Raw genomic sequence first — 72,089 nt, 5'->3', positions numbered from 1 at the left:
AAGGTCAATAGAAAAAGCCCGAGGGTTGCCAGAGCAACCACAGCGGCACCTGCCGCGTCCGGCAGGGGACTGAGTTGGAGCAGATCAAGGCTAGCCATGGTCTCTCAGAGTTTTTTACCTGTATTCCATAGCTTCTGAATTTCTTCCGTGAAACGGAGGCCTCTCTTAGCGCCAGCGATGTTTTTGTCCCGGGTTTCTCGGCACCAAATGTCCCACGCGAGACTTTCCGCTGGCAAGAAGCACGCGAGACATAGAAATTCTTGCTATGAGTGATACTTTATTCCTATCTCATGGAGAAGCCCCGCGCGCCGGCCAGGCGCGCCTATTTAACCCTCGCGCACGCATCCACACCTGATTGGTTGCTTACTCATGATCTCATCAGGCACGCCCCGGAATGGGCAAAGACCTGGCAGGAAGGCACTCTTGCACATGCGCACAGTTAACTACCTGAAAGGGGGGGCCAGCTGGCGTGGCGGAGGTTGGAGCCATCTTGCAATGGCGGAGTCTATCCTGACCTACCACGTGGGGCGCAGTGGAAGACAGCGCCAACTAGTGGTGGCGAACGTATTGCGGCCCTCTACACAGAGCTTTGGACTCTGAAGTATAAAAGTAAAGAGTTAAAGTTTAAATAATGATAAGTTTACAATTATTATTATTATATTGGCCACAGGCCTGGGTATAGGGCAAGCCTGAAACTTTGGAGAACAGTTGTAATTCTTAGTTCTTGATGAGATGTAGTCATTCTTTGCATTTGATTTGGCAATGATTATAAATCTCTTTTTTCTACCCACTTTTGGATTATTAATAAAGGACTGGGGCAAGAGAAAGGCTACAGAACATGTGAAGACTAAATGAGAGAGCATGACGGAGTGAATGAGAGAGTAAATGACAGAGCTAATGTAAGAACAAATGTGAGAGCGAATGAGAGAGCATGACAAGAGCATGTGAAGAGTGAGTGGAGAGAGAATGTGAAGAGTGAATGAGGGAGCTAATGAGGGAGCGAGTCTGAGAACAAATGTGAGAGCCAGGGAGAGAGCATGAGGAGAGCATTTGAGAATGAGTGAGGAGAAAATGTGAGGTGTGTGTGAAGACTGTGTGTGTGCGTGACAGGAGAGTGTATGTGGTGTGTGTGAGATATGTGTGAGGTGTGTGTGAAGATTGTGTGTGTGCATGACAGGAGAGTGCATGTGGTGTGTTTGAGATATGTATGAGGTGTGTATGAAGATTGTGTGTGTGCATGACAGGAGAGTGCATGTGCTGTGTGTGAGATATGTATGAGGTGTGTATGAAGACTGTGTGTGTGCGTGACAGGAGAGTGCATGTGGTGTGTGTGAGATATGTACGAGGTGTGTATGAAGAGTGTGTGTGAGAATGAAAGGGTAATGAACAGACGTGTGCATGATTGTGGGAGTTTGAGAAAAGAAAACTGCAATAAAAAAAGCAGAGTGCACAAAAGAATGCAGCGTGTGTGCAGCCTCAAGCTGAGAGAGAGAGAGAGAGAGAGAGAGAGAGAGAGAGAGAGAATGACTTTAAGCCTTGAAGTTGCCTATCAGTTTGTACCCAAGGAGGAGTCTGTGGATATGTATTATGCGCCTTCCAGATAACCCTGCTTCCAGGTGAGAACTCTGATCCTGTGACATAGGCCAGGAAAGTCTGACAGAATGGCTGCTCCCCTGAGGGCAAAGGATAAAACTTTTAGGTCTATGACCTCCTAATTTATCTTTTCACCTGAAGACTTATTATTCAAATTTTCTTACTAGGATAAAACTATGATCCTGGTGAGCGTCTTGTCTCTTGGATGCTCAGTCAGTTCTTTGTTGTCACAGACTGTTTGAGCTTACTCCAGTCACTGGGACTTATTCACACCTTCAATTTTCCTGAACTTTTCAGATTTCTAACATTTGTGGTAAACTGAGTGACAAAAGCAATGAATGTTGAGCACTTCGCTGGGGTCCAGTGCATATGGAGCTACGGGTGTATGGATATGGTAAGTCCCTAGGAGTTACTCTAAGAAAGTAGGACTGTGCTCTTAGGACCCCTGCGTGACCTCACTTCACTTTGCCAGCTTTGTGGGCTTCTACACTGCTGCTCTGAGAAGAACTGAAAACTAAGGGAATAGATGTGTAGCCTCCCATTACCTTTGTCATTGTTAGGATATTAGTAGGATAGGTTTGATTGAAATATACTCTCAAAAATATTAACAAAACCATTGCCTCTTGTGTACCATCTGGATGAAGGGCCAAGTTCACAGACATTTCTTCACAAACTTCTGAAAGCCAGCAAATTGGAGCATGAAGAAAGCCAAGTCCAAGGCATTCAAAACCAGCATCCTCACCAATGCCCCCAGGAAAGGCTTTGGTTAAAGAAGGGAGGTACTGAGACAGTTGGCCCTCATACACTCAGAGAAGACTGTGCCAGGAGAATTGGGGAAGGATTGTGGGAGAGTAATTAGGTATCAGTAGTCAGTGAGCAGAACGTAAAGTGAAAAAGAAAAAATATATAAATAGAAATAAAACAAACTTCTTTAACAAAATGGGATACAATGTATTGCTGAACTAACTCTACTGTATTTACATTTGCACATGCTTTAACAGATAGAGAGACTAGATGTGATAAAGTAGGATGCCCTTGTCATTTACATATATTATGTATACAAGATAAATGAGGTGGAGAACATGCAGTTCAAAGATCCATTGTTCCCTCACATCTATGTGCCTCTGCTTCCCTTTATCAGGACTGTGGAGGCCTCTGCTCATCCAGGTCTCAGGGCTCAACCAAAATGCAGTCCCCTATGATCTCTGGCCAAGTGCTCTTGTGTTCACAACAGAACTCTGCCTCAGGCTGCAGAGGCACTGAAGGGCCAGCCTTCACCTTCAAGGTGCAACCACTCTTTCAGTCTTTCCAGGCTCTCTGTTACTCAACTCGAGGTTTCAACAGAGGCCTTTCATCTCAATAACAGAAGCTTACCTAACCCAAAAAAATGGGAAGCCATCCTACCCTCCTGATTGGCTGGTTACCTGAGACCAAACAACATAGCTCTCTTCTTTATGCCTGTTTTCCTGATTTGAAAGTATATAATGTGATCATCTGTGGTGTTGGTGGTAAGAATAAAATTCTTAACATGAATAATAGGACCATGCAGAGCATAGGCTTCACATTCTAGGTACAGAGTGAAGAGCTAGAGGGAATTACCAAAGAAAACAATAAGAATCCTAACAATTACAGAAATAATGAAATGAAAAAAAACAAAAACAAAAGCAAAAACAAAAATACCTTGTGGGTGCTGGTATTAAAGGCATGTATTAATTCTGACCAGCTTTGTAGGAATTTCCAATAAAAAAACAAACAAACAAACAAACAAACAGCCTTATTACACTTGCAGCAAGTGCAGGAGAGAAAGCTGGGAGACATCCTGTGCTGCTGCCCCCATGCTGTGATTCTGCAGCAACAACTTCCTTGGGAATAGGAACCTGTATGCAGTGGGATCCCTTGCTGGGCCTATCATCTCAAAAAGAGGGGCTTCCCTAATCCAAACCTTAAAATCCAGTTTACTTCAGGCCAGGAATGAAGTCAACCATCATTAGTGAAAGAGCAAGGGAAAAATTATACAGGAAAAAATATGTGCCTTAATCAGAAAAGATCCTCAACTTCTAAGGCCTCCACAATCTCCACCCCTCTCTTCTGAGCTTTGCATAGTGATGTATAACTCCAGATGGTAGGAAAAGGCAGAGTTCTTCCCAGAAAAGTCATACATGATTTTCACCCTGACATATGTGAGTTGAGGTGGCATCGTATCACAGAGTCAGCACACCCGGGATAAGGACACAGAAGCCACAGATGACAATGCCAAATGGACTCCCTCCTGAACTTATGGACCCATTAAAATTGAGGTTTAGCTTAACCTTAGGCCATTCCAGTCCCTGCCCATCCACCTGATTTTCATGTTTGCTCTGAGTAAAAGATCAGAGTGTAGCCCCAAATATCCTCATGATTGGACTTGGTAATTCAGGAAGAATGATATTGGAGAAGGGATGGCTATGTGGTTACAATGTGGTAACTAGTTTCTGACCAGGAACCTCGTCCTTAGCCAATGGGGAATTTAAGGCCGGGCCTCCTGCTTGTTCCAGTGCAGGCTAAGACTTGAGGGTCAGGCCAGCTCCTGAGCCCCACACAGGGCTGCCTGCATACTCTTGTGACTGCATTAGAGCCAATGCGCTCTCCACCCTATTCTCTTCTCTCCTTTTTGTCATAGCCATGGTCCCCAAGATCACTTGTCAAACACATTTATACATCTATCTCTATCTCAAAGTCAGGTTCCCAGAGAATCAATCCCCATAGCTGACCATAAATGAGGATTCACTGTGTGTGTGTGTGTATATATAGTATTTTAGAACACAGAATGGGGATTCTTGGTGAAAGCTTCATGGACATGTATTGCAGAACTAGAGTTTTAAAAAGGTTACTCATTGTCAGAGTCCGGATGTGCAGGGCCGGACGTGCCTGAGGGAGAGCCAGAGATAGGACTTGCCAAACCAGCTATTAGCCCCAAGGACATTGACCATCTATAACCACCCCCTCCCCTTCCTTCACCCCGCTGAGTGAGATGGGCCACCCTACCTGCCTGCCGAGCTGCTAGAGAGCAGGTACTCCTTGCTGATGTAATTTCGCCCCGAACGTAACTGTGCACCATTTGAATTGACCAATCATGTGTAACCGCGCGAATGCCCCTAACCTCCCCTATATAAACCCTCGAGTTTGGAGGCTCGGGGTCACCATGTGGTTGCTGGGAATTGAACTTGGGAGCAATGGAGGAGCAGCGCTCTTAACCACCAAGCCATCTCTCTAGCCTGATGAAAAAGATTTTAAATTTCATTCTTTTTGTGTTTGTTTGCAATCTTTCTTCTTGAGAACACTGTGATGGAATGTCCAAATGGTGATTAGTGGCGGTTGGTAGAAGGAGCCATATGTGTGATGCTGCCATATGTGTGAGGGGCTGGCAACAAGGTGCAGAGCCAAGACCATGGCCCAGTGCCCTGAGGCTAGCCTGCTGGATGTGGGCTCACAGGCCCATCAGAATGCCTTCAGGTGAGGACAGCAGGTGGTGGCTTGCGCCCTGCTGAGCCGGCCTAGGAGAGTGGCAACTACAATCCCCATGCCCAAGCCTCCAGCCTGGGGCACCTGGAAGATCCAGAGGCTTTGGCCGCGGTTAGGTCACGGTGGGCCTGGGGGCCTCAGAAGCAGCCCTGTGCCTCCGCAGAGCCCTGAGGGGGACTGAGGGGCCTGGGCGCAGCCGGGAGCTCGGCACCAGGCGCCTCCGCGGGTCGCACTTCCGCGTGTTGCCCGCACCACGGAGTGGGCACACGTGTCCTTCCCACCCCGCCATTCGACCGCGCCCGAGCGGGACCTCAGGGCACGCGGAGCTCCTGGTTGAGCGCGGGTCTTGAGGGGACAGGGCGCGTGCGTTACATTTGGCGCTGGCAGCAGCGCGTGTGCCTGGGTGAGTTTTCCTTCCGCAGGTGCCAGCAGCCGGGGAGCCGCCGCCCAAGCTGACTCCTCTCTCTCCCTCTCCAACCCCGGCAGGGCCCAGGGGTGATTCTGCCTGAATGATGTCCTCCTTCCTGGAGGCGAGCTCTTCGCAGGCGCCACGTCGCGAACAAAAAGAGAGAGAAAAAAAGAAAAGAAAAAGCAGAAGAAGAGACCAGGGAAGCGGGCCTTAGCGGCCTTGGGGTCACCTCGGCCACGGGAGGGTGCGCTATGACAGCGGCGGTGTTTCCAACGGAGACTGCAGCCTCTCAGTGTCCAGGAACGAAGCCCAGGCCAGGGGACCTCAAGGCGTGGAGCTCGCGCTGACCCTAGCCCGACCTCCGGTCTGGTCCCCAGGGACAGCAAGCAGCAAGCAGGGCGGGCTGCACCGCCAGAGCAACAGAATCAAGGTAGGTAGGAGACCCGCGTCTGTCCTTGGCTTATCTGGCCCCGCCCCCTCCCCTCCCCTCCCTCCCCTTCCCCCTGTCCTGGGAAAGCAGTGGCAGAAGGAGGCAGGGTAGGGGAAGGGAGGGTTCAGGGATGTATGGAGAGCTGAAGTAGGGATTGGAAAGCCCAAGGCATTGGGAAAGAATGGAGAGGTAATCTGGAGTGTGCTGTTAATGGACCAGGATCCTGGGAAAATGTTTTCTTAAAACCTCAGGCAATGAATGTATTATTTAATAGATTTCTTCTGATCTACTTTGAAATTGGTTGCCCCTTGCAAGAGATTGTATTTGGAGGATGTAAAATACCCTCCTTCAATTACTCGGAGAAAGGGAACATAAACAGAGATTTCCTCTTTTTTAGCCTCCAGAGCTCTGAGAGATTACAGTTCTGCATAATTTAATTCTTTCCTGCCTGCCATGAGCAGGCCTCCAGATCAGCAAGTTCCTTTGGAATGGTTTTGCTTGTTTTTGTTTATTTTCCATGGTGCTGATTAGAAAGCCATGAATTGTTTTGTGAATTTTAAATTTCAAGAGGTGACACCCAGAGTTTATGGTGGTTTACTTCACACATTGCAGTGTAGTTGCAGCATAAAAAAAATACTACTTGTGACAAGAAGTGGAAAAAGAAAGTTGATGTGCTAAGAAAAGAAGAGCCTTGAGCCAGATCAACCATTTGGCTTCCTCAAATATGGAGCAAGCATGGAATGTGGCTTTTTCAGAATCGAGGGGGTTTTTAGGATAGGGTAGTGAATGCTGTCTGGTGCTAACCCGTCCCTTTTGTGGCTGACAACCCTTAGGAGACAGGTCAGAATGTGCCAACAGCACAGAGTGGGCACTGGTGGTGTTTGAACTCAGAAGTGCTCAGGAACTGTGAAAGTTTCTCTGTTATCACCCTGGAGCCATCTAGTGAAATAGACCACTTTGATGCTGTGTAAGAGGCCCTTGTGAGGGCTGGAGAGATGGCTCAGTGGGTAAGAGCACCAAGTGTTCTTCCAGATGCCTGCTTGGTATTGCAGAAGCAATTCACTCATGACACTTTAAGAATAGAAGAGAGTTCAATGCAATTTTGATTACCAGATAAAACATAATAGCAGTCCTATTATAAAAGCTTAAAATTACTAATCTAATTTTAGGAATTCTTATAGAACCATCCTTAGGAATTAAGAAATCATCTATTTGTCTACAGATCATCACTCCAAGACAATATATCTTCGTTGCTCTGTGGTGATCTGCTCAAAAGAGTGGGGTAAAGAGCATGACAAATACAGAGGCAGATGCTTGCAGCCAACAATTCAGCTGAGATCAGGGTCCCCAATGGAGAAGTAAGAGAAAGAATTGAGGGAGCTGAAGGGCTTTACAGCCCCATAAGAACAACAATAAGAAACAACCAGAGCTCCCAGGGCTGAAATCACCATCCAAAGAGTACACATGGACAGACCCATGAGTACAACTGCATATGTAGAATAGGATGGCCTTCTTGGGTACAAATGGGAGGAGAAGCCCTTAGTCTTGTCAAGGCTTGATGGCCCAGCGTAGGGGAAAACAGAACAGGGAGGCAGGTAGGCCTGGGTGTTTGGGTGGGTGGTAAAACCCTAATAGTAGAAGGGGGAGGCATGTTATAAGGGGTTTTGTGGATGGGATACCAGGAAAAGGGATAACATTTGAAATGTAACAAAGCCCTCTCTGGGGTAGGGACAGCGGATAAGGTGCTCTGAGCCCCTACTTCCCTGCTGCCTCCCTTTGATCACGACTCTGGTGCCAGATGTCAGCCTGGGGCTCTCCATGGGCTGCTGCTGGCACTGGTCTTGGCGTTCAGGGCCAAGAGCATGATGAGCAAGGAGCACATGGTTTGTCCCGATTCAGAGCAGGGCTAGTGGCCACCAGAGAACACGCACAGCTTCCTGTACAATCATGAGGTCTTCCTGGGCAAGGAGGACTCCAAGACCTATGATAGCTATGTCTGGACGAGAGCAGGAGAGGCTGGGGAAAATTGTTGATCCAATTGACAGTGATGGAGGCGGCCTTGTTACTTCTGAAGACCTGAAAGTTTGGGTCAAACATGTACAGAAAAGATACATCTACCATAATGTGGCTAAACTCTGGAAGGATTATGACAGGGACATAAACGAAAAGATCTCCTGGTAAGAATACAAGCAGCCACCTATGGCTACTACCTCGGAAACCTTGCTGAATTCCAAGATAGCTCCGATCATCACAACTTTAAAAAGATGCCTCCAGGGGAATCACTATCCCTGAACTCAAGCAGTATTACAGAGCAATAGTGATAAAAACTGCATGGTATTGGTACAGAGACAGACAGATAGACCAATGGAATAGAATTGAAGACCCAGTAATGAACCCACACACCTATGGTCACTTGATTTTTGACAAAGGAGCCAAAACCATCCAATGGAAAAAAGATAGCATTTTCAGCAAATGGTGCTGGTTCAACTGGAGGTCAACATGTAGAAGAATGCAGATTGATCCATGCTTATCACCCTGTACAAAGCTTAAGTCCAAGTGGATCAAGGACCTCCACATCAAACCTGATACACTCAAACTAATAGAAGAAAAACTAGGGAAGCATCTGGAACACATGGGCACTGGAAAAAATTTCCTGAACAAAACACCAATGGCTTACGCTCTAAGATCAAGAATTGACAAATGGGATCCCATAAAACTGCAAAGCTTCTGTAAGGCAAAGGACACTGTGGTTAGGACAAAACGGCAACCAACAGATTGGGAAAAGATCTTTACCAATCCTACAACAGATAGAGGCCTTATATCCAAAATATACAAAGAACTCAAGAAGTTAGACCGCAGGGAGACAAATAACCCTATTAAAAATGGGGTTCAGAGCTAAACAAAGAATTCACAGCTGAGGAATGCCGAATGGCTGAGAAACACCTAAAGAAATGTTCAACATCTTTAGTCATAAGGGAAATGCAAATCAAAACAACCCTGAGATTTCACCTCACACCAGTGAGAATGGCTAAGATCAAAAACTCAGGTGACAGCAGATGCTGGTGAGGATGCAGAGAAAGAGGAACACTCCTCCATTGTTGGTGGGATTGCAGACTGGTACAACCATTCTGGAAATCAGTCTGGAGGTTCCTCAGAAAATTGGACATTGAACTGCCTGGGGATCCAGCTATACCTCTCTTGGGCATATACCCAAAAGATGCCCCAACATATAAAAAAGACACGTCCTCCACTATGTTCATCGCAGCCTTATTTATAATAGCCAGAAGCTGGAAAGAACCCAGATGTCCTTCAACAGAGGAATGGATACAGAAAATGTGGTACATCTATACAATGGAATATTACCCAGCTATCAAAAACAACGGCTTTATGAAATTCGTAGGCAAATGGTTGGAACTGGAAAATATCATCCTGAGTGAGCTAACCCTATCACAGAAAGACATACATGGTATGCACTCACTGATAAGTGGCTATTAGCCCAAATGCTTGAATTACCCTAGATGCCTAGAACAAATGAAACTCAAGACGGATGATCAAAATGTGAATGCTTCACTCCTTCTCTAAAAGGGGAACAAGAATACCCTTGGCAGGGAAGAGAGAGGCAAAGATTAAAACAGAGACTGAAGGAACTCCCACTCAGAGCCTGCCCCACATGTGGCCCATATATATACAGCCACCCAATTATACAAGATGGATGAAACAAAGAAGTGCGTACCGACAGGAGCCAGATGTAGATCGCTCCTGAGAGACACAGCCAGAATACAGCAAATACAGAGGCGAATGCCAGCAGCAAGCCACTGAACTGAGAATAGGACCCCCGTTGAAGGAATCAGAGAAAGAACTGGAAGAGCTTGAAGGGGCTCGAGACCCCATATGTACAACAATGCCAAGCAACCAGAGCTTCCAGGGACTAAGCCACTACCTAAAGACTATACATGGACTGACCCTGGACTCTGACCTCATAGGTAGGAATGAATATCCTAGTAAGAGCACCAGTGGAAGGGGAAGCCCTGGGTCCTGCTAAGACTGAACCCCCAGTGAACTAGACTGTTGGGGGGAGGGCGGCAATGGGGGGAGGGTTGGGAGGGGAACACCCATAAGGAAGGGGAGGAGGGAGGGGGATGTTTGCCCGGAAACCAAAGAATTATTATTAAGTATTGAATAAATTAAAAAAAACTGAAAACAACAAAAAAATGTAAGTTAAAATTATCCAATAAAAAGATTCAAAGCCAAAAAAAAAAAAAAAAAAAAAAAAAAGGTGCCTCCACGAGATGAAATGAGAGGAGGTTTAAGGCCTTGACGGTGACCTGACAGCTACTCAGGACTGGTTCATTGCTTTTCTATACTAAGAGGATTTAAAGCATATGAAGGAGATTGTAGTTCTGGAAACCCTGGAGGATATCGACAAGAACGGGGATGGTTTTGTGGACCAGGATGAGTACATTTTGGACATCTTTTTCCCATGAGGACAATTGCCCTATGACAGACTGGGTTTTGTCTGGGGAGCAGTTCAATGATTTCCTAGATCTGAACAAGGATGGGAAACTGGATTAGGATGAGATTCACCATTGGATCCTCCCTCAGGACTATGACCATGCACAGGCTGAGGCCTGGCATCTGGTATATGAGTCAGACAAAAACAAGGATGAGATGCTAACCAAGGAGGAGATTCTAGACAACTGGACCATGTTTATGGGAAGCCAAGCCACCAATTGTGCGGAAGATCTTACCAAAAATCATGATGAACTTTGAAAGACACTCATCCTCATGTGGCCAATGGTCACAGGCTTCCTGCGGATGTTCTAGGTTATTGCTATATTTGTAAAGTATATAGCAGTTGTGTCCCTAAACAATGAGAAACCTTTCTAAAGCTCAAAAAAAATCATATATTGCACCACAAACAATAATAGTTGGAGATTTAAACACCCCACTTTCATCAATGGACAGATCAAGGGAACAGAAATTAAACAGAGACATAGAAAGACTAACAGAAGTTATGAAACAAATGGATTTAACTTATATTTATAGAACATTCCATACTAAAACGAAAGGATATAGCTTCTTCTCAGCATCTCATGGAACCTATTCCAAAATTGACCATATAATCGGTCACAAAACAAGCCTCAACAGGTACAGGAAGATAGAAGTAATCCCATGCATCCTATCAAAAAACCACGGACTAAGGCTGCTGATCAATAACAACAAATAGGACAGAAAGCCCACATATACATGGAAGTTGAAGTCAATAACAACTTGTTCCTTGGAGACATAAGAAAGAAATTAAAGACTTCTTAGAACTTAATGAAAGTGAAGATACAACATACCCAAACTTATGGGACACAATAAAAGCAGTGCAAAGAGGAAAACTCACAGCTCTGAGTGCCTGCAAAAAGAAACAGGAGAGAGCATCTGTCATCAGCTTGATGGCACACCTAAAAGCACTAGAAAAAAAATTAAATAAACCCTAGAGGAGTAGAAGGCAGGAAATAATCAAACTCAGGGCTGAAATCAAACAAGAAGAAACAAAACTGAGTATCAAAAGTATCAGCAAACCCAGGAACTGGTTCTTTGAGAAAATCAACAAGATAAATAAACACTTAGCCTTACTAACCAGAGGTCACGGAGAGTGTATCCAAATTAATAAAATCAGAAATAAAAGGGAGACATACAACAAAATCTGAAGAAATTAAAAAGATCATCAGATCCTACTACAAAAACATATATTCAACAAAACTGGAAAATGTGAAGGAAATGGGCAATTTTCTATACAGATACTAGGTACCACACTTAAATCAGGAACAAATAAACCATCAAAACAACCCCATAACTCATAAAGACATAGAAACTGCTATTAAACATCTCCCATCCAAAAAGAGCCCAGGACCAGATGGATTTAGTGCAGAATTCTATCAGACCTTCATAGAAGACTTCATACCAATACTGCCCAAACTATTCCGCAAAATACAAACAGACAGAGCACTACCAAACTCCTTCTATGAAGCCACAATTACTCTTCTACCTAAACCACCCAAAGATACAACAAAGATAAAGAAAATCAGATCAGTTTGCTTTATGAATATTGATGCAAAAATGCTCAATAAAATTCTTGCAAACTGAATCCAAGAACACATCCAAATGAGCATCCATCATGATCAAGTAGGCCTCATGGCAAGGATGCAGGGATGGTTTAATATACAGAAATCCATCAACGAAATTCACCATATAAACAAACTCAAAGAAAAAAAAACACATGATCATTTCATTAGATGCTGAGAAATCATTTGACAAAATTCATTACCCTTTCATTAATAAAGTCCTGGAAAGATCAGGAATTCAAGGCCCATATCTAAATATAGGAAAATGAAAAATACATCAAACCAGTAGCTAACATCAAACTAAACTGAGAAAATTGAAGGAATCCCACTAAACCAGGGACTAGACACGGCTGACCACTCTTTCCCTACTTTTTCAATATGGTACTTAAAGTCCTAGCCATAGCAATCAAACAATGAAAGTAGGTCAAAGGGAAAAAATTAGAAGGGATGAAGTCAAAATACTAATATTTGAGGATGATATGATAGTCTACATAAGCAACACCAAAATTCCACCAGGGAACTACTTAATGTGATCAACAACTTCAGCAAACTGTCTGAGTATAAAATTAACTCAAACAATTCAGTAGTCTTCCTCTACACAAAGGGTAAACAGGCTGAGAAAGAAATTAGGGAAATGACAGCCTTCACAATAGTCCCAAATAATATAAAATAACTTGCTGTTACTTGAACCAAGCAAGTAAAAAATCTGTATGACAAGAACTTCAAGTCTCTGAAGAAGTTGAAGAAGATCTCAGAAGATGGAAAGATCTCCCATGCTCATAGATTGGCAGGATGAATATGGTAAAAAATGGCTATTTTGCCAAAAGCTATCTACAGAGTCAATGCCATCACCATCAATATTCCTACTCAATTCTTTCTAAAGGTAGAAAGTGCAATTTGCCATCACTTGGTATACCATAAAACCCAGGATAGCAAAAACTATACTCAACAATAAAAGAACTTCTGGGGGAATCACCATCTCTGACCTCAAGCAGTATTACAGAGCAATAGTTTGTATGGTATTGGCATACAGAGAGGCAGATCAGTGGAACATAATTGAAGACACAGAAAAGAACCCACACACCTATGGTCATTTGATCTTTGACAAAGGAGTTAAATCATCCAATGGAGGAAACATAGCATTTTTAACAAGTGGTGCTGGTTCAACTGGAGGTAAGCATGTAGAAGAATGTAAGTTGACCCATTCTTATTGCCCTGGACAAAGCTTAAGTCCAAGGGGATCAAGGGCCTCCACATCAAACCAGATACACTAAAATTAATCGAAAAAAAGTAGGGAAGAGTCCCGAAGACATAAGAACTAAGGAAAATTTCATGAACAAAATACCAATAGCTTATGCTTTAAGATCAAGAATCGACAAATGGGCCCTCATAAAACTGAAAAGCTTCTGTAAGGAAAAGGACAGTGTCATTAGGACAAAAAGGCAACCTACAGATTGTCAAAAAATCTTGACCAATCCTGCATCTGATAGAGGACTAATATCCAAAGTACACACAAAACACAAGAAGTTAGAGTACAGAGAACCAAACACCCCTGTTAATAAATGGGGTTCGGAGCTGAAGCAAACATTCTCAGCTGAGGAATATCGAACAGCTGAAAAGCACATAAAGAAATGCTCAACATCCTTAGTCATCTGGGAATTGCAAATCAAAACAACCCTAAGAATCCACCTCACACCAGTCAGGATGGCTAAGATCAAAAACTCAGGTGACAACAGATGCTGGCAAGGATGTGGAGAAAGAGGAACACTCCTCCATTGTTGCTGGGATTGCAAACTGGTACAAGCACTCTGGAAATCAGTCTGAACGTTCCTCAGAAAATTGGATATTCCACTACCTGAGCACACAGCTATACCTGTCCTGGGCATATACTCAATAGATGCTCCAACATACAACAACAAACATGCTGCACTAAGTTCATAGCAGCCTTATTCATAATAGCCAGAAGCTGGAATGAACCCAGATGCCCTTCAAAAGAGGAATGGATTTGAAAAATGTGGTACATCTACACAATGGAGTACCACTCAGCTATCAAAAACAATGACTACGTTCAATTCATAGGCAAATGGAAAGAACTAGAAAATATCATCCACAGTGAGGTAATCCAATCACAGAAAAACACACTTGGTATGCTCTTGGGAGCGATGGCCTTGAAGACCTCCATTATTGATGTTATTATTATGGTTAGCATTAAGTATGACTGGGTTCATGGAAAATCCCCAGCCAGCTGCAGAAGACTAATACAAATGTGGTGGTCAAGATGAATAATCATATGATAACGTGTGACGTTAAGATACCCCAATGTCATGACCTGTAACCTTTCTGAAAAACCAACATCCTGTTGACTAATAGATATGACAAACCTGTGACCTCTCTGACATCCTGTCAACATCAGCCGATTCCCTGACCACACGAATATTGTGTCCTTGGCATGCGTAAATGTTTCTTACTTCACCCCTCTCTCTCTTACCTTTTTATGGTACAAATTCAGCCTTGGGGAAAAATAAAATTGTCACCTTGATCAGACTCTTGTCTTGGCATCCTTCTTCGCGTCTCTTGTCCCTCATTCTCTTCCAGGTACTCAGCACCCCTCATTGACAATATGCACTCATTGATAAGTGGATATTGACCAAAACCTCAAATTACCCAAGATGCAATCTACAGATCTCAGGAAACTCAAGAAGAAGGATGACCAAAGTGCAGATGCTCCCACTCCTTCTTAAAATGGGGAAGGAAAATATCCATAGGAGGGGATATGGAGGCGAAATCTAAAGCAGAGACTGAAGGAACAGCCATTCAGAGTCTGCCCCACATGTGGCCCATATATATACAGCCACCAAAACGAGGTAAGATTGATGAAGCTAAAAAGTGCTTACTGAAAGGGACAGAATATGCATCTCCCCTGAGAGACACATCCAGGGCATGTCAAATAAAGAGGTCAGTGCTGGGAGTAAACTGCTGAACTGAGAATAGGATGCCCTTTATGGGAATTAGAAGAAGGATTCAAAGAGCTGAAGGGCTTGCAACCCCATAAGAACAGCAATGCCATCCAAATAAACCACTAGCAAAAGACTATATATGGACTGACCCAGGGGTCCAACTGCATATGTAGGAGAGAATATCCTTGTTGGGGCACCTGTGGAAGTGGAAGCCCTTGTTCTTAACAAGGTGGGACCCTCAGTGCAGGGGATTTTCCGGGAAGGGGTTTCTAAGTGGCATGGATTGGGGGAGCATACATATGGGAGAGGGCACGGGAGGGGGGCTTAAGGACCAAAAGCTGGGAAACGGAATAAGTTTTGAATAAAAAATATATATCTATTTAAAAAACTAAAATTTTAAAAAATGATAATAATACTAAGAAATAATCAAAAAAAGAAACTGTGAATAAGAAAGAAATTTTAGGATTTGGAAAAAGATGAATGCCAGGTATTTGAAAAACTGTATGATCATGGTAAACACTTTAATATACATGAGAAATTTTTTTACATGTTAATGAACTGCATCTTTTTGTTAAATAGTGAATGGAAATACAGTCCCTTCCTGGCTGTGAGGCTAGGTATCCAGATGTAGTGGAATTCATTATTTGTTGAGTCCTGAACCTTTGAGTCTGCTTCTAACTCAGCTTATGCCAAGGAAACTAGGCCAGGGTGATATCTAAGCCATTGACCAAACTATCTGGACTAACAATCACAGGTGAAATTCCACCTTGTAAATGGGAGGAAAGGAATAAAAGATACCTTTAAGGATTTAAAAAAGATGAAATGTACCCAAAAAACCCAATAAAAAAGTTTAAAATAAAAATAACTTAGGAAATACAAAATACTGGGGTGCCATTCCACAATCATGATGTGTTTCTTCTTTGATAGCTTACAGGTTAATTTACTTCTCTATAACTGTTTTCTTATTTCAAAGTAAGTAATGGCATCATCTGTGGAGTGATGGTGAGAACAAAAGCTTTGCCGAACTTGAATAATCGATCCCTCCCGAGCATGTGCTTAACATTCTAAGCACAGGGAAATTTCCTGACGGGATTAAAAAACAAAATCCAGGGTTGGAGAGATGTCTCAGTGTTTAAGAACCTTGACTACTCTTCCAGAGGTCCTGAGTTCAAATCCCAGCAACCACATAGTGGCTCACAACCATCTGTAATGGGATCTGATACCCTCTTCTGGTGTATCTGAAGAAAGCTACAGTGTACTCACATACATGAAATAAACAAATCTTTAAAAAAAAAATCTAAACATAAAACAGGAACAACAATGATGTAAAAACATTCTGCATGCTGGGTATGAAGGCATGTTGCAACTTTAATCAGCTTTGTAGGTATTTCTAATAAACACACAAAGAAACAAAAATCCTATCACAGTCCTAGCAGTTGCATCCAACAAAGAGAGAGCTGTGAGGTAGTGCGTGCTGCTTCTTTCCCCAGATACCCCTGGGCCTCAGGCCTGCACCCAGTGAGCTGGACCAAGAGCAGCCAGGTTGAAATTCCTGCTGCCATGGCAGGATTCTGCAGGAACATTTCCCTTTGACAACAAGGAACCTGTGTGGAGGAGACCTCTTGGTGAGTCCTCAAGGACTCTACATTTCCTATTCTACAGGGAGAAGCCCAGGCAGGTCTCTGAGCAAGGCCAGCCAGTTGTTTGGGGAAGTCTCTGGTCATGTGGCAGAGGGTGAGGAATGGCAGAAAGAAGGGCAGCTCCACTGAGAGCAAAGGATAACCCTTCTAGGCCTATGAACTCCTAATTAATTTATTTTTTCACCTGAGCCCTATTCACATTTTCTTACTATCATACAACTGTGATCTTGATGAGCAGCTGGGCTCTTGTTTTCTTAATCAGTTCTTTGTTGTCACAGACATTTTTAACTTACTCCAGCCCCTGAGACTTATTCATACCTTCTGTATGCAGTAGGACCCTTGGTGGGACTGTCATCTCAAAAATAGAAGGTTCCGTAATCCAAAAGATTGGACTCCAGTTTACCTCAGGCCAGGAAAGAAGTCAGCCACCATTAGTAAAAGAGCAAGGGAAAAATTACATAGGAAAAACAAGTGGCTTAACCAGAAGAAAAGATCCTCAACTTCTAAGGCCCGCACATCGGCACCCCTCTCTTCTGAGCTTTGTATAGTGATGTTGTATAACTGTAGATGGTAGTAAAAGGCAGAGTTCTTCCCAGAAAGGTCAGACATGATTTTCACTCTTACACCTCTGAGGTGGGGTGGCATTATAGCACACATTCATGTTGAATTATTATAACACCTATGATAAGAAGACAGAATCCATATATCACAATGCCAAATAGACTCCCTCCTGAACGTATGGACCCATTAAAATTGAGGTTCAACCTGAACTCAGGCCATTCCACTCCCTTCCCATCCTCCTGATTCTTATGTTTGCTACAAGTAAAAGATCATGGTGCAGCCCCCAATATTCTCATGCCTAGACTTGTCTATTCACGGAGAATGATATTGGAGAAGTGATGGCTATATAGTTACAATGTAGTAACACAAGTACCAGGTTGACATTTGCTCACTGATGTCCAATTTAATTGTCTTGTTATATTTGAGAAAGGGAGGATGTCCTACATAATATATAAAACGGACAGAAATTTATTATTTTATATATGCCCTGTAGTTGATCACTATGTTCCCAAGTAAAAGGAGTTTTTATTGCAAAAAAATAGGATTATAGACCATTGATTTTGTGAAATACATGGATATGTAAATGGAAACAATGTCGGCTTTCAAGGACTGCACAGTAAGCAAATATTTCCAGGTTTTATACACTCAGAGGTATAGAAGAAATATATTGGCCTCCAGAAAAAGGGAAAAGCTTAGGAATGGAAACGTATGTCACAATTGTCTCGAGTAGTTGATTTACTTTTCGGGAAAATGTCCCTCCTCTTTGGCCCCTAGAGATTTGGGTGCTAAGAAAAATCTGTTCTCCAATTCAGGGTTGCAAGCAACCCTCCCCAGCAAAAGCATTGTTGACTTCTAATGAAGCAGAGAGACATATGTAGCATTGAAATAGAGGTTGCCAAATGGTATTCCCAGTGACACATGAGAGACTGGAGGAAAGGGTCCCCACAGAAATTCATCAGTTTGGGGAGAGCTGGTTAGTAGGTAGACCATAGAACTTTCCAGTCACATCATCAGTAAGCCCCTCACTGGACAATCTATTGTATCTAAGAGATCCCTAGAATCTTCTGTGATGTCACCAGTGTCGTGGTGACACCAACTGCCTTTGGGATATTACTTCAGTTCCCTTTGGGTTCACAAGCAGGCATGTTTCGCCAGCTGCTCAGGCTATTTCGGAAGGAAAGTGTTGATCAAGGAGAGACCGCACCAGGTCAGAGAGAAGCTGACCCCCTCTCTAGTGAAACAGGAAGGAGGAAATCATTCTGGGGAAGGCTTGGTGAGTCGTGGGCAGAGTTGGGGAACATCCTCAAGGAGGTAGGTTTGAGATGTGCCTTCTAAGACTAGGCCTTACAAGCAGGAGCCTTGGGATTTTTTAAAGGCAAACCAAGAGTCAGGAGTTCCTGATCTTTAATTTGAGAGAAAGCCATAAAGTTGTAAGACTTCAGTGTCTTTTCTTGAAGCTTTTTAACTGTGAGTGTCAATGATTGGCAGGAGGAGGCACTGTGAGATTAACAATGTGACGATCCATGGTTGGGAGTTGAAGCACTTCATCCTCTAGGTTACTGTAGGTTACATAAGTCTCTGATGGCGAGAACAAGGAAGGATGCACCCCTAGTCATGAATTGAGTTCTCAGACACTTTGGGCTGGACCACACTTGGTTACAGCTTGATGGTGCTAAGCATTATGAAGTCATTATGAACTCCAGGATTATCTGCACCACATCTGATATGAGATAACGATCTCGCAGATGTTTATGTCTCAGTCACATTATAACTTTCAGTGCCGGGGGTTGTGTAATAGTGAGTGTGGCACGTGTATGGCATTAGAGGTTGGGAAGAGGGACATAGCTTAAGAATCAACCTTTAAGAAAGCTTTTCTGCTCTTTCAGGGATTCACCCAGTCTCTACCATTTCCCCTTCCTCAACCTCCTTTTCGGATTCAGAATGATCTATTCTGCCCATTGGTTCAAATATGCAAATTCACTTGGGTTTATCTGTCTACAGGTTTTGGTAGGAAGGCATCATCCCAAAATGTCATCAGTAACCAAGAGGAGTGTCTAAAAGAACTGGAGGAACTCAAATTTGAAATCCAGAGGTGTCAATTCGAGAGGGATGAACTTTATCAAATCCTGGATCTTTATATCTATGATGAGTGGGACCACAGGTAGTCATTATGCCCAGTAACCTGTTCACTGTCTTGTGCTCTCTCTCTACTACCTCAAGATTTACTCATAGCATGTGAGAGTTTCACTTCTCATCCTGGTTTTAAGGAGATTTGGCAGGCATTTGCTTGTGAGATAAGCTAGGTGCTGTGTGTTTAGGGTCAACCTCTTTTGTACTTGACCCTGAGCCTCTTGGATTAGCATTGGTTCTGTCAAGAGCTGGAAGGACCTGGTCACACTTGCTGCAACTGTGTGTGTGAATGAAATGCCTGCACGTCATCACTCTTTCCTCTGAATTTGTTCATTATACTCTGATTCTATGGCACCTCCATGCATGTAGTTGGCATTCTAAATGTGTTTGGATATGGGTTGCTATGTATGTATGTGGAAGTATATGTGGTGTTTACTCAGGATCAGGACGTCTGGGACCTTTGATGGGGTCTGAGGATTTGTTTGATCAACACTTTGCAGGTCATGGTAGTGATGAGTACGTGGAGGCCCACAGTGATCAACAGAGCACTTTGCTCCTTCTGTATACCTTGGTGGCACACAGGACTCTCCCGAGGGGAGGAGGTGCTATAAATCCTCTTCCCTGTCAAACATAGTTATGCCCTCTGGGAATTCATGTAACCATAGAAACCAAGGATTGAGTATACCTGCTTTCAAAACAAGAGAAATGTCATCACAGCTTTCTCTTGGGCCCAAAGCTGTGGCACAGACTGGAAGAATCTTCTTCCTTAACTAGTCAATTCCATCATGCTCACCTGGCCAGCTCTTGAAGGTCAGGTCCCTCCAACTGGTACCGTGACTCTGTTGTCCTGTGCCCAGGATAATAAACTTAACCAGTACAAATACTTTGAAGGAGCAAGTATGTGGTACATACTGAGTTTAAGTAATAGAGAGAACAGTCTGATTTTACCTAATTTGTTTCACCTGCTTTGATCTTTAGTTTTTTATTTTTTTAACTATCCAGGGATTGTTTATTGTGACCTAGAAATGGTCACTGTGGTCTTGACAGTTGTTATTCCCAAACAGGCAGCTCTCAGGCTCTGCCCCCTCCTATATAGTGAGTCTTTGCAGAACCATATCTCTCAGGATTCCAAGGAGTCCTTATTTCAAAACAAATGTTTGCTTATTTACATAGAAATATTTTCTGTGGATTGAGTCTCACTGTTGGGTTTTGGTCTGGTTTTTGACTTTGCCATTTTCTTCCCTTCCACCATTCCTTGAATTTGAAATTTTTTATTATATATTTTTATTTACATTTCACCTAATTCTGAAATCGTGAGTTCAAACCATTATTTGTTCCTTTGGCCATGACCTAACCCAGGCTGCATTTCGAATTGCCAGCCCTTCAATCTGAACATGAGATGAGAATGATGGCTATGCAAATGATGACCAACTCAATAAGTGATGTCATGGAGAGGTACAAGGAGCTCATACAAGTGAACAGTTCCTACCGGTGAGTCGCTGAGAGAGATGAGAACCGAGCACTAGGCAGGGAATGCTTCTGTCCTGTATGACTTTAACAAAAGTCAGGGTTCTGGTTCTGTAGTGTCTGACTCTTAACAAGAAGCCTGCCTCCTGGCAGGAGTCTTGGATTTGTAGCTCTTGGACTCAGTTGTCGTACATGTGAAGGGTGTAGAAGACCCTCCAATTGTTATTTTCCCCGTTAAAGATCCTCTAGATAGAAAAGGTTTGCACCATGATGGGAATATCAATCAATTCTGAATCTCTAGGACTCTGACAGGAGATTTAAAGATCTGTGATCCATGAGAAACACATGGAAAGATTGTACAGCTATTGGGTCGTCAACTACCCCTCAGAGGGGCTTTCCCCACAACGTGAAGATGGTTTCACCATACCATGGACATACGAGCTCCCTTGTGGACCATCGCTTCTTCCTTGATTTATATAAACCGTCTTAGTGTCAGGATTTTCAGAAGTACTTTGATTCATGTGGAATGTGGATTCTGGATTTGATCTCCTCTAATTGGTTCTAACTTGTATAGTGTGGCTCTATTCTGGGGACTTCTGGGGATGAGGGCCCTTGAAGGGATGATTGTACTTGCAGGAGTGACAGGCAAATAGAAGCTGCCTGGGATTTACCATTTTTTGTTTGTGGTTCAGCATCAGGCAATCCCAGCTCCAACGTGAACAAGCTCATTTGAAGAACAATATACAGATTTTGCTGAATGAGAAGAGAGAACTGCTGGTGGAGCAGACTGAACTGCCAGCATCCTCTGTGGAGACAAAGAGGTTCTGTGAAGAAGCCGGAATGAACATCTGTGACCCCAGAGCCAAGCAACAGCAGGTAGGGTTAGGGCTCAGGGTCAGGTTGTCCTCAGGTCTTACCATAACCATAGACAAACCAATGTAACTGTCTATTGACTGATCCATGTCCTGTCCTAGGTCTCATCCAAGTTTTCATTCATGTGATGGTTTACAAGGCTTTCTGTGGAGATAGCCCCTTTTCAAGAAACTGCATGTTTGGAAAGCAAATGCTCCTGCTCTTCGAGAATCTGCACTTCATTAAGGGAGATAAGTTGATCACACAGCACAGCACTACATGCCATTATGTATGTAGGGTGCTATGTGGGAGCCCCTCTTTAGACTAGAACAGGGCTTTGAGGGATGAAGCAAAAGCCCAGAGCCCATTTTCTTTACAGGGATCGTGTGAGACTCAGGAAGTAAGTAGTTTTCAAGGAGGAGAGCCTGGTGGAAATGCCAAAGAAATGGTTCTCATTGTCATTTGTGGTGGCTTTTGTTCTTCCTCCCCTCATGTCCCTGTATATGAAGATGGTGACTTCATGCTTCATAGATCTTGGGTAACTACAGAGCCTATGTATCAGCATGTCAGTCCTATCTTATTTGAGTGCTCCTGGAGAGTTCATAACTGGGCCTTACAACCTGAAGCTGGTTAGAAGAGCAAGGATGTGGAAAAGGTTTCTCAAAGGCTGACAGTTGGCATGAGAGACTTGAGACTTCAAGAACAAAGTTATCCGTATGTACCCCCAATTCTCACCAAGAAAGGTGCATTGCTGTGCTGACCTGCATCTTAGGGAGCATGCGGGGAGGCCAGTTCATGACATGCAGTTTTGTCCAGTCATTATCTAACTTAGTCCTTTAAGCCCAGGTCTCTCAGCAATCATGAAGCTTCCTGTTTTGTGCTGGCCAGCAGTCTTTGCATCATTCGTCCAGTTCCAAGTGGAGCCCCCTCTCTTATTTGTCTCAACACATTCTTAAACCATTCAGCTATTTTAAAAATAAGGATTAGATTTCTTCACTTTACCTGAACAGAGTTATCCCCCGGGGAAGATTCTGGATTGTCTTATTGGCTTCACCATGATATTGCATGGAATCCTAGAGTGCAACCCTCTGCTGACATTGCTTTGCTGACTGTATCATGGGCACTGCATTCTTTCAGGATAGATTCCCTCTCAATATTGTACACAGTGCTGCATTTCAGAAAATTCACTGTATGTTATTTATTTAGCCTTTTTCTGACTGACACTGAGGTTGTTTTAATATTACAGGAACTCTAATGTGATGAAATGTTCCTGGTAACTGACCGTGAGTTACTGTCTTCTCTGATGCTTCCAAAGTCTTCTATGAAGGAAACAGGGTAGTTTTAGTGAGGGGCCTATGATGAGTCAGCATAGAGCTCCATGGAGTCTTTTCCTAGAAATCTCTCTCTTGGGGATTTGATGTTGTGTTGTTTAGGCTATCTGTGCAGAACATGTAACTTACTTGTCAGACCAGCAAGTATCTGCATAGAAAGGTTTCCTGAAGTGGAAATGAGTACAGGCCAGGGCAGCACATCTTGCTTGAGTCTAAGAGACTTGTACACAGCATTGTTCCCACTAATTTCTCACTCAACAGGAAATGTGCTGCATAAGAGCAAAGTTTTCATTTGTGCATGGGAGTGTGTATCTGTGTGTCTGTGTTTATGTGTGTGTTTGTGTGTGTGTGTGTGTTGTGTGTGTGGGTATATGTGTGTGTGTGTGTGTGTGTGTGTTTGCAGTAGTGAACGTGTGTTTCCCTCTATTTCCAAGTTTCATGAGAAAAGTACTCTAAGCATACACTTTACATCCATGAAACATGAAATAGAGCTGCCCAGTCATTTGGCATCTCCATATAGCTCTGTACAGCAAAAGGACACTTAAGGTATTAATTTATTCTGTTTTCAAAAATTTCAGAACAGAATTATCTTGTGAAGTCTGGGGGAGGAGTGGAAATATGTTCAAGTGAGTCGTGTTTCACAGGGGTAACAAATGGTACAGGCCTAGAGCTTGCAGGTCCCTTTTTGTTATGGTGTAGAAGCAGGACAATAAAATCCTTTAGAAATGCAACCCCCAAATAGAGGACACAAAAACACGTGTAAAGTTAGATTTTCAAGTGATTAGGGGCAAAACTACTGATCTGCTTTGAAATCCTTTGGAGCACATCAAAGGAATGGAGTACAGGGAGGTAAGGGGGGGCTGCTTTAAAAAATGCGTTGATTTATGATCCTTCTCTCTTCTTTGTGAATTGTGAAAGCCCACTGGAAGGTTGTGTCACTCACTGTGTCTTCTCCAAGGTTGCTTTCCACATTGCCTGCTACCATTTCTTTTGAGCTACCTTGGCAACTACAGCTCCCGCTGGGAGTTTGGCTTGGATTTTATTCATTGAGAATTTGAGTTGCTTGGAATTGTATCGTCATCCAGAAAAAGTCCCATGGCTATGCTGTGGTGCAAGAACAGGGCAGTTTCAGGAACCCCTTTAGGTGCACAGATAATCCAAAGCGCTCCTCTATGTTATCTGTGTAGCATTCTGCAAGTGCTGTCAATCAACATCATTTTCTCTCAGTTAATTTCAGCCTCAATGGGTTAGGAGAAATGATGAGCTTCAAATGGGTCTGACAGTGTAAGAACAGGTAGCCCTATGAGAAGCCATGTTCAGAAAGTGGAACAGAAGTTTTAGTTAACCCAGTGATTCCACAACAAGGAGTAGGTATTGCCATTGCAACTAGGGAGCATCAATGTTGTAGTGGTCCCAGAGTAACCTTGAAGGAGAATCTATCCAGACGTCCATCAGCCAAGGAGTAAAAGTGTACCATACGATGGAGCCCTTCCATAGATTCTGATTCAGTGTGAGATAATCCATGCAAGCTTTTACTTACTTATTCAAATTATCTGTGGAGCAATCACATTACGGGGAGAAAATTTGTTGAATTGGATCCTGGTTATGGAGATTTCCTGTGATTCTAGCTTTGGGCATGAAGTCACTCAGGCTATGGTAAAGACAGCTCAGATTAGAAGAAGTTGCACACTTTGGGGAAAGTCTGAAAGAGTGAACAAGAACAAGAGTCTAGTCCACCACCAATATATGATCCTTTGCTGAGCAACAAGACAGCTCTACACAGCCTTTGGGACTTGCTAAGCCAGATTGTTAATGGGGAAAGAACCCTGAGTCTATGACGGTTTATGGGAGGACAGCACATCACTGACTGAGCTGTCTATAGGCTCTGGCCACTATGTACATATCCCACTCAACATTTGTTTTTATGCCTCCAGTGAATCCTGGGGAATCTTTACATTAAGCATTAATATTCAGGTAGGAACATAGGCTGGAAGAAGCCATTTGAATATCCTTCCCTATAAAAATACCCTTTTTGGGTGGATGACCACCCCACCTGGATTTCAGCCTCAGGCAGTTAAAGAGCTACTCAGAGTATTGTTCTGGTACAGTTCATGTGAACTTTGCCCATGAAACAATATATATGATCCTCTGGATTTCTTGCTATGTTCTACTCCTTTCTTCCTGTGATCTCTCCGGAAAGATCTGAGGACATTTTCTCTTCTGTCCTCTCACAAATTGCCTTACACTAGCATAGACTTACAGGGGTGCTGTTCTGTTTCTACATCACAATCACCTTTAATGTCCATGTGTACGCTGGGAAGATTTGCATGGAGCACATTCTCAGTGATTACAGGATCTGTGCAGTGAGCATGAATTTGAAGTGTGGTGGCTTCTCTGTGTATTTGCAGATACAGTGCTTACAAATGGAAACTAGACGGGTTCCTTCAGTGCTAACATAATCAGAAATTTCACCTCAATTCTGGGCATGTTCTCCAGAAGGAATCCACATGGTATTCTTGGTTGCTCATACCTCTCTTGAACTCAGATTCAGACATAGCTACAATGTTATTATTCCATGTCATATACCTGGACCAGTGAGAAAAAATGCTCACTTTTCTCTTAATCCCAGTACAGTGCATAGTCCACAGTTCAAACTCTAGCAGTTTGAAAGGTGAGATATAAATCCAAGCGCAGGTACTCTAGGACACTTGGGGATGCAGGGACTGACCTCAGCTGACAGGTCATGCTGGATTGTCCAACTGAATAGAGCTGATGTAAGGGGGAGAGCTGAATTGACAACCACTCACTAAACCTTTTTTCCCTTGCTCTGTTAGGTCTGAAATTCTCCAGCAGAAACTCGAACATGACACAGTCCAGGACAAGATCACCATTGGAGAGAAGAACTACAGGAGGAGAACTAAGTGTGCACAGCAAATACACCACTATTGTACCTCATCTGTAATGTCCATAGCAATTGTGGACTGCATTTTCCTCCTTTAGTTTGATTTCTTTGGATTGAATACACTGTATTTTCACCTCGCCTCTCTCCAGCAAGTGTACAGTTTTTGAGGGACTTAGAGAATTGCTGATGCACATCAATCAAGAGCTGCTGGTCATCCAGAAAGACTGTGCACGTGTAAATTTGTACTTGTCCTGATGGGTCATCCAGAAGAGTTTCATGGAGATCAGTTCACAATATTGGAAAGACTATGAAGCAAAGTCTTTAATATCATTTATACTCAGTATTGGTAGGCTTTTTCCTTAATACCCCCACTCCAACAAAACAGACCTACTTCCACTCCTCTTGAAAAGATTATTACCATCACTAACTGCTTGTCTACTATGTCTCCAAGGCAAGCCACAGGCTATAAGTCTATTCTGCAAAAGGAGCAGCAAAAAATGCTTAGTGCAATTCCTATATTTAAAGTTTGGTTAATTTTTAATTGTTTTGGTTATTTGGTTTTCCTTCTATTCATTTGAAGATTTGTTATTTATCTGTTGTTGTTTGTTCATTTGCTTTTCTATTTTGATAAGGATATAGACTGTACATATTGACTACCTGCATCTGGTTACTATCAAGTAAATTGGATGTATTCTGGTCAATAAAGGAGTAATCTCAAACTCTTCACTCTTAAGAACCTTCTTTATTGATCATTAGTGTCAACATCTGAAGTCCCACAGCTATCAGGGAGGGATCGATCTCTGCTTTCTCATGGGGACTGGGCATCAAATCACTTCCCAGTCAGACTGAGATTCACAGGCATTTATACAGTGACTGTGCACTGTGTTTCCAACTCTGAATTTCAACTTCATCATGCATACATTACCCACTGTGTATGCTTGCTGTCAAATATATAGTTACCTCTAAATTATACTCTGTCGATGAGAGTTTTGACCAAATTAATAGGATAAACATTAATTTTTCTGTAGTACCTCCCAGGACATATAAACATGGTATAAGGGAGTTTAAAGCCATCGGGAATCCTGCACCCAAATCCCAGGGCAGAAAATGCCAGACACCCAGGAATGCAGATAATCCTGAGACCACAGGAGAGAAAGCCACTTCTGACCAGCTCTGCCCACATCTCTGGCCCAATATTAATCTGCATGATGCCTCTGGAAAGAGGAATAGAGGAGCAGTCAGTGGCAGGAACCTGCTTGGTTCAGCCTGGGCCCAGAACCTACCTGGGCCATGAGCATATTTGAAGAAAACCAGAGGCATACAACTCTCTGTTTCCTGACTGTGGCTTTTTTTGATTCGAAGCTCAAAATACCATTTTGTTGTTGTTGATTTTTAGTTGGATATTTTTCATTTCGAATTCAAATGTTATTCCTTCCTTTTTTTCCAGAGATAAGTCTGAATACCATCGCCCTCCACCTCTGCTATAAAAGTATTCCCTTCACCAGCCATCCACTTTCCCAGCCTAGGCAGGACCAAGGGCTGCTCATTCCATTTGTGCCCAAGAAGACCATCCTCTGATACACATGCAGATGGGGCCATGGTACAGTCCCTGTATAGTGATTGGGTAGTGGTTTAGTCTCTGGGAACTCTGCTTGGCAGGCCTCGTTGTTCTTATGGGGTTGCAAGTCCCTTCAGCTCTTTCAATCTTTCTCTAATTCCTCCAACTGAGGTCCAGTTCTCAGTTCAATGGTTTGCTGCTAGCATTGGCCCCTGTATTGGACATGATCTGGCTGTGCATCTCAGGAGACATCTATATCCAGTTCCTATCAGCCTGCACTTCTTAGCTTCATCCACCTTATCTAGTTTGAAGGCTGTATATGTATAAGCCACATGTGGGGTAGACTCTGAATGGCCATTCCTTCAGGCTCTGTTCTAAACTTTGCATCCCTATCCCTTCAATTGGGATTCTCCTTCTCCTTTAAAGGAAGGAGTGAAGAATCAGCATTTTGGTCATCCTTCCTGAATTTCATTTGGTCTGTGAATCTTGGAGAATTTGAGCATTTGGGCTAATATCCACTTATCAATGAGTGCATACCATGTGTGTATTTCTTTCATTGGGTTAACTCACTCAGGATGATATGTTTTAGTTCGTTCTCTTTGACTATGAATTTCATGAAGTCATTGTTTTTGATATCTCTGTAGTACTCTATTGTGTAGATGTACCTCACTTTCTGTTTCCATTCCTCTGTTGAAGGGCATCTGGGATCTTTTCATTTTCTGACTATTATAAATAAGGCTGCTATGAACATGGTGGAGCATGTGCCCTGTTGTATGTTGGAGCATCTTTTGGGTATATGTGCAAGAGAGGTATAGCTGGGTCCTCAGCTAGTGCAATGTCTAATTTTCTGAGGAACCTCCAGACTGATATCCAGAATGGTTGTACCAGTCTGCAATCTCACCAACAATGGAGGAGTGTTCCTCTTTCTCACATCCGTGCAAGCATCTTCTATAGCCTCAGTGTTTGATCTTAGCCATTCAGAGTGGTGTGAGGTGGAATCTCAGGGTTGTTTTGATTTGCATTTCCCACATAACTAAAGATGTTGAACATTTCTTTTGGTGCTTCTCAGCCACTCCATATTCCTCAGCTATGAATTCTTTGTTTAGCTCTGAACTGCAATTTTTTTTTTTTGATTTTTTTTTTTTTTTTATTAACTTGAGTATTTCTTATATACATTTCGAGTGTTATTCCCTTTCCCGGTTTCCGGGCAAACATCCCCCTCCCCCCTCCCCTTCCTTATGGGTGTTCCCCTCCCAACCCTCCCCCCATTGCCGCCCTCCCCCCATAGACTAGTTCACTGTGGGTTCAGTCTTAGCAGGACCCAGGGCTTCCCCTTCCACTGGTGCTCTTACTAGGATATTCATTGCTACCTATGGGGTCAGAGTCCAGGGTCAGTCCATGTATAGTCTTTAGGTAGTGGCTTAGTCCCTGGAAGCTCTGGTTGCTTGGCATTGTTGTACTTTTGGGGTCTCGAGCCCCTTCAAGCTCTTCCTGAACTGCAATTTTTAATAGGGTTATTAGTCTCCCTGCAGTCCAACTTAATTAGTTCTTGTATATTTTGGATATTAGCCCTCTATCAGTTGTAGGATTAGTAAAGGTCTTTTCCCAATCTGTTGTTTGCTGTTTTGTCCTAACCACAGTGTCCTTTGTCTTACAGAAGCTTGTAGCTTTATGAGGTCCCATTTGTGTATTCTTGATCTTACAGCATAAGCCATTCGTGTTTTGTTCAGGAAACTTTTTCCAGTGTCCATGTGTTCAAGATTCTTCCCCGCTTTTGCTTCTATTAGTTTGAGTGATCTGGTTTGATGTAGAGGTCCTTGATCCACCTGGACTTAAGCTTTACACAGTGCAATAAGAAGGGGATGATTTGTACTACTCCATATGCTGACCTCCATTTGAACCAGCACCCTTTGCTAAAAATGCTATCCTTTTTCCACTGGACGCTTTTGTCTCCTTTGTCAAAAATCAAGGGACCATAGGTGTGCTGGTTCATTTCTGGGTCTGCAATTCTATTCCACTGGTCTATCTTCCTGTCTCTGTACCAATACCATACAGTTTTATCGCTAATGCTCTGTAAACTGCTTGAGTTCAGGGATGGTGATTCCCAGGGAAGTCCTTTTATTGTTTAGGATAGTTTTAGCTATCCTTCGTTACTTGTTATTCCAAATGAATTTGCAAATTGTTCTGTCTAACCCTATGAAGAATTGGAATCGAATTTTGATGGAGATTGCATTGCAACTGTAGGTCACTTTGGGAAAATGGCCATTTTTACTATCTTCATACTGCCAAGCCATGAACATGGGAGATCTCTCCATTTTCTGAGACATTCTTCAATTTCTTTCTTCATATCATGAAGTTCTTGTCACACAGATCTTTCACTTGTTTGCTAAAAGTCACACTGAGGTATTTTTATATGATTTGGGACTGTTATGAAAGGTGTCATTTCCCTAATTTCTTTCTCAGCTTGTTTATCTTTTGTGTAGAGGAAGGCTACTGATTTGTTTGAGTTAATTTTATACCCAGCCACTTTGCTGAAGTTGTTTATCAGGCTTAGGAGTTCTCTGTTGTAACTTTTGGGGTGTCCCATGTATACTACCCTATCCTCTGCAACAGTGATATTTTGACTTCTTCCTTTCCAATCTGAATCCTTTTGACCTCCCTTTGTTGTCTGAGTTCTGGCTAATGCTGGGGACAACACACAATGGAGACATCTCAGTAGCCCGCAGTAGGTTTTGTAAAAACTGGTTGTTTCCATTTCTCCAAACCTTAGCCCTGGACAACGGCTGTATAGATTCCATTTGTGTGTGACTGCCTATCAGTTGGCCTTGGTGTGCACAATTATTGTATTATATCTGACTTTTCTACTTCTTTCTCCTTCTGCTCTGGTGAATTCTGTGAAACTAGATGTTTCTTGATGTTATGATTCTTAGACAATTGGAAATTGATGCACAGGGGCACAGCACAGCACAGCACAGCCCTAGTGGCCCAGGTTGATACTGTGTATTCTCATCTTAGAAAAATGTAATAACTGCAGAATTGTAGTTCTAGATTAGGGTTTGACTTGCAAAGACAGCTTGAAGAAAATAAGAGAAAATGAATTAGAGCCAACATTGGGACCCTAAGAAACGAAAAAGTTATTGAAGTTAGGAAGTAAGTTTTACATAATATTATAGACTGGTTAAGGAAGTATAGAATATATAAAATAATATACTAGTAAACTAAGTCTAACTACTGGAACCCTTATGAGAGTCATTGTGTGCAAGGAACAGAACGCTAGTGGAATTAGTGTGCTAAGGGTTACCTTGATTCTTTCTGGCCACTGCCTGGCAGTTTTGCCTATGTCATTTATCATTAGAGCTTCACAGGAAAATGCAATTAGCTGATCTCTGAGCTTTGGACTCTGAAGTATAAAAGTAAAGAGTTAAAGTTTAAATAATGATAAGTTTACAATTATTATTATTATATTGGCCACAGGCCTGGGTATAGGGCAAGCCTGAAACTTTGGAGAACAGTTGTAATTCTTAGTTCTTGGTGTGATGTAGTCATTCTTTGCATTTGATTTGGCAATGATTATAAAATCTCTTTTTTCTACCCGCCTTTGGATTATTAATAAAGGACTGGGGCAAGACAAATGCTGTAGTTTTGTAGAACATGTGAAGAGTGAATGAGAGAGAGCATGAGGGAGTGAATGAGAGAGTAAATCACAGAGCAAATGTAAGAACAAATGTGAGAGCCAGGGAGAGAGCATGAGAGGAAAATGTGAAAATGAGTGAGGAGAGAATGTGAGGTGTGTATGAAGATTGTGTGTGTTCGTGACAGGAGAGTGCATGTGCTGTGTGTGAGATATGTATGAGGTGTGTATGAAGAGTATGTGTGCGTGACAGGAGAGTGCATGTGGTGTGTGTGAGATATGTGTGAGGTGTGTATGAAGAGTGTGTGTTAGAATGAAAGGGTAATGAACAGGTGTGTGAATGATTGTGGGAGTTTGAGAAAAGAAAACTGCAATAAAAAAGGCAGAGTGCACAAAAGAATGCAGAGGGTGTGCAGCCTCAAGCTGAGAGAGAGAGAGAGAGAGAGAGAGAGAGAGAGAGAGAGAGAGAGAGAGAGAGAATGAATAACTTTAAGCCTTGAAGTTGCCTGTCAGTTTGTACCCAAAGAGTCGTCTGTGGATATGTATTATGTGCCTTCCAGATATTCCTGCTTCCAGGTGAGAACTCTGATCCTGTGAGAGGGCCAGGAAAGTCTGACAGAATGGCTGCAACCCTGAGGGCAGAGGACAAAATATTTGGCCTAGACCTCCTAATTTATCTTTTCACCTGAAGCCTTATTATTAAATTTTCTTACTGGAAGAGGACTACGATCCTGGTGAGGGTCTTGTCTCTTGGATACTTAATCATTTCTTCGTTGTCACAGACTGTTTGAGCTTACTCCAGTCACTGGGACTTATTCACACCTTCAAATTTGCTGAACTTTTCAGATTTCTAACGTTTGTGGCAAACTGAGTGACAAAAGCAATGAATGTTGAGCACTTCACTGGGGTCCAGTGCATATGGAGCTACGGGTGTATGGATATGGTCAGTCCCTAGGAGTTACTCTAAGAATGTAGGACAGTGCTCTTAGGACCCCTGCGTGACCTCACTTCACTTTGCAAGCTTTGTGGGCTTCTACACTGCTGGTCTGAGAAGAACTGAAAACTAATGAAATAGATGTGTAGCCTCCCATTACCTTTGTCATTGTTAGGATATTAGTAGGATAGGTTTGATTGAAATATACTCTCAAAAATATTAACAAAACCACCTCTTCTGTACCAGCTGGATGAAGTACCAAGTTCACAGACAGTCCTTCACAAACTCCTCAAAGCCAGCAAACTGGAGCATGAAGAAAGCCAAGTCCAAGGCATTCAAAACCAGCATCCTCAACAATGCCCCCAGGAAAGGCTTTGGTAAAAGACGGGAGGTAGTGAGACAGTTGGCCCTCATACACTCAGAGAAGACTGTGCCAGGAGAATTGGGGAAGGATTGTGGGAGAGAGTAATTAGGTATAAGTAGTCAGTGAGCAGAACGTAAAGTGAAAAAGAAAAAAATATATAAATAGAAATAAAATAAAGGTCTTTAACAAAATGGGACACAATGTATTGCTGAACTAACTCTACTGTGTTTACACTTGCACATGCTTTAACATCTAGAGAGACTAGATGTGATAAAGTAGGATGCCCTTGTCGTTTACATATACTATGTACACAGCAAAGATAAATGAAGTGGATAACATGCAGATCACAGATCCATTGTTCCCTCACATCTATGTGACTCTGCTTCCATTTTCAAAACTGTGGAAGCCTCTGCTCATCCAGGTCTCAGGGCTCAAGCAAAATGAAGTCCCGTATGATCTCTGCCAAGTGCTCTTGTGTTCACAACAGAACTCTGCCTCAGGCTGCAGAGGCACTGAAGGGCCAGCCTTCACCTTCAAGGTGCAACCACTCTTTCAGTCTTTCCAGGCTCTCTGTTACTCAACTGAAGGTTTCAGCAGAGGCCTTTCATCTCAATAACAGAAGTTTACCTAATCCAAAACATTGGGAAGCCATCCTACACTCCTGATTGGCTGGTTACCTGAGACCAAACTACATAGCTCTCCTCTTTATGCCTGTTTCCCTGATTTGAAAGTAAATATTGTGTTCATCTGTGGCATCGGTGGTAAGAATTAAATCCTTAACATTAATAAGAGGACCATGCAGAGCATGGCTTTACATTCTATATACAAATTGAATAGCTAGAGGGAATTATCAAAGAAAACAATAAGAATCCTAACAACAATTACAGAAATTATGAAATGAAATAAAACAAAAACAAAAGCAAAAACAAAAATACCTTGTGGGTGCTGGTATTAAAGGCATGTATTAACTCTGACCAGCTTTTAGGTATTTCTAATAAAAAGCAAACAAACAAACAAACAAACAGCCTTATTACAGTTGCAGCAGGTGCAGGAGAGAAAGCTGGGAGATATCCTGTGCTGCTGCCCCATGCTGTGATTCTGCAACAAAAACTTCCTTGGGAATAGGAACCTGTATGCAGTGGGATCCCTTGCTGGGCCTGTCATCTCAAAAATAGGGACTTCCCTAATCCAAAACCTTGGAATCCAGTTTACTTCAGGCCAGGAATGAAGTCAACCATCATTAGGGAAAGAGCAAGGGGAAAATTACATAGGAAAAAATATGTGCCTTAATCAGAAAAGATCCTCAACTTCTAAGGCCTCCACAATCTCCACCCCTCTCTTCTGAGCTGTGCATAGAGATGTTGTATAACTCCAGATGGTAGGAAAAGGCAGAGTTCTTCCCAGAAAAGTCAAACATGATTTTCACCCTGACATCTGTAAGGTGAGGTGGCATCGTATCACAGAGTCAGCTCACCGGGGATAAGGACACAGAAGCCACAGATGACAATGCCAATGGACTCCCTCCTGAACTTATGGACACATTAAAATTGAGGTTTAGCCTAACCTTAGGCCATTCCACTCCCTGCCCATCCACCTGATTTTTATGTTTGCTTTGAGCAAAAGATCAGAGTGGAGCCCCAAATATCCTCATGATAGGAGTTGGAAATTCAGGAAGAATGATATTGGAGAAGGGATGGCTATGTGGTTACAATGTGGTAACTGGGTTCTGACCAGGAACCTCGTCCTTAGCCAATGGAGCCTTTAAGGCCGGGCCTCCTGCTTGTTCCAGTGCAGGCTAAGACTTCAGGGTCAGGCCAGCTCCTGAGCCCCACACAGGGCTGCCTGCATACCCTTGTATCTGCATTAGAGCCAGAGTGCTCTCTGCCCCATCCTCTTCTCTCCTCTTTGTCACAGCCATGGTCCCCAAGAGCACTTGTCAAACACCTTTATACATCTATCTCTATCTCAAGGTCAGGTTCCCAGAGAATCAATCCCCATAGCTGACCATAAATGAGTATTCTTTGTGTGTGTGTATATATAATGTTGTAGAACACAGAATAGCGATTCTTGGTGAAAGCTTCGTGGACATGTGTCTTTGCACTGGGATCTTTCCACATGACTTAGATATCCTTGCCATGAGGTCATTACCAGTCACCTTGCCATTTCAGTTTCGTTTTCTTTTGGATGCTATCGCTGTTTGATGTAAGATCCAAGGCTGAACTTCCATACTGGGCTATGGTTTCAGACTTGATTTACAGCCATATGGCCCTCGGGTTGTTTCCTTTTGATACTAGAGGTTGATTAATCTTTCCAGCAAGGCTTCCAGTACTTGATAGGTACATGCTGTCAGAGCAGAGTTATACAGAATCCATATGCTGGCCTTCCTCTGATGGTGCTTACCTTTGCCAAGTCCTCAAACAGGGCAGCTCTTGGAAAAAAAAAACCCTGCAGGCAAAGAAATGATATATGTGGGTCTACCCCTGGCTCCTTGAGAAATGAAAGAGGAATATGGTCTTGGGTTACTGGAAGTCTTATCCGAAGACTAGGGAAGGGGACTCCAGAGAGCACTAAGCCTTCTCCTCATCCATCATAGTCTGTATAGCCTGTGGCTTTCATGTGGTCAGTGTGATGACCTTAAAATGTTCTAGGTATTTCTGCCATGTTACGTCTCTATACCTACACATGACCTCAGGTGTACAGTCACATTGGAAACATAAAACGCCTTGCATCTGAATTGTGAAAATCAATGTGTGTTATATTTAAAATACCACAATAATTGAGTGGCCATTGCTACAGTAAATATTATTAGGGGGTTTCTACCCCACCGTAGATCATTTAGTTCCCAAATAAAAGACACAAAACTTTTAGATTTAGAATAAGCCTTAAAGTACTAAAGCTGGGCAGACATCAACCCTCTGTGCTATTTTTTCTGCTTCCCTGTCCATAACCCCGAGGTATTGCTTGCCAAGCTCTGCCTGGGCCACTCCTGTTCTGACAGACTGCCCCTCATGGCAATACACTCACGATCCACCTACCCTATGGGGTGGTGTCTCCTTCCTTCTCCTCCATGTCTTTTCCCTCTCCTCGTGGACCCTGCCTGAGCCCCCAGGCCCAGGGAATCTTTGCTCTGTCCCCTCTCTTCTGCCCAGCCCATGTTGTACGGATTTTATTAACCAATCAGGGATAACTTAGGAGGCAAAAAAAAAAAAAGAAAGAAAATCTGGTATACATGAGGATCTCCTTGTCTTGGAGCAACCAGACCTTAGGGTACAGAATTTACCATTTGAATATACAGCAGCAGCAGACACATTATAGGCCAATCTACTTTGTAGTTGGACTCAAAGCTTGGCTCTCACACCCATTGGATGTTCAACTGTGGAGAAGTTATTTTACCTTTGTGTGACTCAATTCCCTTATCTGCACAGTGAGGATGATAACGAGTGTTAATTCACAGAGTTGTCTTGGGGACTGACGAGTTAATATATCTAGTATTTAAACATTAAACACCATCTGCTTTGCATAATTAATAAAAGTCTGTGGAAAGGGCAAAGTCATAAAGCCAGAAGAACATTTGATTTGGAAATGGGGCCATACAACTACATCTAATAACAAACTCAGAATCAGGGAATGGTGGAAGACTAAGGCCAGAGAATTGGGAAATCAAGGCTAGCCTGGGCTGCATAAGATCCTATCTCAAAATATCAAGAAAAGTCAGGTTCATAGTAATAATAAATCAAGAAATAGCCATTATAAAGAATTTACAAAAAGCAAAGCAGTGGAGCAGAGTGGACGCTGTGTGTCAAGTCCCTCTGCTGTCCATCTCTGGGACCAAGTATGCATCAGATCACTGACAGGAATGGGGTGCTGAGAGCCTGGAGCAGAGGGATGCTGGCTGCATGGCCACATTTGAACAGCGCTAAAGCAGGACTAAATGCTAAGAAAAAAAGCCATATGCAAAACATGTAAATTTTAATGTCCTCCAGGAAGGCAAAACCACAATAATTTTACTGTTTGTCAAGCTGCTTGTGTCACCAAACTTCTAATATTGGTAAGGACGTGAAAAACTCTTGTGATGCAAACCAGCTGCCAATAAGAAGAGCAACCACTGTCCTGACCAAGGTGACCTGGATGCTGTCAAATAGGCCGAGGCAGCCTGGACAGCCATCAGAGTATGTTTAACACACAGATATCTGCCATTTCAAAAGGGGGAAAATGAAGCCTGACTTTTCCCCCCACATTATGCAAAACCAAGAATACTCCAGCATTGAGTCTTCCAAATAAAAAAAATGCCAAGAAACTTCATAGAATATGCATTTCACTTGTGTGTGCTCCTGAGTGTGTGTGTTTTGTTTGTGTTTTGTGTGTGTTTTGTGGGTGTGTATGTGTGAGTGTGTGTGTATGTGTGAGTGTGTGTGTGAGTGTGTATTTTGTGTGCATGTGTGTATGTCTGTGTGTATGTGTGTGAATGTGTGTGTGTGTTTTGTGTGCATGTGTGTGTGTCTGTGTGTATGTGTGTGAGTATGTGTGTGAGTGTGTGTGTTTTGTGTGCATGGTTGTGGGTGTGTGTGTGTGTGTGTGTCTGTGTCTTTGTGCACAAATGCTTCAATTATCTGCTATGGTGAATACTATCCCCAACTCAATTATGAAGGTTAGTATTAAGCTGTGAGTAGTATGTGGAGAGTGGTCACAAAGAATAATTAGGAGTCCTCTTCTGTTAAGTTGTCTGAGACTCCCAAATGCTGCATGCTGTGAGTGGGCCTCACATCTCAGCACACTAATTCTATTAAGTACAATTCCCGTGTGTTTTTCTTAAACAGTTTTCTATGAAAACCTTTAATAATTTTTTCTCCCATTCATTTTTTGTGGAGGGGACAAGGGTCTTTGTTTTGTTTTTTTTTTCCTTTTTTCTTTTTTTTTTCTTGCTTATTTTAGGTCCACAGGATTTTCTGTAGCTTTTGAGGAAGTCCTAGACTTAGGACACTGGATCTGTATAGTTTAGGGAATTAACCAGTTCACTGAGCACATTTTTTCTTTGTTTGGTTTCTGTTTTTCTTTTGAGATCTCACTGTGGGAGCAGAGGAAGTCCTGAGGAACTGCAGCCCTAAGAGGATGTGTGTTGTAAAAATGATATGACCATGCCATGGACCCAAAGCCATTTATCCATGGGGAAAAGGCAAAGGCCCCCATACCCCTTGAGGCTCAGAGACATGACAAAGCCTTCTCAGGATGGTGTTGATAGTGTGTGCAGAAAAAGTCTACTCTACCTTTCTCCCTGGCCCCATCTGGATATTTACAGCCTGAAGACTGCTCCCTGCAGAGACTGCTCCTACTGAGATTAGCTAAATCTGCCCCTTGTCAGTTACATATGCATAGTCCTCCCCTCCTTGTTTATCTGCATTTAATGCCCACCTCCTTGCTGCCTGGAGCAACAGCCCTGCTTCCTGGCCAACTCTATATAATAAACATGCTGAGCTTCTGGGATGCTGCCTTTTCTCCAGCTCATGGACCCAGCCTTCCCCATGTAAGTGTGTCCAATGTCATTCTTCATTTCCTCCTCACCCCTGGTCAGGCCCAAGTCCCTGGTGCCAGGCAAAGGACTTGGCAATCTCAGTCTGCTCCACTTCGAAGGAAGTGCTTTCTACACTGAAATCTAAAGCACACAGTGGGTTCAGCTCCCTCTCAAGTGTCTTTGGTGAGGGTTGGGGTGGGTGTGAGACCATTTGCATTATGACTATTTCAGAAGAGTAAGGATTCACAGTTTGTTTTTGGTGAAGGTGAGCTCCCCAAGAGGCTATCATTGCCAACGTTTTCCCAAGTCACCTTCTAGGAGGTCAACTGACTCCTGGGTGAGTCTTTGGTTACACTGCTTCAGTTTTCTGTGGCTACACTGTCCAAATGGCACCCAGTGGTCACACATGGCTATTTGAGATGAACTAAACTTAGAACTAAAATCTGCCTCTTTAGTCACAGCAGGCAAACCAGGAGGCAAACAGCCAGCCAGAATCCATAGCCAGAAACACAGCAGATATAGAATATTTCTATCATCTAGAAATTTCTCCTGGACAGAAATGGTCTAGGTTCTTGGTGTCTGGTTTTTCCTTCAGGGAGAATTACTTGCCATACTAATATCCAACGGTTTATTTTTAAAGCAACTTTAACAAAATGCGACTTACTCATCCCCAAATTAATCCAGTTTAAGTCTACAGTGCAATGGTTCCCCATAAATCTACCCGAGTTCCCCATAAATCTACCGGAGTTCGTTGATAGACCACGGAACAAAAGAACGAGAGTGTATGCAGTTATGTAAAATGGTATGCAACAGTATTGTCCACTGCATAATTATACTGCACTACTTTTGAATTCTTCAAAATTCAGGCCTTTTATTGATAGTTGTACAAAAATACATTATCCTAGAGTTGAGAAAATATACAGTATTTCATCTGGGCTTTTTTTTTTTATTGAGACTTTAATATTTTTGCATCTTTTGCTAGTATCGTTAGATTCTTTATAAGAGTTTTATTTTTTGGAGTTTTTTTTTCTTTTTGTTTTTTGCCAATCTGGTCAGTATTTGATGCCATTTCAATGTTCTCAGGATTTTGATGAAAATAATACTACAATGATAAAGTGATACTCATTTTCTTGAGCCATTTACATATGTATATACACACATATATGGGAAGTTATATATACATATTTCTATGCTATCCTGTGTAGAATACAATTCTATTATACCTCAACATATACATTTTGCTCAATATGATATCTGTGAATGTTATCAGTCATGGGGAAATATTAAGAGCCTGAATAAACATGGACAATATTTGCAGAATGCACATAAAATTGAAGATGGTATATAAGCAAAAATGTGAAGTATATCACTTACACTTTCATATCGAATGCACTTTAAAATTTTTAATAGATTAAAAAATTTAAATCATCTTTACCCAGTTTCTTGTTTTTTTTTCGAAATGTGTCTCCTGGATGATTTGAACTATATATGCTGCTTAAGATCCTTTTAACAACAGTGACCTAATGCCTTAAATGTGTTTCTGATATTTCCATTCACTTGATCACTGTTCAATAATTGTACCATGTTGATAACTGTACTTTCTTTTTTATCACTTTAAGAATGTAACTTTCATGTGTGAGTATACACTTTTGATCCTAACACTTTGAAGGCATAAGCAGGTGGATCTGTTTTGTGAGGTCGACCTGGTCTATATAGGAAAACCCTATCTTAAAAAAAATCAATCAATAAATAAGCAAATAAATAAAAAGAATTTAAAACATTTCTAAATAATATGAACACAACCATCTTTAATAACAATTGATTTTTATTGCTGATAATTCATATAATCAATTTACAAAATGTTACATAGTGTCATATGGGAACTCAATTTCATCGTAAAATAAACCTGCTTTTCTCTTTTCATTGGTTGCTCTTAGTTTCCATATTCATACACATATATAATTTATTCTGATTATTCTCTCCCCCACATCGTCCCATTCCCTCCCCTGTGACTTAAACATATACAGTCTTCTAAATTTAGGTTTCCGATGTCTGATTTCTCTTTCATTTATTATACATTCCTTTACTTTTCCATCTATAGTTTATGATATCTTAATAAGAAACCCATTCTGTCATTAGCACTCTCTGTGCTTGATAGGAGACATTCACATTCTTCAGTAGCTTGTCATCAGTGCAGGAAATGACATCAAGCTCTCTCGCTCTCTCTCTCTCTCTCTCTCTCTCTATCTCTGTCTCTGTCTCTGTCTCCCTCTCTGTCTCTCTGTCTCTCTGTCTCTCTCTCCATCCCCTCCCAAATTGTTCTGTTTTCTAGTACAAGGACTCACACTTTAGTCTAGCCTTGAACTCAAGGCAATCCACCTACCTCAGCCTTGTGAGTGTTGGGATTGCAGGTATACACCATCTTGCCCAGTGAATTTTGTGACTCTCGTACGTCCCTTTACTATTTCTGAGTTATTTTTAATATTGCTGTGACCCTTTTCTAGCTTCTAGATGTAGATACATTAACTGATTAGAAGGTTTTATTTTTAAAGATTTATTTATTTATGTACATGAACACTCTGCGAGTGTGCCTGCATGTCAGAAGAGAGCTTCAGACAGAAGAGGGCATTGGATCCCACTACAGATAGTTGTGGGTCACCATGTGGTTGCTGGGAATTGAACTTGGGAGCAATGGAGAAGCAGCACTCTTAACCACCAAGCCATCTCTCCAACCTGATAAAAAAGATTTTAAATTTCATTCTTTTCGTGTTTGTTTGCAATCTTTCTTCTTGAGAACACTGTGATGGAATGTCCAAATGGTGATTAGTGGCGGTTGGTAGAAGGAGCCATATGTGTGATGCTGCCATATGTGTGAGGGGCTGGCAACAAGGTGCAGACCCAAGACCATGGCCCTGTGCCCTGAGGCTCGCCTGCTGGATGTGGGCTCTCAGCCCCATCAGGATGCCTTCAGGAGAGGACAGCAGGGGGTGCCTTGTGCCCTGCTGAGCCGGCCTAGGAGAGTGGCAACCACAATCGCCATGCCCAAGCCTCCAGCCTGGGGCATCAGGAAGCTCCGGCTGTGATGGCCTCAGGTTGGTCATGGTGGGCCTGGAGGCCCGAAGAAGCCGCCCGGGCCTCTGCGGGCCCTGAGAGGGGACTGACGGGCCTGAGCGGAGCCCGGAGCTCCACACCACACGCCTCCCCTTGTCCTGCCTCCCCGTGTTGTCTGCGCCACGGAGTGGGCACACGTGTCCTTCCCACCCCGCCGCTCGACCGCGCCCGAGCCGGGCCTCAGGGCACGCGGAGCTCGTGGGTGAGCGCGGGGCCTGAGCGGGCGGGGCGCTCGCGTTATATTTCGCGCCCGCAGCAGCGCGTGTGCCTGGGCGAGTTTTCCTTCCGCGGGTGCCGGCAGCCAGGGCGCCGCTGCCCAAGCTGACTCCTCTCTCTCCCTCTCCAACCCCGGCAGGGCCCAGAGGTGATTCTGCCTGCACGATGTCCTCCTTCCTGGAGACGAGCTCTTCGCAGGCGCCACATCGCGAACCAAAAGAGAAAAGAAAAAAATGAAAAGAAAAATCAGAAGAAGCTGACGGAGAAGGGGGCGGTAACGGCGTTGGGGGTCACCTCGGCCACGGGAGGGCGCGCTAAGACAGCGGCGGGGTTTCCAACGGAGACTGCAGCCTTGCAGTGTCCAGGGATGAAGCCCAGGCCAGCCCTGCCAGGGGACCTGTGCGTGGACCCCTAGTCCGACCTCCGGTCTGCTCCCCAGGGACAGCAAGGAGCAAACAGGGCGGGCTGCACCTTAAGAGCAGCATCATCAAGGTAGGTAGGAGACCCGTGTCCCTCCTAAGGCTCCTTCTGGGCCCCCCCCTCCCCCGCCCTGGGAAAGCAGTGGCAGAAGGAGGCAATGCAAAGTGAGCCCATTGGGTAGGGGAAGGGAGGGTTCAGGGATGTATGGAGAGCTGAAGCAGGGATTGGAAAGCCTATGGCATTGGGAAAGAATGGAGAGGTGGTCTGGAGTGTGCATAGGAGCTGTGCTCTGACATCCCCAGAGCAACTTGGGGCTGTCACCTCTCTCCAGATTGACTTAGAATTAAATGACCTGTACCTGCCAGGGCAGGACAGGCTTTTCAGAGGCAGCTTAGCCTGGTGGCACACTCCCTGTAATGTTTCCATTGTATGTTAAAGGACAGGGATCATAGGAAAATATTTCCTTAAAACCTCAGGCAATGAATGATTATTTAATAGATTTCTTCTGATCTACTTTGTAATTGGTTGCCCCTTGCAAGAGATTGTATTTGGAAGATGTAAAATACCCTCCTTCAATTTAAAGGGAACATAAACAGAAATTTCCTCTTTTTTAGACTCCAAAGCTCTGAGAGATTACAGTTCTGCATAATTTAATTCTTTCCTACCTGCTATGAGCAGGCCTCCAGATCAGCAAGTTCCTTTGGAATGGTTTTGCTTGTTTTTGTTTATTTTCCATGGTGCTGATTAGAAAGCCATGAATTTTAAATTTCAAGAGGTGACACCCAGAGTTTATGGTGGTTTCCTTCACACACTGCAGTGTAGTTGCAGCATAAAAACATACTTCTTGTGACAGGAAGTGGAAAAGAAAGTTGATGAGCTAAGAAAAGTAGAGCCTTGAGCCAGATCAACCATTTGGCTTCCTCAAATATGGAGCAAGCATGGAATGTGGCTTTTTCAGAATCGAGGGGGTTTTTAGGATTGGGCAGTGAATGCTGTCTGGGGCTAACCCGTCCCTTTTGTGGCTGACAACCCTTAGGAGAAGGTCAGAATGTGCCAACAGCACAGAGTGGGCACTGGTGGTGTTTGAACTCAGAAGTGCTCAGGAACTGTGAAAGTTTCTCTGTTATCACCCTGGAGCCATCTAGTGAAATAGACCACTGTGATGCTGTGTAAGAGGCCGTTGTGAGGGCTGGAGAGATGGCTCAGTGGGTAAGAGCACCAAGTGTTCTTCCAGAGGTCCTGAGTTCAAATGCCAGCAACCACATGGTGGCTCACAACCATCTGTAAGGAGTACTGATGCCCTCTTCTGGTGTGTCTGAAGACAGCTGCATTGTCTCACATATAAATAAATAAATCTTACAAAAGATTGTCATCTACTGCAGTTTCTGTGTGGACAGGGCACAGTTGAAGGGCTTAAAAATCAAGTACATTGCCTGTCTTTAGAGATCAAGTGTATCACCTAACATTCAAACCAAGAAATGTAGTGTCTTTTTTGCTGCTTCTGTACCTTTAAGTGATGTAACTTTTCTCCTATTACATCGTTTGTTTCCATGATAGTTGTTTTCAAGTATATATGATTATCGCTCCTATTTGCAGAGCTATTCAATATTTTCATTGATTAAATATTTGTGGTGAATTTACATTGTGATATCAGTAAAATGCTATGTGAAAATTTTAGAGAATATACCGGTTTGGGTAATTTTAATAACCTTTACCCTCAAGTGGTGGCCTGTTTTCACATTGAAAAGACTGGAATTCATTACCATCCATAGCAGAATTGATAGGGAAGCACAATGGACAGCGACAGTGTTGTTCCCTTTGACAGTTGTGGGAGCCAAGAAAGAAGTGTGAGTTGCTTTTTGTGATGTACAAAATCAAGACTGAGTATCATTACTGTAGAAGCCCATGGAAAAAATGATGAGCTTTTCAGAAATCACCAGTTAAAGAAATGGTGGTTTTGTTTATATTGAATTCTGAGTTTCAAAGTTATGTTTCATTTTTCTTTATTCCTTAATGAGGCTTTTTATTAAGTTTTTTATTCACCATTACACCCTTAGATACACAGGGCTAGGATTGTAGTAGGTGCTCAATAAATCTCTGACCATCGGGGAGGAGGAATGATAAGAAAGTATGTATTTTCTGTAAGTTCTGCTAGTTTTGGGAACAGGTGGTTTTAGGTTGACCAGTTACAGCTTGGTATCTTGTCCCACATAAGACAACTTGACAGAACCCCCTTTCTGGCCATTATGTTCAACTTATTTTTGTCTTAATCATTCTTGAAAATCATGGAAGTAGTGTGGAAAATTGATTGTACCTGCAGTATAGCAAAAAAGGCCAGTCTAGATAGGTAAGCAGTTATGTTTCTCCATGAGCTGATGTCTTAAAACATCTATATTTTAGGAATTTAGTGTTGTGTTTTCTAAACGTACATCGTACAGCATACAGATAACATCGTAATAGAATTAAGGAATCTTTTGATTTAGCACCAAATTCCATAAAGCGATGACTACTGCACAGCTCTCTTGGCTATATGATTAGCCGAAATTATATTTCATTCTTTTAAAGAAATAATGAAAGTACTTAAGGTTAAGCAAAGCCCATTGGAATAGTTTACTGTGGTGTTTCTCTTTGGTTTCTTGTGCTCTTTTAGAAGACGACTTTAAGAAGTCAGGGCGGTCAGGTGGTCAGTGTGGTCAGGCAGTCATGAGCAGATGGTTAAGCGATGTGCTAGGGCCCCATAGGCCAGTGAGCCCAGCCGAAGAGCAGAGGCTAGCCAGTGAGCCTGACTGAAGAGCAGAGGCTAGCCAGTGAGCCTGACTGAAGAGCAGAGGCTAGACAGTGAGCCTGACTGTAGAGCAGAGGCTAGCCAGTGAGCCAGGCTGAAGAGCACAGGCTAGCCAGTGAGCCTGACTGAAGAGCACAGGCTACTCAGTGAGCCTCGCTGAAGGCTGAAGAGCAGTGATTTTAACCTTTATTTCTAAGTTCTTCTGTTTTCCTAAAATTTCTACAAAAGTTTGCCTCCATAAAGTTTGGCTTTAAAGGTTCTCCTTGCTCTCTTCTTCTTATCTCCTTTCCTCTTGCTCTTATGTCACAATAATTTCCTTACTCTCAATGCCTTACTCTCAACGCTATGCCTTTACTTCTAAGTTCTTCTTGAGTTCTGTTCTCTTCAGTTCAGTTCTGTCTAAAAAGCTTTCTCTCTCTTTCTCCTCAGCATTTGTATATCTTTCTGAACACAACATCACATGGTGAAAAGTTCACCACAAGTTTGCACAGGAATTCAAATCATAAGTTGGATAATCAGTTTAAGACAGAGAATGTTTACATGCATATCCTTGAAGAGTAATCATCAGGATAAACAGTCACCATCTGTCACTAGCTCTGCACATTCATGGAGAGTTAAAAGCTGTAATTTTTATGAGAAAAGAATAAGTGAAATTACCTACAGGCACATCCAGTCAATTATTTATGTTCAGTCCTTGCACCTATAGTAAATCATTAGTTCTCTTTTTATGAACTTTGGTTAATTGGTTTATACCCTCTTAGGATGGGCTCTAATTTGTAGATGCCTGCTTGGTATTGCAGAAGCAATTCACTCATGACACTTTAAGAAGAAGAGTTCTCAATGCAATTTTGATTACCAGACAAAACTTAATAGCATTCTCATTATAAAGGAGCTTAAAATTACTAATCTAATTTTAGGAATACTTATAGAATTATAAGAATTATAGGAATTAAGACATCATCTATTTGTCTGTACATCATCATGCCAAGACAATACATCTTCGTTGCTCTGTGGTGATCTGCTCAAAAGAGTAGGGTAAAGAGCATGACAAATACAGAGGCAGATACTTGCAGCCAACCATTTAGCTGAGATCAGGGTCCCCAATGGGGGAGTAAGAGAAAGGATTGAGGGAGCTGAAGGGGTTTACAGCCCCATAAGTAAAACAGTAAGAAACACCCATAGCTCCCAGGGCTGAAACCACCATCCAAAGAGTACACATGGAAAAACCCATGGCTACAGTTGCATATGTAGAAGAGGATGGCCTTCTTGGGCACAAATGGGAGGAGAAGCCCTTGGTCTTGTCAAGGCTTGATGCCCCAGTGTAGGGGAAACCAGAACAGGGAGGCAGGTAGGCCTGGGTAGTGGGGTGGGTGTGGTAACACCCTCATAGTAGAAGGACGAGGTGGTTTTATAAGGGGTTTTGTAGATGGGAAAACAGGAAAACGGTTAACATTTGAAATGTAACAAAAGCCCTCTCTGGGGATGGACAGCTGCTAAGGTGCTCTGAGCCCCTACTTCCCTGCTGCCTCCCTTTGATCGCGACTGTGGTGCATGGTGTCAGCCTGGGACTCTCCATGGGCTGCTGCTGGCACTGGTCCTGGCGTTCAGGGCCAAAAGCATGATGAGCAAGGAGCACATGGTTTGTCCCGATTCAGAGCTGGGCGAATGGCCACCAAAGGACAAGCACAGCTTCCTGTACGATCATGAGGTCTTCCTGGGCAAGGAGGACTCCAAGACCTTTGATAGCTAAGCCTGGACGAGAGCAGGAGAGGCTGGGGAAAATTGTTGATCCAATTGACAGTGATGGAGGCGGCCCTGTTACTACTGAGGACCTGAAAGTTTGGATCAAACATGTACAGAAAAGATACATCTACCATAATGTGGCTAAACTCTGGAAGGATTATGACAGGGACATAAACGAAAAGATCTCCTGGGAAGAATACAAGCAGGCCACCTATGGCTACTACCTGGTTAACCTTGCTGATTTCCAAGATGGCTCTGATCATCACAACTTTAAAAAGATGCCTCCACGAGATGAGAGGAGGTTTAAGGCCTTGACGGTGACCTGACAGCTACTCAGGACGGGTTCATTGCTTTTCTACACTAAGAGCATTTAGAACATATGAAGGAGATTGTAGTTCTGGAAACCCTGAAGGATATCGACAAGAACGGGGATGGGTTTGTGGACCAGGATGAGTACATTGTGGACATCTTTTCCTCACGAGGACAATTGCCCTGAGACAGACTGGATTTTGTCTGGGGAGCAGTTCAGTGATTTCCCAGATCTGAACAAGGATGGGAAGTTGGACTAGGATGTGATTCTCCACTGGATCCTCCCTCAGGACTATGACCATGTGAAGGCTGAGGCCTGGCATCTTGTGTATGAGTAAGACAAAAACAAGGATGAGGGCTAACCAAGGAGGAGATTCTAGACAACTGGACCATGTTTGTGGGAAGCCAAGCCACCAATTACGCGAAAGATCTTACCAAAATCGTGATGAATTTTGAAAGACACTCATATTCATGTGGCCAACGGTCACAGGCTTCCTGCGGATGTTCTGGGTTATTGCTATATTTGTCAAGTATATAGCAGTTGTGTCCCTAAACAATGAGAAATCTTTCTAAAGCTCAAAAAAATCATACATTGCACCAAACAATAATAGTAGGAGATTTAAACACCCCACTTTCATCAATGGACAGATCAGGGAAACAGAAATTAAACATAGACATAGAAAGACTAACAGAAGTTATGAACCAAATGGATTTAACATATATTTATAGATCATTACACCCTAAAACAAAAGGATATACCTTCTTCTCAGCATCTCATGGTACCTTCTCCAAAATTGACCATATAATCGGTCACAAAAGAAGCCTCAACAGGTATAGGAAGATAGAAATAATCCCATGCATCCTTTAAAAAAACCACGGACTAAGGCTGCTGATCAATAACAACAAATAAGACAGAAAGCCCACATATACATGGAAGTTGAAGTCAATGAAAACTTGGTCTTTGGAGACATAAGAAAGAAATTAAAGATTTCTTCGAATTTAATGAAAATGAAGATACAACATACCCAAACTTATAGGACACAATAAAAGCAGCGCTAAGAGGAAAACTCATAGCTCTGAGTGCCTGCAAAAAGAAACAAGAGAGAGCATATGTCAGCAGCTTGACAGCACACCTCAAAGCTCTAGAATAAAATTAAATAAACCCTAGAGGAGTAGAAGGCAGGAAATAATCAAACTCAGGGCTGAAATCAAACAAGAAAATACAAAACCAAGTATCAAAAGAATCAGTAACCCTGGAGTTGGTCTTTGAGAAAATCAACAAGATAAATAAACACTTAGCCATACTAACCAGAGGTCACAGAGAGTGTATCCAAATTAATAAAATCAGAAATAAAAGGGAGACATAACAATAAAATCTGAAGAAATTAAGAAGATCATCAGATCCTACTACAAAAACATATTCAACAAAACTGTAAAATGTGAAGGAAATGGACAATTTTCTATACAGATACCAGGTACCACAGTTAAATCAGGAACAAATAAACCATCTAAACCACCCCATAACTCATAAAGAAATAGAAACTGTTATTAAACATCTCCCATCCAAAAAGAGCCCAGAACCAGATGGATTTAGTGCAGAATTCTATCAGACCTTCATAGAAGACTTCATACCAATACTGCCCAAACTATTCCGCAAAATAGAAACAGACAGAGCACTACCAAATTCCTTCTACGAATCCACAATTACTCTTATACCTAAACCACACAAAGATACAACAAAGATAGAGTAATTCAGACCTATTTGCTTTATGAATATTGATGCAAAAATGCTCAATAAAATTCTTGCAAACTGAGTCCAAGAACACATCCAAACAATCATCCATCATGATCAAGTAGGCCTCATGGCAAGGATGCAGGGATGGTTTAATATACAGAAATCCATCAACGAAATCACCATATAAACAAACTCAAAGGAAAAAAGACACACATGATCATTTCCTTAGATGCTGAGAAATCATTTGACAAAATTCAATACCCTTTCACTAATAAAGTCCTGTTAAGATCAGGAATTCAAGGCCCATATCTAAATATAGGAAAATGCAAAATATATCCCACCAGGAGCTAATATCAAACTAAACTGAGAAAATTGAAGGAATCCAACTAAAATCAGAGACTAGACAAGGCTGCCCACTCTTTCCCTACTTTTTCAATATGGTACTTAAAGTCCTAGCCATAGCAATCAAACAATGAAAGTAGGTCAAAGGGATAGAAATTAGAAGGGATGAAGTCAAAACACTAATATTTGAAGATGATATGATAGTATACTTAAGCAACACCAAAATTCCACCAGAGAACTACTTAACCTGATCAACAACTTCAGCAAACTGTCCAAGCATAAAACTAACTCAAACAATTCAGTAGCCTTTCTCTACTCAAAGGGTAAAAAGGCTGAGAAAGAAATTAAGGAAATGACACCCTTCACAATACTCCCAAATACTATAATATAACTTGCTGTTACTTGAACCAAGCCAGTAAAAAAATCTGTACGACAAGAACTTCAAATCTCTGAAGAAACTGAAGAAGATCTCAGAAGATGGAAAGATCTCTCATGCTCATAGATTGGCAAGATGAATATGGTACAAAAAAATGGCCTTTTTGCCAAAAGCAATCTACAGATTCAATGACATCACCATCAATATTCCTACTCAATTCTTTATAAAGGTAGAAAGTGCAATTTGCCGTCATTCGGTATACCATAAAACCCAGGATAGCAAAAACTATACTCAACAATAAAAGAACTTCTGGGGGAATCACCATCTCTGACCTCAAGCAGTATTACAGAGCAATAGTTTGTATGGTATTGGCATACAGACAGGCAGATCAGTGGAACATAATTGAAGACACAGAAATGAACCCACACACCTATGGTCATTTGATCTTTGACAAAGGAGTTAAAACATCCAATGGTAGAAACATAGCATTTTTAACAAATGGTGCTGGATCAACTGGAGGTCAGCATGTAGAAGAATGCAAGTTGACCCATTCTTATTGCCCTGGACAAAGCTTAAGTCCAAGGGGATCAAGGGCCTCCACATCAAACCAGATACACTAAAATTAATAGAAAAAAAAAGTAGGAAAGAGTCTCGAAGACATGAGCACTAAGGAAAATTTCTTGAACAAAATACCAATGGCTTATGCTTTAAGATCAAAAATCGACAAATGGGGGGACCGCATAAAACTGAAAAGCTTCTGTAAGGCAAAGGAGAGTGTCATTAGGACAAAAAGGCAACCAACAGATTGGGAAAGAATCCTTACCAATCCTGCATCTGATGGATGGTAATATCCAAAGTGTACACAAAACACAAGAAGTTAGAGTACAGAAAGCCAAACATCCCTGTTAATAAATGGGGTTCAGAGGTAAAGAAAACATTCTCAGCTGAGGAATATCGAACAGCTGAAAAGCACCTAAAGAAATGCTCAACATCCTTAGTCATCAGGGAAATGCAAATCAAAACAACCCTAAGAATCCACCTCACACCAGTCAGGATGTCTAAGATCAAAAACTCAGGTGACAACAAATGCTGGTGAGGATGTGGAGAAAGAGGAACACTCCTCCATTGTTGCTGGGATGGCAAACTGGTACAAGCACTCTGGAAATCAGTCTGAAGGTTCCTCAGAAAATTGGACATTGCACTACCTGAGCACACAGCTATACCTGTCCTGGGCATATACCCAAAAGATACTCCCTCATACAACAACACACATGCTGCACTAAGTTCATAGCAGCCTTATTCATAATAGCCAGAAGCTGGAATGAACCCAGATGCCCTTCAAAAGAGGAATGGATTCGAAAAATGTGGTACATCTACACAATGGAGTACCACTCAGCTATCAAAAACAATGCTACGTTCAATTCATAGGAAAATGGAAAGAACTAGAAAATATCATCCACAGTGAGGTAATCCAATCACAGAAAAACACACTTGGTATGCTGTTGGGAGCGATGGCCTTGAAGCCCTCCATTATTGATGTTATTATTATGGTTAGAAGTAAGTATGATGGGGTTCATGGAAAATCCCCAGCCAGCTGCAGAAGACTAATACAAATATGGTGGTCAAGATGAATAATCATATGATAACGTGTGACGTTAAGATACCCAATGTCATGACCTGTAACCTTTCTGAAAAACCAACATCCTGTTGACTAATAGATATGACAAACATGTGACCTTTCTGACAACCTGTCAACATCAGCCAATTCCCTGACCACATGAATATTGTGTCCTTGGCGTGGGTAAATGTTTCTTACTTCTCTCCTCTCTCTGTTACCCTTTTTATGGTACAAATTCAGCCTTGGGGAAAAATAAAATTGTCGCCTTGATCAGACTCTTGTCTTGGCGTCCTTCTTCACATCTCTTCTCCCTCATTCTCTTCCAGATACTCAGCACCCCTCATTGACAATATGCACTCATTGATAAGTGGATATTGACCAAAACCTCGAATTACCCAAATGCAATCTACAGATCTCAGGAAACTCAAGAAGAAGGATGACCAAAGTGCAGATGCTCCCATTCGTTCTTAAAATGGGGAACAAAAATATCCATAGGAGGGGATATGGAGGCCAAATCTAAAGCAGAGACTGAAGGAACAGCCATTCAGAGTCTGCCACACATGTGGCCCATATATATACAACCACCAAAACTAGGTAAGATTGATGAAGCTAAAAAGTGCTTACTGAAAGGGACCGGGTATACATCTCCCCTAAGAGACACATCCAGGGCATGTCAAATAAAGAGGTCAGAGCTAGCAGTAAACTACTGAACTGAGAACAGGACGCCCTTTATGGGAATTAGAGGAAGGATTCCAAGAGCTGAAGGGCTTGCAACCCCATATGAACAGCAATGCCAACCAAATAAACCACTAGCAAAAGACTATACATGGACTGACCCAGGGGTCCAACTGCATATGTAGGAGAGACTAGCCTTGTTGGGGCACCTGTGGAAGTGGAAGCCCTTGTTCTTCCAAGGTTGGACCCTCAGTGCAGTGGAATATCCAGGAAGGGGTTTCTAAGTGGCGTGGATTGGGGGACCATACATATGGGAGAGGGCACGGCAGGGGGGCTTATGGACCAAAAGCTGGGAAAGGGAATAAGGTTTGAATAAAAAGTATATATCTATTAAAAAAAACTAAAATTTTAAAAAATGATAATAATACTAAGAAATAATCAAAAAAAGAAAATGTGAATAAGAAAGAAATTTTAGGATTTGGAAAAAGATGAATGCCAGGTATTTGAAAAACTGTATGACCATGTAAACACTTTAATATACTTGAGAAATTTTTTACATGTTAATGAACTGCATCTTTTTTTTTAAATAGTGAATGGAAATCCAGTCCCTTCCTGGGTGTGAGTCTAGGGATCCAGATGTAGTGGAATTCATTATTTGTTGCGTCCTGAACCTTTGAGCCTGCTTCTAACTTAGCTTATGCCAAGGAAACTAGGCCAGGGTGATATCTAAGCCATTGACCAAACTATCTGGACTAACAATCACAGGTGAAATTCCACCTTGTAAATGGGACGAGAGGAATAAAAGATACCTTTAAGGATTTAAAAAAAATGAAATGTACCCCAAAAAAATCCAATAAAAATGTTTAAAATAAAAATAACTTAGGAAATACAAAATACTGGGGTGCCATTCCACAATCATGATGTGTTTCTTCAGTGATAGCTTACAGGTTAATTTACTTCTCTATAACTGTTTTCTTATTTGAAAGTAAGTAATGGCATCATCTGTGGAGTGATGGTGAGAACAAAAGCTTTGCCTAACTTGAATAATCGATCCCTCCTGAGCATGTGCTTAACATTCTAAGCACAGGGAAATTTCCTGAGGGGATTAAAGAACAAAATCCAAACATAAAACAGGAACAACAACGATTTAAAAACATTCTGCACTCTGGGTATGAAGGCATGTTACAACTTTAATCAGCTTTGTAGGTATTTCTAATAAACACACAAGAAACAAAAATCCTATCACAGTCCTAGCAGTTGCATCCAACAAAGAGAGAGCTGTGAGGTAGTGCGTGCTGCTTCTTTCCCCAGATACCCCTGGGCCTCAGGCCTGCACCCAGTGAGCTGGACCAAGAGCAGCCAGGTTGAAATTCCTGCTGCCATGGCAGGATTCTGCAGGAACATTTCCCTTTGACAACAAGGAACCTGTGTGGAGGAGACCTCTTGGTGAGTCCTCAAGGACTCTACTGTCCTATTCTACAGGGAGAAGCCCTGCCAGGTCTTTGGCAAGGCTAGCCAGTTGTATGGGGAAGTCCCTGGTCCTGTGGCAGAGGGCGAGGAATGGCAGAAAGAATGGCAGCTCCACTGAGAGCAAAGGCTACCCCTTCTAGGCCTATGACCTCCTAATTAATTTATCTTTTCACCCAATGCCCTATTTACATTTTCTTACTATCATACAACTGTGATCTTGATGAGCAGCTGGGCTCTTGTTTTCTTAATCAGTTCTTTGTTGTCACAGACGTTTTTAACTTACTCCAGCCCCTGAGAATTATTCATACCTTCTGTATGCAGTAGGACCCTTGGTGGGACTGTCATCTCAAAAATAGAAGATTCGGTAATCCAAAAGATTGGACTCCAGTTTACCTCAGGCCAGGAAAGAATTCAGCCACCATTAGTAAAAGAGCAAGGGAAAAATTACATAGGAAAAACAAGTGGCTTGATCAGTAGAAAAGATCCTCAACTTCTAAGGCCCGCGTATCTGCACCCCTCTCTTCTGAGCTTTGTATAGTGATGTTGTATAACTCCAGATGGTAGTAAAAGGCAGAGTTCTTCCCAGAAAGGTCAGACATAATTTTCACTCTTACATCTCTGAGGTGGGGTGGCATTATAGCACACATTCATGTTGAATTATTATAACACCTATGATAAGAAGACAGAATCCATATATCACAATGCCAAATAGACTCCCTCCTGAACGTATGGACCCATTAAAATTGAGGTTCAACCTGAACTCAGGCCATTCCACTCCCTTCCCATCCTCCTGATTCTTATGTTTGCTACAAGTAAAAGATCATGGTGCAGTCCCCAATATTCTCATACCTAGACTTGTCTATTCACGAAGAATGATATTGGAGAAGTGAAGGCTATATAGTTACAATGTAGTAACACAAGGTCCAAGTGGACATTTGCTCACTGATGTCCAATTTAATTGTCTTGTTATATTTGAGAAAGGGAGGATGTCCTACATAATATATAAAACGGACAGAAATTTATTATTTTATATATGCCCCGTAGTTGATCACTATGTTCCCAAGTAAAAGGAGTTTTTATTGCAAAAAAATAGGATTATAGACAATTGATTTTGTGAAATACATGGATATGTAAATGGAAACAATGTCGGCTTTCAAGGACTGCACAGTAAGCAATTTTTCCAGGTTTTATACACTCAGAGGTATAGAAGAAATATATTGGCCTCCAGAAAAAGGGAAAAGCTCAGGAATCGAAATGTGTGTCACATGCATTGTCTCGAGAAGTAGATTTTACTTTTATAAAAAATCTCCCTCCTCCTTGGTCCCTAGAGTTTTGGGTGCTAAAGAAAATCTGTTCTCCAATTCAGGGTTGTAAGCACCCCTCCCCAGCAAAAGCATTGTTGACTTCTAATGAAGCAGAGAGACATATCTAGCTTTGAAATAGAGGTTGCCAAATGGTATTCCCAGTGACACATGAGAGACTGGAGGAAAGGGTCCCCACAGATATTCATCAGTGTGGGGAGAGCTGGTTAGTAGGTAGGCCATAGAATTTTCCAGTGACATCACCAGTAAGACGTTCACTGAACACTCTATTGTATCTAAGAGATCCCTAGAATCTTCTGTGATGTCACCAGTGTTGTGGTGACACCAACTGCCTTTGGGATATTACTTCAGTTCCCTTTGGGTTCACAAGCAGGCATGTTTCGCCAGCTGCTCAGGCTATTTCGGAAGGAAAGTGTTGATCAAGGAGAGACCGCACCAGGTCAGAGGGAAGCTCAACCCCTCTCTAGTGAAACAGGAAGGAGGAAATCATTCTGGGGAAGGCTTGGTGAGTCGTGGGCAGAGTTGGGGAACATCCTCAAGGAGGTAGGTTTGAGATGTGCCTTCTAAGACTAGGCCTTACAAGCAGGAGCCTTGGGATTTTTCAAAGGCAAACCAAGAGGCAGGAGTTCCTGATCTTTAATTTGAGAGAAAGCCATAAAGTGGTAAGACTTCAGTGTCTTTTCTTGAAGCTTTTTAACTGTGAGTGTCAACTAATGGCAGGAGGAGGCACTGTGAGATTAACAATGTGACCATCCATGGTTGGGAGTTGAAGCACTTCATCCTCTAGATTACTGTAGGTTACATAAGTCTCTGATGGCGAGAAGAAGGAAGGATGCACCCCTAGTCATGAATTGAGTTCTCAGACACTTTGGGCTGGACCACACTTGGTTAGAGCTTGATGGTGCTAAGCATTATGAAGTCATTATGAACTCCAGGATTATCTGCACCACATCTGATATAACAATGTTGCAGATGTTTATGTCTCAGTCAGATTATAACTTTCAGTGCCGGTGATTGTGTAATAGTGAGTGTGGCACGTGTATGGCATTAGAGGTTGGGAAGAGGGACATAGCTTAAGAATCAACATTTAAGAAAGCTTTTCTGTTCTTTCAGGGATTCACCCAGTCCCTACCATTTCCCCTTCCTCAACCTCCTTTTCGGATTCAGAATGATCTATTCTGTCCATTGGTTCAAATATGCAAATTCAGTTGGGTTTATCTGTCTACAGGTTTTGGTAGGAAGGCATCATCCCAAAATGTCATCAGTAAGCAAGAGGAGTGTCTAAAGGAACTGGAGGAACTCAAATTTGAAATCCAGAAGTGTCAATTCGAGAGGGATGAACTTTATCAAATCCTGGATCTTTATATCTATGATGAGTGGGACCACAGGTAGTCATTATGCCCAGTAACCTGTTCACTGTCTTGAGCTCTCTCTCTGCTACCTCAAGATTTACTCATAGCAGGAGAGAGTTTCACCTCTCATCCTGGATTTTAAGGAGCTTTGGCAGGCATTTGCTTGTGAGATAAGCTAGGTGCTGTGTGTTTAGGGTCAACCTCTTTTGTACTTGACCCTGAGCCTCTTGGATTAGCATTGGTTCTGTCAACAGCTAGAAGGACCTGGTCACACTTGCTGCAACTGTGTGTGTGAATGAAATGCCTGCACGTCATCACTCTTTCCTCTGAATTTGTTCATTATACACTGATTCTATGGCACCTCCATGCATGTAGTTGTCATTCTAAATGTGTTTGGATATGGGTTGGTATGTATGTATGTGGAAGTATATGTGGTGTTTACTCAGGATCAGGACGTCTGGGACCTTTGATGGGGTCTGAGGATTTGTGTGATCAACACTTTGCAGGTCATGATAGTGATGAGTACGTGGAGGCCCACACTGATCAAAAGAGCATTTTGCTCCTTCTGTATACCTTGGTGGCACACAGGACTCTCCTGAGGGGAGGAGGTGCTATAAATCCTCTTCCCTGTCAAACTTAGTTATGCCCTCTGGGAATTCATGTAATGATAGAAACCAAGGATTGAGTACACCTGCTTTCAAAACAAGAGAAATGTCATCACAGCTTTCTCTTGGGCCCAAAGCTGTGGCACGGACTGGAGGAATCTTCTTCCTGAACTAGTCAATTCCATCATGCTAACCTTGCCAGCTCTGGAAGGTCAGGTCCCTCCAACTGGTACCGTGACTCTGTTGTCCTGTGCCCAGGATAATAAACTTAACCAGTACAAATACTTTGAAGGAGCAAGTATGTGGTACATACTGAGTTTAAGTAATAGAGAGAACAGTCTGATTTTACCTAATTTGTTTCACCTGCTTTGATCTTTAGTTTTTTATTTTTTTAACTATCCAGGGATTGTTTATTGTGACCTAGAAATGGTCACTGTGGTCTTGACAGTTGTTATTCCCAAACAGGCAGCTCTCAGGCTCTGCCCCCTCCTATATAGTGAGTCTTTGCAGAACCATATCTCTCAGGATTCCAAGGAGTCCTTATTTCAAAACAAAATTTGCTTATTTACATGGAAATATTTTCTGTGGATTGAGTCTCACTGTTGGGTTTTGGTCTGGTTTTTGACTTTGCCATTTTCTTCCCTTCCACCATTCCTTGAATTTGAAATTTTTTATTATATATTTTTATTTACATTTCACCTAATTCTGAAATCGTGAGTTCAAAACATTATTTGTTCCTTTGGCCTAACCCAGGCTGCATGTCGAATTGCCAGTCCTTCAATCTGAACATGAGATGAGAATGATGGCTATGCAAATGATGACCAACTCAATAAGTGATGCCATGGAGAGGTACAAGGAGCTCATACAAGTGAACAGTTCCTACCGGTGAGTCGCTGACAGAGATGAGAATCCAGCACTAGGCAGGGAATGCTTCTGTCCTGTATGACTTTAACAAAAGTCAGGGCTCTGGTTCTGTAGTGTCTGACTCTTAACAAGAAGCCTGCCTCCTGGCAAGGGTCTTAGATTTGTAGCTCTTGGACTCAGTTTTGTACATGTGAAGGGTGTAGAAGACCCTCCAATTGTTATTTTCCCCGTTAAATATCCTCTAGATAGAAATGGTTTGCACCATGATGGGAATATCAATCAACTCTGAATCTCTAGGACTCTGACAGGAGATTTAAAGATCTGTGATCCATGAGAAACACATGGCAAGATTGTATAGCTATTGGGTCTTCAACTAGCCCTCAGAGGGGCTTTTCCCACAACGTGAAGATGGTTTCACCATACCATGGACATATGAGCTCCCTTATGGACCATCTCTTCTTCCTTGATTTATATAAACCGTCTTAATGTCAGGATTTTCAGAAGTACTTTGATTCTTGTGGAATGTGCCCTCTGGATTTGACCTCCTCTAATTGGTGCTAACTTGTATAGTGTGGCTCTATTCTGGGGATTTCTGAGGATGAGGACCCTTGAACGGATGATTGGACTTGCAGGAGTGACAGGCAAATAGAAGGTGCCTGCGATTTACCATTTTTTGTTTGTGGTTCAGCATCAGGCACTCCCAGCTCCTACGTGAACAAGCTCAATTGAAGAACAATATACAGATTTTGCTGAATGAGAAGAGAGAAGTGCTGGTGGAGCAGACTGAACTGCCAGCATCCTCTGTGGAGGCAAAGAGGCTCTGTGAAGAGGCCGGAATGAACATCTGTGACCCCAGTGCCAAGCAACAGCAGGTAGGGTTAGGCCTCAGGGTCAGGTTGTCCTCATGTCTTACCATAACCATAGACAAACCAATGTAACTGTCTATTGACTGATCCATGTCCTGACCTAGGTCTCATCCAAGTGTTCATTCATGTGATGGTTTACAAGGCCCTCTGTTGAGATAGCCCCTTTTCAAGAAACTGCATGTTTGGAAAGCAAATGCTCCTGCTCTTTGAGAATCTGCACTTCATTAAGGGAGATAGGTTGATCACACAGCACAGCACTACATGCCATTATGTATGGAGGGTGCTATGTGGGAGCCCCTCTTTAGACTAGAACAGGGCTTTGAGGGATGAAGCAAAAGCCTGGAGCTCATTTTTTTTACAGGGTTCGTGTGAGACTCAGGAAGTAAGTAGTTTTCAAGGAGGAGAGCCTGGTGGAAATGCCAAAGAAATGGTTCTCATTGTCATTTGTGGTGGCTTTTGTTCTTCCTCCCCTCATGTCCCTGTATATGAAGATCGTGACTTCATGCTTCATAGATATTGGGTAACTACAGAGCCTGTGTATCAGCATGTCAGTCCTGTCTTATTTGAGTGCTCCTGCAGAGTTCATAACTGGGCCTTACAGTCTGAAGCTGGTTAGAAGAGCAAGGATGTGGAAAAGGTTTCTCAAAGGCTGAGGGTTGCCATGAGAGATTTGAGACTTCAAGAACAAAGTTATCAGTATATACCCCCAATTCTCAAGAAAGGTGCATTGCTGTGCTGACCTGCATCTTAGGGAGCATGCGGGGAGGCCAGTTCATGACATGCAGTTTTGTCCAGTCATTATCTAACTTAGTCTTAAGCCTAGGTCTCTCAACAAACATGAAGCTTCCTTTTTTTGTGCTGGCCAGCAGTCTTTGCATCATTCGTCCAGTTCCAAGTGGAGCCCCCTCTCTTATTTGTCTCAACACATTCTTAAACCATTCAGCTATTTTAAAAATAAGGATTAGATTTCTTCACTTTACCTGAACAGAGTTATCGCCCGGGAAGATTCTGGATTGTCTTATTGGCTTCACCATGATCTTGCATGGAATCCTAGAGTGCATCCCTCTGCTGACATTTCTTTGCTGACTATATCATGGGCACTGCATTCTCACAGGATAGATTCCCTCTCAATATTGTACACAGTGCTGCATTCCAAAAAATTCACTGTATGTTATTTATTTAGCCTTTTTCTGACTGACATTGAGGTTGTTTTAATATCACATGAACTCTAATGTGATGAAAAGTTCCTGGGAACTGACCATTAGTTACTGTCTTCTCTGATGCTTCCAAAGTCTTCTATGAAGGAAACAGGGTAGTTTTAGTGAGGGGCCTATGATGAGTCAGCATAGAGCTCCATGGAGTCTTTTCCTAGAAATCTCTCTCTTGGGGATTTGATGTTGTGCTGTTTAGGCTATCTGTGCAGAACATGTAACTTACTTGTCGGACCAGCAAGTATCTGCATAGAAAGGTTTCCTGAAGTGGAAATGAGTACAGGCCAGGGCAGCACAGCCTGCTTGAGTCTAAGAGACTTGTACACAGCATTGTTCCCAGTAATTCCTCACTCAACAGGAAATGTGCTGCACAAGATCAAAGTTTTCATTTTTGCGTGCAAGTGAGTATCTGTGTATGTCTGTGTGTGTGTGTGTGTGTGTTTGTGTGTGTGTGTGTGTGGTGTGTGTATGTGTGTGTGTTTGTGTGTGTGTGTGTGTGTGTGTGTGGTGTGTGTGTGGGTATATGTGTGTGTGTGTGTGTGTGTGTATGTTTGCAGTAGTGAACATGTGTTTCCCTCTATTTCCAAGTTTCATGAGAAAAGTACTCTAAGCGTTCACTTTACATCCATGAAACATGAAATAGAGCTGCCCAGTCATTTAGCATCTCCATCTAGCTCTGTACAGCAAAAGGACACTTAAATTACTAATTTATTCTGTTTCCAAAAATTTCAGAACAGAATTATCTTGTGAAGTCTGGGGGAGGAGTGGAAATATGTTCAAGTGAGTCGTTTTTCACAGGGGTAACAAATGGTACAGGCCTAGAGCTTGCAGTTCCCTTTTTCTTATGGTGTAGAAGCAGGACAATAAAATCCTTTAGAAATGCAACCCCCAAAAAGAGGACACAAAAACACGTGTAAAGTTAGATTTTCAAGTGATTAGGGGCAAAACTACTGATCTGCATTGAAATCCTTTGGAGCACATCAAAGGAATGGAGTACAGGGCGGTAAGTGCAAGGCTTCTCTATAAAATCCATGAGTTTATGCGGCTTCTCTGTTCTTTGTGAATTGTGAAAGCCCACTGGAAGGTTATGTCACTCACTGTGTCTTCTTCAAGGTTGCTTTCCACATTGCCTGCTACCATTACTTTCGAGCTACCTTGGCAACTACAACTTCCCCTGGGAGTTTGGCTTGGATTTTATTCATTGAGAATTTGAGTTGCTTGGAATTGTATCGTCATCCAGAAAAAGTCGCATAGCTATGCTGTGGTGCAAGAACAGGGCAGTTTCAGGAGCCCCTTTAGGTGCACAGATAATCCAAAGCGCTCCTCTATGTTATCTGTGTAGCATTCTGCAAGTGTCGATCAACATCATTTTCTCTCAGTTAATTTCAGCCTCAATGGGTTAGGAGAAATGATGAGCTTCAAATGGGTCTGACAGTGTAAGAACAGGTAGCCCTATGAGAAGCCATGTTCAGAAAGTGGAACAGAAGTTTTAGTTAACCCAGTGATTCCACAACAAGGAGTAGGTATTGCCATTGCAACTAGGGAGCATCAGTGTTGTAGTGGTCCCAGAGTAACCTTGAAGGAGAATCTATCCAGACGTCCATCAGCCAAGGAGTGAAAGTGTACCATACGATGGAGCCCTTCCATAGATTCTGATTCAGTGTGAGATAATCCATGCAAGCTTTTACTTACTTATTCAAATTATCTGTGGAACAATCACATTACGGGGAGAAAATTTGTTGATTTGGATCCTGGTTATGGAGATTTCCTATGATTCTAGCTTTGGGCATGAAGTCACTCAGGCTATGGTAAAGACAGCTCCGATTAGAAGAAGTTGCACACTTTGGGGAAAGTCTGAAAGAGTGAACAAGAACAAGAGTCTAGTCCACCACCAACATATGATCCTTTGCTGAGCAACAAGACAGCTCTACACAACCTTTGGGACTTGCTAAGCCAGATTGTTAATGGGGAAAGAACCCTGAGTCTATGACGGTTTATGGGAGGACAGCACATCACTGACTGAGCTGTCTATAGGCTCTGGCCACTATGTACATATCCCACTCAACATTTGTTTTTATGCCTCCTGCGAATCCTGGGGAATCTTTACATTAAGCATTAATGTTCAGGTAGGAACACAGGCTGGAAGAAGCCATTTGAATATCCTTCCCTATATAAATACCCTTTTTGGGTGGATGACCACCCCACCTGGATTTCAGCCTCAGGCAGTTCAAGAGCTACTCAGAGTATTGTTCTGGTACAGTTCATGTGAATTTTGCCCATGAAACAATATATATGATCCTCTGGATTTCTTGCTATGTTCTACTCCTTTCTTCCTGTGATCTCTCCGGAAAGATCTGAGGACATTTTCTCTTCTGTCCTCTCACAAATTGCCTTACACTAGCATAGACTTACAGGGGTGCTGTTCTGTTTCTACATCACAATCACCTTTAATGTCCATGTGTACGCTGGGAAGATTTGCATGGAGCACATTCTCAGTGATTACAAGATCTGTGCGGTGAGCATGAATTTGAAGTGAGATGGCTTCTGTGTGTATTTGCAGATTCAGTGGTTACAAATGGAAACTAGACGGGTTCCTTCAGTGCTGACATAATCAGAAATTTCACCTCAATTCTGGGCATGTTCTCCAGAAAGAATCCACATGGTATTCTAGGTTGCTCATACCTCTCTTGAACTCAGATTCAGACATAGCTACAATGTTATTATTCAATGTCATATACCTGGACCAGTGGGAAAAATGCTCATTTTTCTCTTAATCCCAGTACAGTGCATAGTCCACAGTTCAAATTCTAGCAGTGTTAAAAGCTGAGATATAAATCCAAGCCTAGGTACTCTATGTCACTTGGGGATGCAGGGACTGACCTCAGCTGACAGGTCATGCTGGATTGTCCAACTGAATAGAGCTGATGTAAGAGGGAGAGCTTAATTGACAACCACTCACTAAACCTTTTTCCCTTGCTCTACTAGGTCTGAAATTCTCCAGCAGAAACTCGAACAAGACACAGACCAGGACAAGATCTCCCTTGGAGAGAAGAACTACAGGAGGAGAACTAAGTGTGCACAGCAAATACACCACTATTGCATCTCATCTGTAATGTCCATAGCAATTGTGGACTGCATTTTCCTCCTTTAGTTTGATTTCTTTGGATTGAATACGCTGTATTTTCACCTTGCCTCTCTCCAGCAAGTGTACACTTTTTGAGGGACTCAGAGAAGTGCTGATGCACATCAATCAAGAGCTGCTGGTCATCCAGAAAGACCGTGCACGTGTAAATTTGTACTTGTCCTGATGGGTCACCCAGAAGAGTTTCATGGAGATCAGTTCACAATATTGGAAAGACTTTGTGACAAAGTCTGTAATATCATTCATACTCAGTGTTGGATGGCTTTTTCCTTAATACCCCACTCCAACAAAACAGACCTACTTCCACTCCTCTTGAAAAGATTATTACCATCACTAACTGCTTGTCTACTATGTCTCCAAGGCAAGCCACAGGCTATAAGTCTATTCTGCAAAAGGAGCAGCAAAATATGCTTAGTGCAATTCCTCTATTTAAAGTTTGGTTAATTTTTAATTGTTTTGGTTATTTGGTTTTCCTTCTATTCACTTGAAGATTTGTTATTTATCTGTTGTTGTTTTCTTCATTTGCTTTTCTATTTTGATAAGGATATAGACTGTATATATTGACTACCTGCATCTGGTTACTATCCAGTAAATTGGATGTATTCTGGTGAATAAAGGGGTAATCTCAAACTCTTCACTCTTAAGAACCTTCTTTATTGATCATTAGTGTCAACATCTGAAGTCCCACAGCTATCAGGGAGGGATGGATCTCTGCTTTCTCATGGGGACTGGGCATCAAATCACTTCCCAGTCAGACTGAGATTCACAGGCATTTATACAGTCACTGTGCACTGTGTTTCCAACTCTGAATTTCAACTTCATCATGCATACATTACCCACTGTGTATGCTTGCTGTCAAATATATAGTTACCTCTAAATTATACTCTGTCGATGAGAGTTTTGACCAAATTAATAGGATAAACATTAATTTTTCTGTAATACCTCCCAGGACATATAAACATGGTATAAGGGAGTTTAGAGCCATCGGGAACCCTGCACCCAAATTCTGGGGCAGAAAATGCTGAACACCCTGGAATGCAGATAATCCTGAGACCACAGTAAAGAAAGCCACTTCTGACCAGCTCTTCCCACATCTCTGGCCCAATATTAATCTGCATGGTGCCTCTGGAAACAGGAATAGAGGAGCAGTCAGTGGCAGGAACCTGCTTGGTTTAGCCTAGGCCCAGAACCTACCTGGGCCCCAAGCATATTTGAAGAAAACCAGAGGAATACAATTCTCTGTTTCCTGACTGTGGCTTTTTTTGATTCGAAGCTCAAAATACCATTTTGTTGTTGTTGATTTTTAGTTGGATGTTTTTCATTTCGAATTCAAATGTTATTCCTTCCTTGTTTTCCAGAAATAAGTCCGAATACCATCGCCCTCCACCTCTGCTATAAAAGTATTCCCTTCACCAGCCATCCACTTTCCCAGCCTAGGCAGGACCAAGGGCTGTTCATTCCATTTGTGCCCAAGAAGACCATCCTCTGATACACATGCAGATGGAGCCATGGCACAGTCCCTATATAGTGGTTGGGTACTGGTTTAGTCTCTGGGAACTCTGCTTGGCAGCCATGGTTGTTCTTATGGGGTTGCCAGTCCCTTCAGCTCTTTCAATCTCTCTGTAATTCCTCCAACTGAGGTCCAGTTCTCAGTTCAATGGTTTGCTGCTAGCATTCACCGCTGTATTTGACATGATCTGGCTGTGCCTCTCAGGAGACATCTATATCCAGTTCCTATCAGCCTGCACTTCTTAGCTTCATCCACCTTATCTAGTTTGAAGGCTGTATATGTATAGGCCACATGTGGGGTAGACTCTGAATGGCCATTCCTCTAGGCTCTGTTTTAAACTTTGCATCCCTATCCCTTCAATAGGGATTCTTCTTCTCCTTTAAAGGAAGGAGTGAAGAATCAGCATTTTGGTCATCCTTCCTGAGTTTCATTTGGTCTGTGAATCTTGGAGAATTTGAGCATTTGGGCTAATATCCACTTATCAATGAGTGCATACCATGTGTGTGTTTCTGTGATTGGGTTAACTCATTCAGGATGATATGTTTTAGTTCATTCTCTTTGCCTATGAATTTCATGAAGTCATTGTTTTTGATATCTCTGTAGTACTCCATTGTGTAGATGTACCACACTTTCTGTTTCCATTCCTCTGTTGAAGGGCATCTGGGATCTTTTCATTTTCTGACTATTATAAATAAGGCGGCTATGAACATGGTGGAGCATGTGCCCTGTTGTATGTTGGAGCATCTTTTGGGTATATGTGCAAGAGAGGTATAGCTGGGTCCTCCGCTAGTGCAATGTCTAATTTTCTGAGGAACCTCTAGACTGATATCCAGAATGGTTGTACCAGTCTGCAATCTCACCAACAATGGAGGATTGTTCCTCTTTCTCACATCCGGGCAAGCGTCTTCTATAGCCTGAGTGTTTGATCTTAGCCATTCTGAGTGGTGTGAGGTGGAATCTCAGGGTTGTTTTGATTTGCATTTCCCACATAACTAAAGATGTTGAACATTTCTTTTGGTGCTTCTCAGCCACTCCATATTCCTCAGCTATGAATTCTTTGTTTAGCTCTGAACTGCAATTTTTAATAGGGTTCTTAGTCTCCCTGCAGTCCAACTTCATGAGTTCTTGTATATTTTGGATATTAGCCCTCTATCAGTTGTAGGATTAGTAAAGGTCTTTTCCCAATCTGTTGGTTGCTGGTTTGTCCTAACCACAGTATCCTTTGCCTTACAGAAGCTTTGTAGCTTTATGAGGTCCCATTTGTCTATTCTTGATCTTAGAGCAAGAGCCATTCGTGTTTTGTTCAGGAAATTTTTTCCAGTGTCCTTGTGTTCAAGATTCTTCCCCGCTTTTGCTTCTATTAGTTTGAGTGATATGGTTTGATGTAGAGGTCCTTGATCCACCTGGACTTAAGCTTTACACAGGGCAATAAGAAGAGGATGATTTGTACTCCTCCATATGCTGACCTCCATTTGAACCAGCACCCTTTGCTAAAAATGCTATCCTTTTTCCACTGGATGCTTTTGTCTCCTTTGTCAAAAATCAAGGGACCATAGGTGTGCTGGTTCATTTCTGGTTCTGCAGTTCTATTCCACTGGTCTATCTTCCTGTCTCTGTACCAATACCATACAGTTTTATCACTAATGCTCTGTAAACTGCTTGAGTTCAGGGATGGTGATTCCCAGGGAAGTCCTTTTATTGTTGAGGATTGTTTTAGCTATCCTGCATTACTTGTTATTCCAAATGAATTTGCAAATTGTTCTGTCTAACCCTATGAAGAATTGGAATCGAATTTTGATGGAGAGTGCATTGCAACTGTAGGTCACTTTGGGAAAATGGCCATTTTTACTATCTTCATACTGCCAAGCCATGAACATGGGAGATCTTTGCACTTTCTGAGATCTTCTTCAATTTCTTTCTTCAGATCATGGAGTTCTTGTCACACTGATCTTTCACTTGTTTGATAAAAGTCACACTGAGGTATTTTTATATGATTTGGGACTATTATGAAAGGTGTCATTTCCCTAATTTCTTTCTCAGCTTGTTTATCTTTTGTGTAGAGGAATGCTACTGATTTGTTTGAGTTAATTTTATACCCAGCCACTTTGCTGAAGTTGTTCATCAGGCTTAGGAGTTCTCTGTTGTAACTTTTGGGGTGTCCCATGTATACTACCCTATCCTCTGCAACAGTGATATTTTGACTTCTTCCTTTCCAATCTGAATCCTTTTGACATCCCTTTGTTATCTGAGTTCTGGCTAATGCTGGGGACAACATACAATGGAGACATCGCAGTAGCCCGCAGTAGCTTTTTGTAAAAAACTGGTTGTTTCCATTTCTCCAAACCTTAGCCCTGGACAACGGCTATATAGATTTCATTTGTGTGTGACTGCCTATCAGTTGGCCTTGGTGTGCACAATTATTGGATTATATCTGACTTTTCTACTTCTTTCTCCTTCTGCTCTGGTGAATTCTGTGAAACTAGATGTTCTTTGATTTTATGATTCTTAGACAATTGGAAATTGATGCATAGGGGCACAGCACAGCACAGCCCTAGTGGCCCAGGTGCATACTGTGTATTCTCATCTTGGAAAAAAATGTAATAACTGCAGAATTGTAGTTCTAGATTAGGGTTTGACTTGCAAAGACAGCTTGAAGAAAATAAGAGAAAATGAATTAGAGCCAACATTGGGACCCTAAGAAAGGAAAAAGTTATTGAAGTTAGGAAGTAAGTTTTACATAATATTATAGACTAGTTAAGGAAGTATAGAATATATAAAATAATATACTAGTAAACTAAGTCTAACTACTGGACCCCTTATGAGAGTCATTGAGTGCAAGGAACAGAACGCTAGTGGAATTAGTGTGCTAAGGGTTAACTTGATTCTTTCTGGCCACTGCCTGGCAGTTTTGCCTATATCATTTATCATTAGAGTGTCACAGGAAAATGCAATTATCTGATCTCGGAGCTTTGGACTCTGAAGTATAAAAGTAAAGAGTTAAAGTTTAAATAATGATAAGTTTACAATTATTATTATTATGTTGGCCACAGGCCTGGGTATAGGGCAAGCCTGAAACTTTGGAGAACAGTTGTAATTCTTAGTTCTTGGTGAGATGTAGTCATTCTTTGCATTTGATTTGGCAATGATTATAAAATCTCTTTTTTCTACCTGCTTTTGGATTATTAATAAAGGACTGGGGCAAGAGAAAGGGTACAGAACATGTGAAGAGTAAATGAGAGAGAGCATGAGGGAGTGAATGAGAGAGTAAATGACAGAGCAAATGTAAGAACAAATGTGAGAGCGAATGAGAGAGCATGAGAAGAGCATGTGAAGAGTGAGTGGAGAGAGAATGTGAAGAGTGAATGAGGAAGCTAATGAGAGAGCGAGTCTGAGAACAAATGTGAGAGCCAGGGAGAAAGCATGAGGAGAGAATGTGAAAATGAGTGAGGAGAGAATGTGAGGTGTGTGTGAAGACTGTGTGTGTGCGTGACAAGAGAGTGCATGTGGTGTGTGTGAGATATGTGTGAGGTGTGTGTGAAGATTATGTGTGTGTACATGACAGGAGAGTGCATGTGCTGTGTGTGAGATATGTGTGAGGTGTGTGTGAAGATTATGTGTGTGTGCGTGACAGGAGAGTGCATGTGGTGTGTGTGAGATATGTACGAGGTGTGTATGAAGAGTGTGTGTGAGAATGCAAGGGTAATGAACAGATGTGTACATGATTGTGGGAGTTTGAGAAAAGAAAACTGCAATAAAAAAACCGGAGTGCACAAAAGAATACAGCGTGTGTGCAGCCTCAAGCTGAGAGAGAGAGAGAGAGAGAGAGAGAGAGAGAGAGAGAGAGAGAGAGAGAGACAATGACTTTAAGCCTTGAAGTTGCCTGTCAGTTTGTACCCAAAGAGTCGTCTGTGGATATGTATTATGGGCCTTCCAGATATTCCTGCTTCCAGGTGAGAACTCTGATCCTGTGAGAGGCCAGGAAAGTCTGACAGAATGGCTGCAACCCTGAGGCCAGAGGATAAAATATTTGGCCTAGACCTCCTAATTTATCTTTTCACCTGAAGCCTCATTATTAAATTTTCTTACTGGAATAGGACTACGATCCTGGTGAGGGTCTTCTCTCTTGGATACTTAATCATTTCTTCGTTGTCACAGACTGTTTGAGCTTACTCCAGTCACTGGGAGTTATTCACACTTTCAAATTTGCTGAACTTTTCAGATTTCTACCATTTGTGGCAAACTGAGTGACAAAAGCAATGAATGTTGAGCACTTCCCTGGGGTCCAGTGCATATGGAGCTACGGGTGTATGGATATGGTCAGTGCCTAGGAGTTACTCTACGAAAGTAGGACTGTGCTCTTAGGACCCCTGCGTGACCTCACTTCACTTTGCCAGCTTTGTGGGCTTCTACACTGCTGGTCTGAGAAGAACTGAAAACTAATGAAATAGATGTGTAGCCTCCCATTACCTTTGTCATTGTTAGGATATTAGTAGGAGAGGTTTGATTGAAATATACTCTCAAAAATATTAACAAAACCACTGCCTCTTGTGTACCATCTGGATGAAGTACCAAGTTCACAGACAGTTCTTCACAAAATTCTCAAAGCCAGCAAACTGGAGCATGAAGAAAGCCAAGTCCAAGGCATTCAAAACCAGCATCCTCAACAATGCCCCCAGGAAAGGCTTTGGTAAAAGACTGGAGGTACTGAGACAGTTGGCCCTCATACACTCAGAGAAGACTGTGCCAGGAGAATTGGGGAACGATTGTGGGAGAGAGTAATTAAGTATCAGCAGTCAGTGAGCAGAACATAAAGTGAAAAAGAAAAAATATATAAATAGAAATAAAATAAAGGTCTTTAACAAAATGGGACACAATGTATTGCTGAACTAACTCTACTGTGTTTACACTTGCACATGCTTTAACATCTAGAGAGACTAGATGTGATAAAGTAGGATGCCCTTGTCGTTTACATATACTATGTACACAGCAAAGATAAATGAAGTGGATAACATGCAGATCACAGATCCATTGTTCCCTCACATCTATGTGACTCTGCTTCCCTTTATCAGGACTGTGGAGGCCTCCTCTCATCCAGGTCTCAGGGCTCAAGCAAAATGCAGTCCCCTATGATCTCTGGCCAAGTGCTCTTGTGTTCCCAAAATTACTCTGCCTCAGGCTGCAGAGGCACTGAAGGGCCAGCCTTCACCTTCAAGGTGCAACCACTCTTTCAGTCTTTCCAGGCTCTCTGTTACTCAACTGAAGGTTTCAGCAGAGGCCTTTCATCTCAATAACAGAAGGTTACCTAATCCAAAACATTGGGAAGCCATCCTACACTCCTGATTCCCTCTTACCTGAGACCAAACTACATAGCTCTCCTCTTTATGCCTGTTTCCCTGATTTGAAAGTAAATATTGTGTTCATCTGTGGCATCGGTGGTAAGAATAAAATCCTTAACATGAATAACAGGACCATGCAGAGCATGGGCTTCACATTCTAGGTACAGAGTGAATAGCTAGAGGGAATTACCAAAGAAAACAATAAGAATCCTAACAACAATTACAGAAATTATGAAATGAAATAAAACAAAAACAAAAGCAAAAACAAAAATGCCTTGTGGGTGCTGGTATTAAAGGCATGTATTAACTCTGACCAGCTTTTAGGTATTTCCAATAAAAAGCAAACAAACAAACAAACAAACAAACAGCCTTATTACAGTTGCATCAGGTGCAGGAGAGAAAGCTGGGAGATATCCTGTGCTGCTGCCCCCATGCTGTGATTCTGCAGCAACAACTTCCTTGGGAATAGGAACCTGTATGCAGTGGGATCCCTTGCTGGGCCTGTCACCTCAAAAATAGGGGCTTCCCTAATCCAAAACCTTGGAATCCAGTATACTTCAGGCCAGGAATGAAGTCAACCATCATTAGGGAAAGAGCAAGGGGAAAATTACATAGGAAAAAAATATGTGCCTTAATCAGAAAAGATCCTCAATTTCTAAGACCTCCACAATCTCCACCCCTCTCTTCTGAGCTGTGCATAGAGATGTTGTATAACTCCAGATGGTAGGAAAAGGCAGAGTTCTTCCCAGAAAAGTCATACATGATTTTCACCCTGACATCTGTGAGGTGAGGTGGCATCGTATCACAGAGTCAGCTCACCCGGGATAAGGACACAGAAGTCACAGATGACAATGCCAATGGACTCCCTCCTGAACTTATGGACACATTAAAATTGAGGTTTAGCCTAACCTTAGGCCATTCCACTCCCTGCCCATCCACCTGATTTTTATGTTTGCTATGAGCAAAAGATCAGAGTGGAGCCCCAAATATCCTCATGATAGGACTTGGAAATTCAGGAAGAATGATATTGGAGAAGGGATGGCTATGTGGTTACAATGTCGTAACTGGGTTCTGACCAGGAACCTTGTCCTTAGCCAATGGAGACTTTAAGGCCAGGCCTCCTGCTTGTTCCAGTGCAGGCTAAGACTTCAGGGTCAGGCCAGCTCCTGAGCCCCACACAGGGCTGCATGCATACCCTTGTGACTGCATTAGAGCCAGAGTGCTCTCTGCCCCATCCTCTTCTCTCCTCTTTGTCACAGCCATGGTCCCCAAGAGCACTTGTCAAACACCTTTATACATCTATGTCAATCTCAAAGTCAGATTCCCAGAGCATCAATCCCCATAGCTGACCATAAATGAGTATTCTTTGTGTGTGTGTATATATAATGTTGTAGAACACAGAATAGGGATTCTTGGTGACAGCTTCGTGGACATGTGTCTTTGCACTGGGATCTTTCCACATGACTTAGATAACCTTGCCATGAGGTCATTACCAGTCACCTTGCCATTTCAGTTTCGTTTTTCTTTTGGATGCTATCGCTGTTTGATGTAAGATCCAAGGCTGAACTTCCATACTGGGCTATGGTTTCAGACTTGCTTTACAGCCATATGGCCCTCGGGTTGTTTCCTTTTGATCCTAGAGGTTGAATAATATTTCCGGCAAGGCTTCCAGTACTTGATAGGTACATGCTGTCAGAGCAGAGTTATACAGAATTCATATGCTGGCCTTCCTCTAATGGTGCTTACCTTTGCCAAGTCCTCAAACAGGGCAGCACTTGGAAAAAAAAAAACCCTGCAGGCAAAGAAATCATATATGTGGGTCTACCCCTGGCTCCTTGAGAAATGAAAGAGGAATATGGTCTTGGCTTACTGGAAGTCTTATCCGAAGACTAGGGAAGGGGACTCCCAGAGAGCACTAAGCCTTCTCCTCATCCATCATAGTCTGTATAGCCTGTGGCTTTCATGTGGTCAGTGTGATGACCTTAAAATGTTCTAGGCATTTCTGCCATGTTCTGTCTCTATAACTAGACATGACCTCAGGTGTACAGTCACATTGGAAACATAAAAAGCCTTGCATCTGAATTGTGAAAATCAATGTGTTTTATATTTAAAATACCACAATAATTGAGTGGCCATTGCTACAGTAAATATTATTAGGGGGTTTCTCCCCCACCTTAGATCATTTAGTTCCCAAATAAAAGACACAAAACTTTTAGATTTAGAATAAGCCTTAAAGTACTAGAGCTGGACAGACATCAACCCTCTGTGCTATTTTTTCCGCTTCCCTGTCCATAACCCCGAGGTATTGCTTGGCATGCTCTGCCTGGGTCACTCGTGTTCTGACAGGCTGCCCCTCATGGTAATACACTCACGATCCAACTACCCTATGGGGTGCTGTCTCCTTCCTTCTCCTCCATGTCCTTTCCCTCTCCTTGTGGACCCTGCCTGAGCCCCCAGGCCCAGGGAAACTTTGCTCTGTCCCCTCTCTTCTGCACAGCCCATGTTGTAGGGATTTTATTAACCAATCAGGGATAACTTAGGAGGCAAAAAAAAAAAAAGAAAGAACGAAAGAAAGAAAGAAAGAAAGAAAGAAAGAAAGAAAGAAAGAAAGAAAGAAAGAAAGAAAATCTGGTATACATGAGGATCTCCTTGTCTTGGAGCAACCAGACCTTAGGGTACAGAATTTAGCATTTGAATGTACAGCAGCAGTAGACACATAATAGGCCGATCTACTTTGTAGTTGGACTCAAAGCTTGGCTCTCACACCCATTGGATGTTCAACCCTGGAGAAGTTATTTTACCTTTGTGTGACTCAATTCCCTTATCTGCACAGTGAGGATGATAAGGAGTGTTAACTCACAGAGTTGTCTTGGGGACTGACGAGTTAATATATCTAGTATTTAAACATTAAACATCATCTACTTTGCATAATTAATAAAAGTCTGTGGAAAGGGCAAAGTCATAAAGCCAGAAGAACATTTGATTTGGAAATGGGGCCATACAACTACATCTAATAACAAATTGAGAATCAGGGAATGGTGGAAGACTAAGGCCAGAGAATTGGGAAATCAAGGCCAGCCTGGGCTGCATAATAAGATCGTATCTCAAAATATCAAGACAAGTCATGGTCATAGGAATAATAAATCAAGAAATAGCCATTGTAAAAAATTTACAAAAAGCAAAGCAGTGGAGCAGAATG

At 42.3% G+C, this 72,089-nt stretch overlaps 2 protein-coding genes across 4 annotated transcripts; both read left to right on the top strand.

Moving 5' to 3' along the window:
• Positions 1 to 18,299: 18,299 nt before the first annotated feature.
• LOC134480331 (uncharacterized) lies at positions 18,300 to 27,135 on the top strand. Of its 3 annotated transcripts, XM_063267876.1 has the most exons (4): positions 18,300 to 18,477; positions 19,206 to 19,365; positions 20,694 to 20,825; positions 21,494 to 27,135. In XM_063267876.1, exons 1-4 carry the CDS (start codon positions 18,348 to 18,350, stop codon positions 21,741 to 21,743), a joined length of 672 nt encoding a protein of 223 aa, XP_063123946.1. In that variant the 5' UTR covers positions 18,300 to 18,347; the 3' UTR covers positions 21,744 to 27,135. The 3 variants fall into 3 exon arrangements, with proteins under 3 accessions (XP_063123946.1, XP_063123948.1, XP_063123947.1); XM_063267878.1 differs by lacking the exon at positions 21,494 to 27,135 and having other exon boundaries at positions 20,714 to 20,816; XM_063267877.1 differs by lacking the exon at positions 18,300 to 18,477 and having other exon boundaries at positions 19,235 to 19,365; positions 20,714 to 20,825.
• A 26,936-nt stretch (positions 27,136 to 54,071) lies between these two features.
• LOC134480521 (uncharacterized) lies at positions 54,072 to 62,990 on the top strand. Its single transcript, XM_063268040.1, has 5 exons — positions 54,072 to 54,509; positions 55,233 to 55,392; positions 56,715 to 56,846; positions 57,514 to 57,697; positions 61,888 to 62,990. Exons 1-5 carry the CDS (start codon positions 54,380 to 54,382, stop codon positions 61,891 to 61,893), a joined length of 612 nt encoding a protein of 203 aa, XP_063124110.1. The 5' UTR covers positions 54,072 to 54,379; the 3' UTR covers positions 61,894 to 62,990.
• Positions 62,991 to 72,089: the final 9,099 nt, after the last annotated feature.

Source organism: Rattus norvegicus, chromosome 9 (assembly GCF_036323735.1).
Source record: "Rattus norvegicus strain BN/NHsdMcwi chromosome 9, GRCr8, whole genome shotgun sequence".
Taxonomy (NCBI): Eukaryota; Metazoa; Chordata; class Mammalia; order Rodentia; family Muridae; genus Rattus; species Rattus norvegicus.
This window is presented reverse-complemented; position numbering and strand designations above follow the sequence as displayed.

What these genes read in the sequence shown, in the direction of transcription:
- LOC134480331 (XM_063267876.1), top strand. Translation starts at nt 18,348, where the DNA reads ATGTTTCGCCAGCTGCTCAGGCTATTTCGGAAGGAAAGTGTTGATCAA. An exon ending in TATGATGAGTGGGACCACAG is followed by an intron (nt 19,366 to 20,693) that starts GTAGTCATTATG and finishes GACCTAACCCAG; the next exon opens with GCTGCATTTCGAATTGCCAG. An exon ending in CAAGTGAACAGTTCCTACCG is followed by an intron (nt 20,826 to 21,493) that starts GTGAGTCGCTGA and finishes TTTGTGGTTCAG; the next exon opens with CATCAGGCAATCCCAGCTCC.
- LOC134480521 (XM_063268040.1), top strand. Translation starts at nt 54,380, where the DNA reads ATGTTTCGCCAGCTGCTCAGGCTATTTCGGAAGGAAAGTGTTGATCAA. An exon ending in ATCATTCTGGGGAAGGCTTG is followed by an intron (nt 54,510 to 55,232) that starts GTGAGTCGTGGG and finishes ATCTGTCTACAG; the next exon opens with GTTTTGGTAGGAAGGCATCA. An exon ending in TATGATGAGTGGGACCACAG is followed by an intron (nt 55,393 to 56,714) that starts GTAGTCATTATG and finishes GGCCTAACCCAG; the next exon opens with GCTGCATGTCGAATTGCCAG.